Below are 60,948 nucleotides of genomic sequence, written 5' to 3'. Positions count from 1 at the left end.
TATTTAACCTTATCGGCATGGCACAGGTAAAACCAGTATTAATCTATAGAAGTGTATATACTTGAGTTTGTTAGTAATTTTAATGGTATGAGGGACAGTTTTCATTTGGTGGTTTATACGAGTACCAGTGACGACAGTAGTTGTTGTCTCTTTTACGCTGCAGTATTACTTATCTATCTATCGCATATCCCCCCCTCTCACAACGTGGTAGTTACTGCGATGCTTGTAGGTACTTTATACTCTAACAGTCGACGGCGAACCGCCGCTTACGTTGTTTATTGGCAGCGTTCGAAGATACAATATTAGCTAGAAATTAATCGATGACATAAAATTAATCAAATGGGAAAAACTTAAATTAAAATGTTATCAAAAATATAAATACTTAAATTTTAAGAAAATACAGCATGTGTACATGCTCGTTGTTGTAAATAATTGATTCATCTAGAAGACCGCAAAAGTTTTCGTGTTTGTTTCGTGAAGTGTTTTGTGAAGATTCGACAACTCAAGTGTTAGATGACAGTAGTCACTAAGTTAAATGAAGCGAGATTGTATCTGAACCCGAAGAGGATTTGATGCCGTCAACGAATAAGGTATGGAAAACCGGATATTATACTAGTATCTAGATAGCCGTCTGACTAGTTTCAGCGCTTGTAATTGTAGACACATCGAAACCTTTTATAAAGAATCTTTAGATTTTTTTGAAGCGCTTTCTAAAAATGTACCAAAATTCCTTTGAAAAATTCTCCGATTCTTCAAAGGTTTGGTCACGCAAGGCTTATATATATGTAGTTAGGTAGATAAACATTGCTTCCAATGTGGTAATATCACCCTCAAATGACGCCATGCCAGGTGCGCTGTCAACAGGTGGAAGATATTTTTACGTTCTTATAAGTTGTTTACAATTTTCATTAGAGCTTAAAACTATACAAAATAAGAACAAGAAAGTCACGAGAAGAAACTTAAAAATAAGTCCAATGATTCTGGATGCATTACACTTGTAATCAGTGGGTACAGAAAGTAATATATTTTCATCTGATTATAACTAAATTATTTAAAAAGCGTCGTTCAGTAATCGTCTGTAAGACCTAAGAATTTGAATATTATCCTAGATTTATAAATCATCGTTATTAAATTTTTAAATATGGTTCAGAAATTTAAAATAATAAGTAAATTTATAAAATTAATACCTACCTAGCTAGGAAGTAAAGATTGGTAAGTGCTTATTTGTTTCATATTATTGTTTTATTTAGTAATTTGATTATTATAGTCTTTATTTAAGAGTGCACCTTCACGGACACGTTATTTGCACAAAATATTTTTGATAAGTAGTAGTCTACCTTGAATCAATTATAGCGAGAGCAATGTGTCATCGACATCGTCAAAGTAAACCTCGATGGGGCCTTTTCTTGCGACCTGTCTTTGAAGCAGGTAGTTGAGCGGAGACCTTTCGTATAATTTTTTGTCTTTGGACCTTTGTTTTGTGGTGGGGCTTGAATGGCGGCGACCGCTTAACATCGTGCGAAGATTTGTTTGCAAGCCACTTGTTGTTTTCACAGGTAGTTTTAAAGTTCCTTTGTTGTTATTAATCGACATGACTCTATGACCTCTATTTTCCTTTGTAGTATTAGAGACAAATATAATTTTGATTATTAGTCTTTTTGTGTGTCCTCTATAGCTCACTAACTTTTTGAAAAATAGTGTGTTTGATTTAAATCGCCCTTTATACCCACACCTACTGTCCAAAAGATTTCTCTAAAAGAATTTTGTTTTACAATTCTATGCCAGAAATTTGAATATAAATATAAATCATTTTTTCTTCTATTCATCTTACTATATAACTTATTCCAGAGTAGGCAACTATTCGACCTTAAGTACAAGAAACATTCCAAAAAGTCTACTTTCTTTTTCAAGTTTTTTTGTTGTCTCAATACTTTTATCCAACGTCTGATGTTTGCCGTCAGATAATCTGGTATATAAAAGAAATAAATTAATTACAGAGATGCGAGGATTCTTTTCAACGAAGGGTGCAATTATATTTAAATGATGATGGCCTATTATTATTACATCTGTCTTTTATAGTTGATAAAGGTCCAAAAATATGTTATGAAATATAGCTACACATTTTTCTTTGTAATTTAAGTAGGTAGATGTATTGAAATTAGTAATAAATATAGTTTCATAATACATGTAATGGTATATGCATATGAGGGACATCCCTCTGGTCACGCAGGCAGACCTTATTATTGATTACCCCGTAATTTGTGAGATCACTGAGACTATGATCTAAAGATATGAAGAACTTTATTTGAAAATTACAGATGTTCCTATTAACTTCTTTAGCAGCGTGCTTCTCTTTGACATTTAACTCTTGGCAAATTGCAAATATTGCGGAGCGTGAAAGGAATATTGGAATGCAACACAACGAACGTATTGAATCGCCTGTAATGGCACAACAAGCTTTATCTGGATATTGATCTATAAAACTTAATTTCATCTTACTTCCAGTACCAATTTTCAATGACGTTACGGTCTAAATCCTCATTCTATATTGATGTCTTTCTCTGTTCATCTATATTATTTTATTTTATCTTACTGTGCCGTCTTGCTGTTGGAAAAAAATGTCTAACCATTCCTTTATCTCATGGGCTGATATAGTGCATGGGGACAATAGTGAAATATGTGCCCATATGCATTTGGTGAAGATCTTATGGCTCATCAGATTAATCTAACCCGTTTAAGTCTACAGCGTACCTATATAGTACATATATATTGTACTAGTATAAACAAGTAATTATTGAGGCAAGTCTTTCAACAGGCAAAATAAAAATGTTAGGAAATATATGACGACTTTTATATTTATACCTATAGTATGTGTATATTCATGTGTTCTGGTATTATTTTCTTTAATAATTAAAGTGTGTGACTTCTAACAATTATTGAACATATTTAGTTTTATATATGATGACAAAATTTTGTTTTTGAAGGACATGATATAGACTTTTATTCTAAGTAAAAGATGATTATTACAATAACGATATTTTAGAAATATAGTATAATTCCCGCGAGTAGTATGCATGGAGTATAGTAATTATAAATAAAAGAGTACCGACAAGTTGTACTATTACTAATATTAGAAGGAAGAGTTATGCTAGGTACTCAGTTGACCGGTCGATAGGTGCTGCAGGCTGCGGCAATTGCATAACACCTGCATCCACTGCTCAGTTTATCTCAAAAGTACTGATAGTTAGTATACCCTTAAGGTACAAGGCGAGGTTGTTTACGTACAAACATTAAAAGTAGGCCTCATGCTTACATTATATTTGAATACTCGAGATAAGCCTCAATGGCTTTGAAACTATAATTTATGAACGCCGAATGTCAGTTGGTATACTTACCGTTACAGTTGAAATTCTAAGACAAAATGACAATATGAAAGTATTCATAGTAAAGCATTGAAAATTCCAAATCTTTCAAATCTCAAAAGCAGAGTACCAATAAAACAATTTAAAATTAAACCAATTGGTTTATTAGTACCAATAAAAAACAGTTTGGTCTCTGTACACAGATCCTCACTATTTCACTATTATTGACTGCCAAAACTGATGTAAGATCATATGTGGTAGAAAAATAAAATATAATAATATAAACAATATAATAGGTTAAATAGTAATAGATATAGTATGACATGATATCTATGAATACACTTATCTGTTACATAGTTATATATATTATAGTAGTAGTGGTACAGTATAAAATATGTAAGTAGTATTGGAAAAAATATACATTTAGCGTAGCCGAAATGATTTAAGAGTTTCAAAGGAAATGACCAGGCGATGAATCAAAGGTGTTTGATTTCAGGTAATCTTTAATATATGCAATTAACATTTATTTAGGAAAGGCAATAAATTATTAGGTTCAGGTACTGTAGGTATAAATTAATACAATATAATGCAATCGTCGGACTGATTTCAAAGATTGTTATACTAAAATTTATACTAGTTACAGTTACTGTTAGATATTCTATGCTACTGTGCTGCAAGTTAGTGTCGGTATAACCCATGACCTGTAAATGCGGTTTAAACTGAATCTGCTTACCAATTCTCAGTATTATATTAAGTGTAAAGGTGGGGTCGTGGCTACAATAAAGTACCTGTTTGAAGTGAAATAATCTATATGTGGGGTATAGTATTACGGCTAAACGATGTTCAAGATTTACCAACATTTATTAATAAGTAGATTTCACCTGCGGCTTTGTCTGCATAGACTTTTATCCGCTATTTCACGCCTGTAATTATATTTTTCAAAATAAAAGAGCTTGTATGTATCAGGACCAGTTTCATTAAAATCCGTTTAGGTTTTTACTATGGTGAAAAGGAAACAAACGACACTTATATTGCTTGGATGGAAATTACTATTATATTCAGAGATGTTCGATTACCACTTATCAATGTGGGTTTATAGAGAAATGCTTATGTAAGATTTCTGATGAAGATGTAACTATGTAGATACATATGATATATAATACTGTCAATCACACAAGGTATTCTAAATTAAACTTAAATAAATAATGTAAATGTCTTTGTAGGCTACTGTTTTAAAGAACACTAGGTGAATAAGTATTGGTGTCGACTGAATTCGAACTAATACTGACCGTATTCTTATGATTTGAGATAAAAAATCACCAGAGTACGGTGCTCTCTGTATCTCGCTGATCCACTCTTGTATTGATGTATGTAGGTATTTGAATATATCAATACCAAAATGGCTTCTTTGTAGAGGTCGTTGATCCAGTTACGAACTCGCTACGATTACATATCTCTTTTTTAGGCAATTACAAAATGAATTAAAAGCTATTCAAGTAATGAATTTTAATTTATAATAATAAAGATTAATAAGTTTATGCTTTTATTTATAATATTAACTAAATGTTAGGTAATTATTAGAATATTGAATTTTTATGTTAATAATTAAAAAGGCATAATACTGTAAGTAAAGGTTCCACTAAGTTTCACTTATGAAACTTAGTGGAACCCTAATTTGAGTTTCATGTAATTTTATTTGTCAGTTTTATTGTCACATAGGTGTATTACTAGAAAATTTCCCCATCCATCGCCTACAAATTGTGTTTTATGGCGTAACTTAAGAGAATCTATTATCAGTTAACTCAATATAATTTAGATAATATTTAAAATAGAATCCCTTTTCATAACTTATTTCGAATGAATTCTCGCACAAATAAATCATTGTGTAATGTCTTAATTTTGTTTTTTAATTTTAAAATATGTATTGTTAAATACAAAGTTGACCCATGAATATCATCCATCAGATAATTTCTAAAATAGCAAAGGACCTTCTTATCTATCGTATTCGTGATATTTATTTCAGTTTATATTACAGGTAGATCTAAATAACAATAATCTATTCTGTAATAAAAATCAACAGAGAATTAGTGTCGGTAAATTTTTACATACTTAAGTTTAAAAAGTTTGTACCTATATGAGTCGTGAAATGAAACGACACGGAATACAAAATTAATTTTTATATTACCTTTATGTTGACAGTATGTTGTCTCTAATTATATATTCTTATTCAATTATCGCTAAATCATAAAACCGATATAAAATGTGATGTTGTTTAGTATTGTGGAAAACCTAAGAAACTCACGTCTTAAAACTACATTATAACTAGAATAGGTGAACATAATAGATGATACAGCACAATGTTATCAAAGTATAAATTATAACAAAAAGGTAATAATATCACGTCGTAAAAAGTGTAAATATGTTTTACTTCTTATAATGACACAAGACGGTTATTTTGTTTAATGCTTTGAAAGTTTCTGTTGGTCGGTCATGCACGTGTAACAATTTATAATTTATTGCGAACATTCAACAAGACTGGACACGTCGCAATATTAGTTAAATTACTATCATCATCATCGCAGCCCGGAAGACGTCCACGGCTGGACATAGGCCTCCCCCAAAGGTCTCCACGACGATCGGTCCTGCGCTGCTCGTATCCAATGCCTTCCAGCGATCTTGACCAGATCGTCGGTCCACCTTGCTGGTGGCCTTCCCACGCTGCGTCTTCCGGTCCGTGGTCGCCACTCGAGGACTTTACTGCCCCAACGGCCATCTGTCCTACGAGCTATGTGCCCTGCCCATTGCCACTTCTAAGTCGCAATTCTTCGGGCTATGTCGGTCACTCTGGTTCTTCTGCGGATCTCCTCATTTCTGATTCGATCACGCAGAGTAACTCCGAGCATAGCCCTCTCCATTGCCCTCTGAGTGACTCTGAGCTTGTTGATGGGGCCCATAGTTAGCGACCACGTCTCTGTTCCGTAAGTCATCACTGGCAAAACACATTGGTCGTAAACCTTCGTCTTGAGACACTGCGGAAATTTGGACGAAAAGATATATCGGAGCTTCCCGAACACTGCCCATCCGAGTTGGATTCGACGATTGACCTCTTTCTCGAAATTGAATCTACCTAGCTGGATAGTTGGCCTAAGTATACGTAGTGATCGACAATTTCGAGTGTAGAATCACCGATTTTTACGGGAGCAGGTACGACATGGCTCTGGAGATATCTTCATACATAGCCTCAACCTCATCGTCGGAGTGCGTCGAAGTTGGAGCGTACACTAGGATGACCTTCAATGAATACCGTTTGGTAATTCTGAGTATCAGGTACGCTACCCTAGTCGACACGCTCTCGACCTTGATAACATTATTCACAAGGGACTTGTGGACGAGGAACCCGACACCGCCTTGGGACAGTTGATCGCCCTCCCGGAAGTAAAGCAGATTGCCGGATTTCAGGACTATCGAGTCGTATCCCCCTTTCTTCGGACTTCAGATAATCCCACGACATGCCAGTGCAATCTGCTCAACTCTTCCTCCAGTTCAGTTAACTTTTCGTCGGTCCGCAGTGTTTGAACGTTGTATGTTGCCAGGGCCAGTGGTCGTCGCTTGTGGTAGCCTGGTCTTACCCGGAGATTCCTCGCACCCCCTGCCCCGCCGTTTCCATGACCGCTACCATGCTCAAGACTAGCGGGGTCGCCGGGGACTGGGGGCCGGGGCCTTGGGTGTAAATCTATTTGGGGGGATATTGCCATAATCGCCACGCTTGGCATGCGGGTTGGCGATCGCAGTATGATGGTAGTTACTCAGTAGAACGCTGCTCGGGCAGCAGCGAGACCACTGGTCGATGAATCCGTTAGTCGCCTTTTACAACACCCACAGGAAGAGAGGGGGTGGTGCTATTCTTACAGCGACACCACACGCCAAACTAAACAACTAAAAAACAAATTACTATTAAAACTGTTTGTGAAATCGTGGTAGTCTAGTAGTACTCAACTACACCGACACCTAAGGTCGCGAGTTCTAATCTGAGCGACACCAAATATGCTTTATGTGTTTATTTATATTTTTGATTTATTTTCCAATGATGGAAATTTCAATAGGTAGGTAGATTCGTTAGGGCTACTTTTTCAATTATACTAAGCAACAAGTGAACATGTCAACTGTTGAGTTCATCACGTCATTGATAGCACTATGTCTGGTAGGTATTCTTATCTACCAGACATAGTGCGTGATAGGTAGAAACCTATCCAGACACCTAAGTATTCCAGCTGTATTAACGATTATGTAAAAAAATAATTTAATTTTTCTAACTATCCTAATGGCCTTCACAGCTTCAGCTTTACAGCTTCACCAAACGATAGAGGATGAGTGCAGATGGCGCCTCGAACCACGAACCCTCGGCTCAGGCCGTCATAATTTCGAACCCCATTTAAAAGGACAAGGTATCGATATCCCCTCCGATCAATCCCCCGTCCTATTCAAAGAACGAGAAGCGAGGCCTTTAGTGCTTTTCACTAAAGTTTTATTCTTCAGGCGAGAGTTAGCCTTTAGTCCCCATTTTTCGTTTGGTGAGATTGTAAAGTCCAGCTTCGGCTAGCAGCAATAGAAAACTTTTAAAAAAGTAACAAAAAGCTACATAGACATCTTCCATAAACTGTAACTGTGCGCTTCGACGCGCTCAGACAAATAATTGCCAAGGCTTTATTAAACATAGAGAAATGGTGTCGTCTGTGTTCGGTGCTGGAAAATAGGGGTTATCTTTAACGGAGATCGCAATTTCACAGGCTGGCACGCGTGTTACTACTTATCATAAGCAAGTGCCCACTTAATTGTGGTGTGACAATGACTTTCTTCTCCCACGGCCCTGGGATTTTGATACTCATGTTATGTATCATATATAAATACACTTCCATATTAAAATTAATTGAAAGCCTCTTAAGCTTTTTGATATATATGTATATAGAGATATAATTTCTATAAAGTATATTTTATTATAGGTAACACAAGAGATGCTCTGGAAAATTGAGATTTACTTAAGAAATAAAATAGAGCGTTTGATCATAGTCTAGTCTTCAGAATGATACAGTATTAGAAATATAACCTAATTTAGGCCTAAAATAAAAAAAATATTTTACTAGTTCATTTTTACATTAGAAGCTTTTCTGGTTATTTAATTGCCTTGCTTTTTAATATTTAACTATGTACTTAATGTAGCTAGCAACTTCGTACTTCGTATTACTACTAGTACTAGTAGTAATTTTATAAGCAACGATAGGTGACATTTTTATTATAAATATGTACCTATGTTGTATGTAAATTCAAAATATAGTCCTTAAGACGACTAAATGCGCAGTGACCCTAAGTAGTTTTTATAAGTACTTTGTTAAATTGTTAGTGGTTAACGTGAAGCGGTTCTACTCATACGATTCAACTCATTTAAATACGCACGTGTTCATTTTTTTACATCATTGACTTTAGTGACGCGAGATGCTAAGTAAGATACTTCTTGTAAGTACAGACAGATTATAACCAATTGTGACCGCCTACAATAGAAATAGTTTAAAGATAATCTGGGCACGTGTTGTTACGAATATAATATTCTAGAATGGTTTTGTAATGACGTACTGAGATATTTTTGTCAGATATCTAAGTAAGTACAGTGGCGGTTAATAACATATAAACATTAACTTATCTCTAATTATTTTGTATAGCTAAGTTTTTTGTAGTATAAATATTTTAATATAACTAGATACCATATCTAATTTACACTATTAAACATTATAATTAAGTAAATCAGTCCACTCTCATTTTTGATGGTGCAGTATGTTGTCTCTAAATTAGTTCAATTATTTCTCTAATATGAACATAATTTATAGTATAATTATTATCGGTACCTCTTTGTTTCTCTTAATTTCATTTTAAGGCGGTTTAATTGTGTTATTCAAGGTTTCCAAAAATGTTACTAATTTTGTTGAAAATTAATGTTTATATATTTGGCTTACGAAATAATATGAGTAGTAATAATGTCAATAGACACGTGCTTTATCATTTTTATATAAATAGGCAATGGTTACGTTAATCTAGGTAGGTTAAAGCAACCATTGCCTATTTATGTACATTAGATTACAATAGAAATAGATAGGTTTCTATTGTAATCTAATATACATAATTAATTAAGTATGTTATTTCATAAATATTAATATCTACATATTACAAAACAAAGTTCTTCTCGCCTGTATATTGGCGATAATCACAAATACTACTAAATGGCTTTCGTCCACCAACAGAGTTTTTTTCTAAGGAAGATTTAGGAGCATAATTCTTCAAAGTTGTATAAATAATTGAAGTATCCGTGCGAAGCCGATGCGGGCCGCAAGTAACTTTAATATTTTAAGACACTCTTAGAAGTTTTATAGGAGTGGTAGAAAATATTTTTTATTCTATTCAATTACTCTTTGAAATTTACATTTTCTGCCTAATATATTACAAAGTTATATTTCAGTTCCATTTTCAAATGCATTTTTCTTTATCTCAGTGTTTGTGTTACATCCATATAACACTATACTTCAACTACGTTTTATCATTTTCTTACGAAATTTATGTGAAGCTTTTGATAAAAGAGGCAATTCAAATTTATATTAAACAAATGTTATGTAAAAAAGCCTATTATAAGATAGATGAATTTATAGATGATAGCAATATATAGCAAGAATAAGTTTACTTGCGGACAACGTTATAATTTTAATTTTCATACTGCTTTCTTGATATATGATAGCGTAGCGGCTTTTGTATGCATCCTTATTGCGAATACTGTAACTACCATATAGTAATTTTTATAGCTGTGACGTGGTCGTGTGGAATGAGTAGTCATGCTCACTAAAATGTCCAGACATGTGGCGGCGTGGTGGGCCGGGTCAATGGGCTCCCTAAAATATGGTCGAGCGCAGTGATGGCTGGCTCATTCATACAACGAGTGCTGCTTGTATTTTATTGCATATTTATCTCAAAAATTAGTGTTGTTGGTATCACATTGTAAATAAACTTACAAGGATTATTTAAAAGAGCTTCAACACACAAGTTTCTTGCTTTTCTTCTTGTGATTTTCTTTCGAGATAAAAAACAAATTGTTATGACTATTCAAAAGTGCTTAAATTAAGTTTATTTGAATAAATGATTTTCTATTCTATTCTATTCTATTCTAAAAATATGTTCTTATTGTTGATCGCCTGCATTGCGATTGCTTATCTTCATTTAATATCTAATGTACATCTACCATTTTCTGTTCCCAACCTGTTAGTTTTTAACATTTTGAACGGACATGCTATTTATCTTTATTTGTGTTTTCATTTTGCAGTTTAGCTAGAATTACATATGTTCTGTTACTTTTGAGTGTGTTAATTATTTTATCTCTAAAATATCTTTACTACTGGAATATTTATTTACTATTTCTGTCACCTAACATTATTGTCACAAGTTATAATTGATATAGTTTGCCAGACAACACAGACAGCGTAAATACATTAGTAACGGAATAGAGGCCCGGCTGAATATCGTAGTAAGCATAATCCAATATCAGGGTCTCCTCCCACGTTGTTGTTCGAAGCCCGTATGTTCAATTTGTAGAATTCGAATACATATTACATTAATACCTTACATTAATACCTTTCTTCTTTTCTACTTGTTTCCTTTGATTTAGAAAATTCGTATCCCCTAATTATATTCAATTTTAATACGTTTATTAAATTTAAATGGCATTAGGAATGAAATTACATAAAAGTATTTTATATACAATAGTATCTAAAATCAATTTAACCAAAGGCCAAATATATATATATATATACATATAAAATAATATTTATTTATCAAAATTCATATAACTGATTTTGATATACATTTTTTACTTTTATGTAGACACATATTTAAAATATATGAATTTATTAACATTTGGGAAACTAGATTGCCCCATACAGAAAACAATGTTTTTTAAGGCACAGTCATATTGTCAGCCATAATGTAAGTAGCATGCATAAGCACTGATGAGTGCCAGTAGTAGCACACTGGTAAGGTTTTTAAACAAGTACTTATTACTAATTGCAAAAAGGGTTACACCACATTTTACTATATGTGGCGTCTCTCTCTAGTAGGAATGTGATAAAATATAACTGTTATTGAGGTAGCAAGTGAGCGTATAACTCAAGCCCACCTGATGGTAACCGGTCACGTAGCATATTATATAAACGCCAGCGAGGTATGCGCTGATCGACGCTTGGGTCACGCCGCCGCGGCGCCGATGATTTTAGATACTACTACCGTCGCTAGTAAGTATTCGAATAGATTCGTGCCAAAATTTTGCAGATAAATAGAAACTATAATTTTAGTTTGTTTGGAATAATTATTATTAAAGTCTACGATGCAGGAATTGCAGGGCCAATTCCAATATCTGTAGTATAGTATTCCGTACAATTTATAGTAGGTAGAAGGCATTCTGACATGATGTTGATGAAATTGCATTAAATAGTAGCATGTATATATATTTACTCACTTATATATTAGTTTATACCTACGAATTATTCGCGTTTGATTTATCGGAATAAAAATTAATTCTGTGCTTCTTCATCCCAGACACTACATACCCACGTATTACGAGTTGCCAAAGCAGAAAGAGATAAATTAACTTGCTATTCTAATATATATAAATTATCATTAGACGATACTGTAGTTGATAATTTCGTGTTAATGGATAAACCAAAACAATTATATAGGCGTTCTGCGTTCTTACTTACTTACTGGTCCAAAAATTCTTGACTTTACCGTTTTCCTCAATGATAGATACAAATATTATATGACGAATTTGAAATTACAAATACATTTTTATCATATATACAAAAAATACGGTGGTACGGTTTCCTCAAGATAATGTATCGTAGTTGGCTAACCCAGGCAAATAAAACTGACCCAATAGAATTGCACAAATAGTTTGGGCGATAATCAAGGTAGATCATTATGCACTGACTTCACGACTCCATTCCCTTATCCTGGTCAAATAACCAAACAAAGTTACCGTTCTGTTTCTGTTTTGTTCCATTGTTTTTGGTTTAGTGAACTCGGTTTTACTTTTTGTGTGAAATTCCGAACTGTAACGCACAGAGCAACATTATACCGCCGGCTTGGAACAGTAGTCTAGTCGTCGTCTCCAACAAAACCATTGCTTGTTATACACTTGTACACTTTGTGAACTTTTCATGGTCTGTCGCCTGCAGCTTTTTAAAATAAATCTTGATTTACAAGTCTCCTAGAAATTTGAATTGCTTTTAGTGAAAGTATCACATTACCATGACTAAAGTTATCTGAAATAGAATTGAATTTTGTAATATAAATAATTTAATATTATTAAACACATATTATTTGATTTTTATTAATTTATGTAGAGAGTAAAGTTTATCAATACATTAAATAGAAAATTTACGATTTGTTTTATATTGTTAAAACAGCAAAATATCACGCATCATTGAGAATAGTATATATTATAGATAGGTACTTCACAATTTAATGTAGTATTATGTATATTGGGTATCATATCTGACATAAACCTGCGTAAATTGCACATGCAATTGTTTTCACAATAACTCATTACGTTGAGTAGATACCTATTATCAAGAACATGTTATAAAATTTCTAAAATACTTCTATCGTTTTAGGTAGACACGATTTGGTAAATATTTAGAGGTGATAATTAATTTATTGCTTATGAAAGTGGTAAAATAAGTGTTGGGTACACTTTTATGTTTACAGTAGTACGTACGCGTGATATTAGATCATATACTCATTTATGCATAAAAATTATATTTACTCAACTTATATTATGGTTTACTGATGAGTATGTAATCCCCGCGTAATGATCAATGTGTATTGATATTAATTTAATCATGACACAGAATCAATATATTAGATTTTGATTGATTTATTTATTACCTGTTGTTATAAAAATATTATCTATGGATATTTGGGATACAAGTTCACAATTGCAATGGGAAATTCAATAAAATAAAGTGATACCAACTTTTATGAATATTAGGCATTTATAACAACTAATATCAGAACAAGGTATTTTTTATGTGTTCGATTGCTGCATATAGTTACGGTGTGGTAGAAAGGAGCAGGCTGCTCCAAGGACGACGACGTGCACGGCGGTTGTTCACCTCGCGTCAAGAATGCGCGGGAACCGATCGGATCGCTTGTGGTGCGGGACCGGTCTAAGGTTGCCATATCAAATTCTTCAACTGGTACATGGCTAATACTTGGACATATCTAGGCGAATATCCGATGACTGGTCTATTGAGATGATATCATTTCGCAATCAGGTTTTCTAATAAGCTTTGTTTCGTATAATCAGTATTATGTATATCGTTTGTTTTATGAAAATATTATTATATTATATATTCTTATATTCTTATTCTTTTATCTTATATCTTTCTAATTATGTATTGTGTCCTTTAATTAAATAGATTGCATTTTTATTGTATAACTATAAATTATATAGAGATATTTTTACTATGTTGAAATACTCGGTTAGATAAGGGCATGGTTGCAATAGTAATCGGGATTGCAGCCGCTGGTCATCGTAAAACTTACTACTTACGGTATAAGTTCTATAGGACGGGCAAATGTCCTCCTGTGTTGCTGATAGCAATACCCATTCCATTTCATTATTAAAAAAGCCACTATATTTTTATAAATTTGTTGTTTTTATGCTCGTTCGGATTTTTTTTTAATTATTTGTTTTACGGTAACTTTAACATATATTTACACGTCAGATAGACAAATCAGAGAGAGAATTAAATAGTAGAATGTACCTTTTACTATACTTATACTTCATATAGTTTGTCTATTAACCGTCAATCAAAATGTGTTCTTTACTTCATTTTATCTTAAGGTTATAAACGTGAAAGTTTATAACGATGTTCGGATTTTGATGTTTGTTATTCAATCAAGTCTTTAAAACTGTACAGATTGAACATAAGACGCCTAGCAGAACCAATATGTAGATTTATAGATATTAATATTAAATTATGACAGCACAATATAGTATATACCTATTTATTAATATATAAACAAAGTTCCAATATGACATAAACATATTCCAAAAATAAATAATTACTTAAAACGTTTTGTACAATTTCTCCGTTACAATAAAATTTGACAGGAAATTGAAGTTGGTATTTCATAACTTTATCGACAATTAACAAGTTACATTTTTTTTAAAAAGGATTGTAAATATATATTTGGTTATGTAAATATTCGAGAAAGTACTGTTAGGGAAGTGTTCATAAGATAGATTAGTGTTGAATCGATCAACAGAGATTGGACCGAGAGATCGATTTCAAGTGTAGTATCGATTAATCTGTTTACATTGAAATTTTATATACAGTGCAACTGTTTACATATTGAATAACATCTTTCATATCTGATGTTCAGTTATTTTTATTAGTTCAACGTTTATTAGCACAAAGATGCCTGCGGCTACTAACACTATAATTAAAGTAGCTAGTAACGCTTTAGCAAGGATGTGGTCAATTTTACTGAACTATTACTGATTCAAACCGCAACTAGGAGTACCATGTCAGTACGTATATTAATGACGCAAATTATTGTTCAATGTTAACAAAAATATAATAAAAAGATTTCTTCAATACCATGGTTATCATGGCAATATAAGACAAAAATATTTATTTAAGTAATATCATTAAAGGAGTACAAGTGAAAATATTGTATTTCTTATGTAAGTTTTATTTGTTTCTACTAATAAACTTTATTTTGTAATTAATGTATACAATTTTTATTCACGTAAATGGTATTCACTTAAAAAGGTACCAAATGAAGGAAACTGATTGATAAAATTTATTGTATATGTAATTATAAATAAATGGATATAAATCGAGGCAGCTCACTCAACTCAACTCATTGCAGAGATAACACGATGTATTCTCAAAAATGACCCAATTTTAATGATTGCTTTACCAGTGTTTCAGTATATTTGCAATCAGTTGATTGTTTTCACTTTAGGTACTTCTGATTTGGATACACCTATACAAATAAATTATATAGAAAAAAAGTAACTATATTGCGGTATCATTTGTACAAATACTGCTCTTGTACTTTTGTGGTAATCAATTTTATTTGTGATTTTAAAAATATTTATTAACTTCAATAATATATCTACCTTTAGAGCCTCTATGTGAAGTGAAGTATTACTAATTTAATTTCATACAAACATTTACCAGCGGATCATTTTACATAATAGTTTTGAGACATTAAATATTTATATAGGCTTTGGGCACAGATGCCTACTAACTATGTACTAACGTAACTTTGAATTAACAAATTAATTACGTATTTCAAAGCGTAGATATTTTCTTTTAATTGTGATAGGGTGTGCCAAAGCCAGATTGACTGTAGAAATTAACTATTGGACACCTCAAAACTTTGTTATCTACAAGTTATTCGTAACCTTTACATTTATATGGCCGTTATTTCTACTGGGTACTGAACATATAAATGTGAATGACTATTAAGATGTTGTTGATTTGTATTTTTATTATTTAATCTAATTAATTTCAATATTCATAGTACACAGATGGATTATGTCTAAGATACAAAATACTATTTATCCTAATATTCGGAAAAAGTCCCAGAACACAGCTAGTATGTAGTAAGCTGAGACTCTATTCTTTATATTTGAAAGATGACGAATGTAAAATGTTTATGTTTGCCTCAATAGCAAATTGACATTAGAAAATACCGTGAATTTCCCACTTGGAATTAGTGTCGCAATATTTCTTTTCCTTTTTTTTATCGAGTCCATATTTCTTGGGTAAATCTGTAGTCATTATTTTCACATTTAACGTAATGTTTACAGATTTTTGTATTTACAGAAATAATATGCCGTTGATAATGGAGTTTTCATTATCCACATTATTGTATTGAGTGAAAAGTATACCTACATTTACGACATAATGTAAAATTAATTGGAAAAACGTGATTTGAATTTGTTCTACGTTAGACGGTAATGTTTTGTCAGTCTTGTACGTTGGCCGTACTGCTTGTCTATAGACTGAAATTATTGTACCCAACTTACTGGCTTTTGTCCTGGGTCCTCTTGTGGTTTTATATTTTCGTATTATTCTTTTTACTGGGTTTTCAACAGGTTTTTGATGTCATCATCGAGTTAAAGAGGAGCACATTGGCTAAGTGGACCTGAATCAGTTCACATAAATATTATTAGTTAGCTACGTGACGCGGTTTCACACGAGTGTAAACTTCGAACAAATAAAATGAAATCAAATTTTTCCATTTGAATACTTTTTAACTATCAGAATAACATTTAATATTTTTAACCTATATTTTAGAATCTACTAAATAAATAATTATGTATAGATGACAATGACTTTATTATTGTAACAACTTTGTGAAGACAAATTCGTTAAATGACCAGTTCATTCTGTGTTAAAAATAAGCAATACTATTCAATTCTGAATCCGGGCGCAAGTGACGTCATTGAAAACGTCATTCTATAAATATTTGACTGTAGGTGGTTAAAATGAATATCTTAATGGCTTATTAGATATTTGTCACTTTTGTCTCGGGAGAATTGATATTCAGTAATATCAAATCAATAGAATTGAATATAATACACCTTGTCTATACTTACTATACAATATTAAGTACATTTGACTTTGCTGTAGATGAATCATTCGAGAGTAACGCGACCCCGCTGAAGGCAGGCACTATTCCGGTTTGAGTTCCGTTGAATGCAATGTTGTGGTCATTTTATAAGAATAGGTAAAATTAGGTAGAGCATATACGTGTTAAGTTTATATAATAATTACAAATGAACAGTGCTATTAATAATAATAATTGTTAATTAGTTAAATATCTATATCTACCTAATGATAGGTATTTCGTAAGTAGGTAATAAATATAATGGCTATAAATATGTGGCTCTAAAAATCGAATGTCAAGGATTCTCATTTGCATAATTTTTTCTATAAATGCTTAATATCCTGTACGTACCCGATTGATATTCTAAAAATAATCATTATACCTATGCAGTTTATCCGATCGGAGCTTAAAGTTTATATATGAAGATTACACAATGCAAGTTGGTTGCCAACCGGTGGTAGTAAATCCGGAACCCGCATCTGTATAGTGTTTTGTTCCTGGAATCAAATTTCTATAAGCAGTAAACCATGTTGAATACTCTTTAAGTGCGTGTTATTATCCAAATAGTACGCAGAATTAGTTATAATCAGATTGTGATCGTACAGAGGCAATCCTGTTGACTTTACGGACTTAGAAGCTACCACTAGTATAAGTACAAAAAAATAAAGAATAGGAAATTGAGGGATAATTATTAAGATAATTCTTTTCCTCTATAACGTCATTAATGAAATGAAATTTATATGCCGAAAATATTATAGTGTTACATCATATTGTATTTAGTTCATAATATCTACTGTAGTTTATGTAATAGATTGGTAATCCAATGAGTCGTCAGCTGTCACCAGCAGCCAAATATGATGGAGAAGCTTGAATGACAATAGGTATAACAAAATATAATTTATTCTATTCATCTCAGATGTTGTCGTAGGAATTGTTTCGTTAAAACCTAGTTCATTTCGTTATTGTGTATTGTAGGAATTGACGTTTTTAATCTCGTTTGCAAAATATGGCATAGCCGCATATTAAGTAGGCATTATACATATAGGTATTATTTTATCTAATACTTTATAAACATTAACAATTTCAGGGATTTTTTTTAATATAGATAAGTATTAGATATTTTTATATAAATTAAATAATGCATGGAATAATAACAGTTATTGAAGCCGTCATTGTGTATATTATTATATTACATGTACATTGCGATAAGTTGAGCATAATGTTAAATTTTACATATTGGCACTCGAGCACCTTGACGAGCCATCATTGTTATTGTGGGTCAGCCTGACTTCATACTTGAGATTGATTGATCTAAAAAGACGTTTCTAAACATTTTAACCAATAAATTAAACGATAACAAATTAAAATTTAATTCGTTGCTCATACATAGTAGTTAATGAGGAATGAATGCAACACAAAGAAATTCATTACGTCATGAGTTTTAAATAGATTTATTTTGAACCAGATGATAGTAGGTAGTCGTTTGACAAAAAACATTCGACTTATTTTTAGATGCTGTAAGTGAAACTTTCGTTTCCTGTTTGTTCTCAATCTGTTGTACAAAATTTGAAATGATTGTTCCTATGTCGTAAGAAGAGAAACTACTGAAGGAGAGATAAAAAGATATTTACGGTTATATTACTGAAGCAACTAATCCGCATAATACACAGATAATCCAATAATTGTAAATAATGTAGGTACGAGGTACGTCAAGCAGATATGACTTAAATCATGTTATTTTTATGGAACTTAATAAATAAATTAAAAAAATATAAAAATTAACTTTATTCTATATATAATAAAAAATGAACACAAAAAATTGCTTATAGTTTAAAAAATAAAATTTTAATTCGACTATAAGTAATATTCAGCTATAAAACGAATAATAATGGGGACATTTGAGTTTAATAGTAGATATAGGTCGTCCAATGCTACAGTTGACATTGAATGTGGAAATCAGATGCGCTATTGCGTATTCATTGCCTGACACGTACCCTGGCGGTTCGCCAAGTAGACCATCAGCTCGTTCGACTGTTTGCTCCGCAATGTATACGTTATTAGGCACATTATATTTATAACAACCCAGACTAAACAGCGCAGCCGTGCAGTGTTAATTACGAAGCGCATAAATGCTTAAACAATAAAGTATGAAAGCTTTATTTTTACTTCGTGTTTTTATCTATAAAAGACAGTTCATGTTAAGCTTATTTGAATTAAATGGAAATTAATTATGCATAAAGTAGTGTTGGTAGTTAATTACGCTGTGGAGTGGAACATTTGCGAGTTTAAATAGTTTTATTATAATAAGCGCAAAGTTTATTAGAGTTTATGCATTTAGTGATCTAGATAGTAAGTACCAGAATATATGTGTTAGTAACTTCTCCCTTTAATTAAAAAAGTCTTATGCAATATTTGGCACAATTATTCATATTTTTGCTGCAAGTCCCATGAGTAGAAATTGTATAATATAAAAATGTCCTAATACTATTATTATGTAATAGTATTGTGACATTTTTACATTTTTACATTTTTACAATAATAGTATTATGACATTTTTATATTATACAATTTCTACTCATTAGACTGGGGACATGGGTATTGACCTGGACTCTTGTATATTATCATAGGTATACCATTGCATTTACCTTTATGGTACTTTCATATAGATAGTACCTACAAGCACGATGGTAATCATTGACATGCAATTACTGTGTGGGCAAGGAAGTGGTCTGACTAACGGTAGGTATAAAATGATGGGATAACTATATCTCATTTCCATGTAGCTTCCGTTATTTAGATAGATGACAACACGTGATGAACCAGTTTGAACTAAGACATGTGTTACCTTTTCTCTTTGGCTAGTAATTTAAACTTGTTTACAAATAAGTCAAACGTGTTTATAATAATCTCGGTATTCTGACTTAGAATTAATATATAGGGCTGGGCTATACCTTTAAACGTGTATTGTTTGCTTTTTCATATGTGTGACTAACTCTCTGAACCAAGAGACGAAACATTAAAAAATATGAAGTCGGCATTAGCTTACTGAAATACAATATTAGCCATACGAATCTACATGCGGCAAATTTATATACAAATTTTAGAGAGAGTGACGAACTTCTTAGCATTCTATGGATTCACCGTGCGTGTGCCGGATCCATCGTGTGGCAGAGAGGGAAACTCAGAGCAGTTCTTGGAACTTGTGACCCGGCTGTATGTTTGTGTTTCTCTCCATGTTCAGTCAAATTTGGTAAGACTCTACGCAACTTTAGATACAAGTTTATTGCAATTCTAGATAGGCCAACATTTTTTACAAGATGGTAGAGAGAATTCGATGGTATACTTCTCGTTTCCACTCTGACCGCATATAAAATAACCTCATAGCCATTTTTATTAATCTGTTTATTAGTTCGTAATTATTATTTGTTTTTATTACATGGTCTTTAGATATGTTTGTTTTCTATAATACAGTGAGCTGTGTCTAATATATATATGTACACTTGCTAATTGAATGTAAATATCTGAACAATGTTTTTTGATGTGATTGCGTCGCAACTAGCTGTAACTATATTGTTCATCTTAACTTAATGAGCTGTTCCTTAGAACATTTCACAATAAAACCAGGCAAATATTTGAGAAATTTCATTGACTCAAGTACTTAATCCTACTCGTTGTATTTTTAAGACTAATATTTACATAACAAACTTTACATGGAATTTGCTTAGTATCCTTTATTCGTATACCTGCATGCAAGCGTGTAGATTTGCTATGTTATTTGAACACTATAATAATAATAATCTCAGGACAATTCACACAGCGTGTGAGGAATCGAATCCTCGACAATCGGAAGGCTGTGTGTTAAACCGCTCATCACCGAGCCCGTCCTATAATAATTTGATAAATTTACAATATTTACAAGGACTTGGAATGATTTAATATGATAGAATTGAATTGGCATGGTAGTAATTTTTTATGATTAAAACAGTTATGTAAAATTATATTGAACTTTTCGAACTTATCGCATGATACATTAAAAATGTCGTTTTATTTTTAAATAGATATGAAATCAAAGTTAATAGCGGTTTGATATTCAATGGCAATAAATTGCATCTAACAGAAAAGTGTGTCGAGCGCATTATTTTTATAAAAACAACTTTTCCCATGCTTGATAGTGTTAACATACATGAAATAACTCAATAAAATTAACATTTACTTTCTATTTATATTTTCTCATGGAAAGTTAATATACCTAGTATAAGGCAAGTTGCATATGTAGTTGTATCAACGCAAAAAGCTGTTACTCTATAAAATAATAACAAAAACAGTAGTTGAGTAATTTCACACGAGGTAAGCGTATGGATACACGTGGGATTTGTGGGAAGGGGTACTCAAGCGTTTAACTCGCGTGCATCGATTCCAATGAAAGTCAGTTTTATAATAATGATTACTTACAATACCATGATTAATAAATCTATTTAAAATATACTATAGTCTAACAAATTGCAGAGATGTGACGTGTGTATATTGCAAAAATGTGTTTATTGATAAGAAATTTTTACATAGTAAAGACCTCCTAACTATTCTGCTAAATTTAAAAAAAAGTTATAATAATCCTCTGTCAGTCATAGGTAATACAGATATATGTGTTATTACTCCTTTATATCCTTAAGGTATCTAATTAACTAAGAGAATTCAGCACCTCACGGAAATGTACGAAACGATATGTATATATATAAAAAAATAAAACTCTGTACCAAACGGGAAGACCTAATTGATGGCAATGGGATAACCTCACCCTCTAATGAAGAGAACTATGCCTTTTAGTAAGACGTTACTAAGTAACTTTTAAAAAAATCTAATAAATTAAAACTTAGCTAACATTCAAATATTGATTTGAATGTTATTTAGTAATTCAAGTTTTGTTTTCCAAACATTGAATTAAATTAACCAATTTCAGCATTGGTTTGCATTTACGAAACGCGTTTTGCCTCTAAATTAGAATTCACCGTCATTTTCCCTATGATTTGTAGTCTACATATACGCTGGCCACTTAACATGAAGTGACCAATTTGTTGCGTGGTTCAAAAAGGAAACACTTGTAGGAACATGACGCTGACAAATAAGGGAAGCATACAAATTAATACAGATTTAGTATTTAATTCTGTATTAGTATTCGATTCATAACTTCATGTATGCACAAATAAGGCCTAAGTGTAACAGTGAAACTTAAAATGTGACTTTATAACAAAATTGCTGGCTAACGTGGTATTAACAGGTTGATATGTTAACGTTTCTAGGAGAAATCAAAAGACCTCAAGACAAACGATAAGTTGTATGGACATATACTATCACTTATCTTAAAAAAAGTAAACGAAGTCGCGGATAACAGCTAGATTGTGATAAAATAGATTAAAATATCGGGCATTTCCAAGGATATTAATGACTATAGACAAAGTACTTTTTATAATACTAAAATATCATCTTGTTCTTGATCTATTCCTCATGAGTAGTCAAAGCTGAGAATCAGACTGTTCTTCTGTTAACGATTGATGTTCAGACTCCTTAGACCGATAATATGTAATAATGTTGTTACTTCATGATAGACATATATAGGTAAGAGAGCAGTATGCCTCGCCTAAGTATATATTTCGCTGCGAATATTTAGAACAAAACCATACACAATGAGGCTTACTTAGTAGGACTCTTTTGTTCACAAACGATCGTATTAAAATAACTCATGTTATTTTAAATCTTAATTTTAACCGCGAAAGTCACATGCGTCAAACACAAGTATATATATATATTTAAATAAATGTGATCCAGATATCTTAAATTCTGTCAACATGCATTGCCAACGTTTCTGTCCTTACAACGTAGTGACGTCTTTATATTACTCGAAACACGCACTTTACGACGACGATAACGGTTCTTCGATTAAGCAACTTAAATTGAATTGTCTTGGTCGATGAGCTGTCGTACACGTGAGCTATACTGTATTTAAATGTTCACAGTTTTATTATATTACACTCTTTTTAGTCGGTTCCGTATAATATTAAATGACTTCAGTAACTAGTGTAGTATTTCAACAAATTATGTTGCGTGATCATTTGAGGCCTTGTACTTGATATTTGGTTGGACTGTAAAATGAACAACCACTTCTAAGTAACGTCAAAATACAAATAAATGTATTGTACTCTTCTTACTAACCGCGTGAAGAAGTGTCGGAATATTATTAAAGATTCAGAGGTATATTTACTTTCACAAAAAACTGACTATTATAATCAATCATAAAAAAAAATTCAATGACAACACTATTGATGCTGTAAATGCTATCAATCGGAGAAAAAGTGCCACACTGAGTACCTGCTTATTTTGAATGTTGGTTGAAAAATTTACATTATAATTATTGTTCTACAAACTAGTTTTTCCATTACCTACATATTTTATAATTATCTGGTAGTGAAAACTTACTCGGTTTTATTAATATTATTTTATTCTTTTTTTTAATTAGCTAAGCTATACAGCAAGTAAATAACAAAATGGAACACAGTATTGCGCCCCCTTATACACTCTGCTTATAGGTAATCAGATATTTCATGGCAGTTATTTGTAGTGTATGTGTAGTATAACTACCCATTTGTGTGATAAATTTATGTTTTTGTAAACAAAAATTATAACAACTTCATTTTTGTTACAGGTTAGATCCTCCAGTTGCGCAGACACAATTCCAAATGGAGAACAAAAAGGCAGCCCCGGCAACACAGCAACCTCAAACCCAGCAACACATCATGGCTCATCACGTACATCCAGATCAGATTTACTCCCCTCAACATTCACAGTTATCTGCAAATCTAACATCGGCACAAACTGGACAAATCCAACCGAATGGCGTCATGCACCAACTACTACAAAGCCAATACCATTCAAATATGAATGCGCGGTCACCGCTCCTAGAAAACAGACGTGAATTGTATGGAACAGGACACAATCAAGACTACACAAGGCACTATGGAACGAATGATAATTATAATTACCCTCAATCTCCTCCAAGGCAAGAAAGAACGGATATGCACATTGACCATAATGTCAATCACGAATTACTACAAAATATTCCTAAAGGATATAACGCGGAGGTCTATCAGGATTATTTGAAACGTAACCCACCGAAAGATGCTAATCAAATATACCAAAATCATCAACCTATGTATAGGCCTAATGTAAACCAATACGGTTCAAAACCATATCTACCATATTCAAATAGGATAGGACCACAAAGTAATACTGAGTTATTACGTAGACAATACAACGAAATCCAACAAATGAAATTGCAGCAACAGCTACATTACCAAAACCAGGCGCAAATGCACCAACAACAAAAATTTGCTGAGCGACAGCTATTGCTCCAACAAATTCACGGAGTACATCCACCAGCTAATTTGCAAAATAGTATATATTCATCTGACAGCTTTTTTACAGATTTAGATCGATACAGTAAAAACGATTTTAAGGACTATAGTAGTCCCGATATACAAAAAGATATAGAAATGTATACGAAAGCCAATGAAATGGAGAAACCGTTAAATAGGCAGTACCAGGAGTCGCAATGGCAAGCAAATCAGCCTAGTGACTTTAGAGAAACTGAAAAATATAGAAGACAGTCAGAAGGAGATAAAGGTATAATTCAATCTCCACCCTCTGATTATAATAATCAATACGAAAGAGGTAACGTGGGCGTGGTATCACCAATGAAATCTAGTGAATCAAGCAGCCCGAGCGTTAAGTCTCCATCATCTGAAAGCCGCAGAAGTAGTGGTGGAAATCAAGCATTAAAATCTCCTATAGCGCAAAGGATTCCGTCTGCTCCTGTAACAATTTCTGGCATTTTGTACAAACAGGGTTCCGATGGACTAAAAGTATGGAGGAAGAGATGGTTCGTGTTGTCGGAGTATTGTTTGTTTTACTATAAAAGTAAGATTTTTTTAATTTGTTAGTTCAAAATATATTGACAAGGTAAACTTAATGTTAGTTTACCTTGTCAATATTTCTTTAGATTATTAGACTAAGAGGGAACAACAAATAGTGAATGGACAAAATGGGAAGTTTAACCTTAAAAAGTAAAGTTCTTCCATAAGGAACTATAAGTCTATGAAATCGTTACATAGTTGGTGGTTTTAATCAATATATAATTTCCAAATCAGGCGACTTACAATTAATCAGCTTGCAATTAATATGAAAGATTTGCAAAGATAATTTTTGATATCCCTAATAATTTGAATACAAATTACATTATAGGGTTGAATGATAGAATTCTATTAAAGTTTCATTTCCTTTTTGTAACTATATTCATATTTATTTGGATATTTAATCAAAAAGTCACAATGGAGCTGAGGAAGTATGGCTTAATATCTATCTTTACTATAGGTAAATGTGTAATTTGTAGTGCATTTCCCTAGGAGAGCTATTAAGCTTTATTTTCTCAGTCGCCTTATAACCCTGGTACTGCACTCATCACTATATTGATTATTTATTTATGCCATTAAACTTATATTTTAATACCTATTATAGGTCAAGATGAAGAAAAACTATTAGGGTCGGTGCTTTTACCTTCCTATAAAGTCTCTGCATGTTCTCTCGATGACAAAGTTATGAGAAAATTCTCATTCAAGTTAGAACATGCCAATATGAGAACATATGTTCTGGCTGCACCAGATCAAGAGGCAATGTTAAAGTGGGTGAAGGCGTTAACTATGGCTGCATTGATGCAGAATCCAAAGTGAGTTGTTTTTCACATGAGACTAATATATTGTGTAGCATATAAATTGCTTTGAAATTAAATAAAATAATTCTTGTTTAAAATATTTTGCATCGAACTGTTTATTAGTGTTTATAGACTGAGCTAATTTTAACAATAATATACAAATTTGATACAGTTACACTGATTAACTCTTTAGAAGGTATAATACTTTTTTATACTGAGATAATTAATACTTCTATATAAAAATAGTGGTTTGTTTAATTTAGTCAGTCTCATCGTATATTAATCTGTAATATAAATAGAAAATTATTTAGTCTACAGGAAATACGTAAATATGAGAAACTATCGATATCAAAATCTACTTTTAACCATATAGTCGTACAAACCTCGCAGCCTTTGACGAGGACTCTAACATATATTATTATATTACTACTTATTTATCAACATGTTATTTAATGATTGAAAGTTTTTTTATATTTCTTTATTTAGTCCTAGCAATAACGGGTTATACAAGTTGATAGTAATTTAAGGCAATCTACTATTTTCAGTGAACAACCACAAAAGCATAGTGAGAGGGCAGCTGCGAAAATAGAGGTTAGTATTATTGTGCGCACGGATGTGTACGATGCAGGTGATCGGCAATTAGTGAGCCAGAGCGGAACCAAGGACAGCGATTACACTGTCGTTATAACTGCGCATAATGATCGGGATGTCATTGCAAATTGATACTATCATTAAATATTGAAATGTATGCATATTAGCATTTTTAATCGATAGTTTTGTTTATCCAGGTTTTTCTAAGTATTCTACAAGAAATTGGAATGTTTTGTTCATAGTTCAATAGCCAGTACTTATTCTTATATTTTCTTTTTACACATATATTTATTTTTCTTAGGACAGCGACGAAGTACCCGGACCAACGTATGCTAACGCTCCACCAAAACCGAGACGTTCCAACGAAGGATATAACTCGCCCAGTCCTGATATGTAAGATTATTATTACGCATTTTCACTATCTTCACAATGTAATACTAGTAAACAAATTGAAACATTTAATAACATTACAGGTATGACCCAAATTACGATATACTCAAAAAGCCAGCATCACACTACAGTCAGAGCACTTGTCACATTCGTTCTCAAGATAACACAAATTATACAACTAGTCCAAATCAGGAGAGCACATACACCCGTAGTCCGCAGTCTCCACCTTCAGCACAGCAGCAACCTCAATACCAGATGAAACGTCCTTACGACACGCAACACCTTTCCTTACCTTTGACTAATACTGTTACCGATAGACTTGAAAACAACCTACCTAGCACATCATCTGCGTATAGGTCTAATCCTCAATCGCCTTATTTTAATAATAGGGATAGGAGTCAACCGCAACCGCCCATGATTCAAGAAAATGTACAAGGACAAATATATGACACACAGCGTAAAAGCCAACGCAATCCTTTCCTTCAAGATAACTCACCGCAAATAGAAAATGAGTCAAAACAAAGTGATGTTCAAAATAAAAATAACCGACTAGTGCCGGATGCTAATAGATCCCAGTTAAATTATAATGAAGCATATACCGAAACTCGTCCTAATTTAAAACAAAGTGATGATACTAGTACTTACAGTAGAGAAGTTTATGGTGAGCTGAATGCGAGACAAAACAGAACGCCTGGGATAAATGAGCGATTACTAAATGAAAGACGAACACCAGATGCTTACGGTCGATCGACATCTATGGGTTCCTACAATAGAGGAAAGGTTGGAGATTATGAAGATGTATATGGAATGTATGCTACCGAAAATGAATATGGCAAAACATATACTAAATCACCACCCAGCGTTATTCAGCAAAATGTAAGCGGTGCATATAATATCAAGCAATCTCAAGAAATAACTGGAAATGTAAGTATATTAATATACAGAAATGTTTCTATGTCACTAATAGTCTACCAAATTGTTATTGTAAATTATTAAAGTTTTCGGCTACCTATTGAACAGCTATCGTTCTGGCCTATGGGATGATGACTAAATAAATAAGTAGTTATTTTTATACAACATTAACATTTTACGGTATTTAAAAAAAAAAATTCCTTAATTCTATAATATTATATTATATTTCTATTATTTTAGGTTCAGGAGAAGATATTTAGTGGACCATCAGTTTTGAGAAGGAAAAAGATGCAATCTTCTGGAATTCAACCACCAATGCCCAGACCCCATAGCGCAGATTTTCTTGAATATGAATCTAAAAATGAAATGCTTAACAAAACAATGCCAACACGTTCAATTTATGAGCAGGCCAAACAACCTCAAAGACCTAAATCCAGTCTCGATATAAATTCGTATTATGATCCTAGTTCAGATAGATACTATTCTGAAGAAAGCTATGCTGAAAAAATGCGACAATCCGCTCAGTACTTGCAAGCAAGTAAACAGCAAGGTTTGGGGTCGCGTAATATACAAATACCTTTGGCAAAATATGCCAGTGGTTTGGCTGAAAAACAATTAAATTCACCATATTCTCAAATTACTAATAATAACTACGAAACTGAGTTTGGAGCAAATAAAATAGTTCGAGATAATGTAAGTTATAATTCTAAACATAGCGATCTAGAAGGATTGAATTCTAACTGGACTTTAAAAGAAAAGGGTATTGAGAATCAAAAAGAATACGTAAACAGAAGTGGAAGTGTTATGAGTGATGGCTCTAACGTTAGTGCGTATACTAAAGACATGAATAAATTTGATGCATCTTCTGAAGGGTTTATTCGATCAGCGAGTGCAAGATTGCCATCAACCACCACAGAAAAGGAAGGCGATAAGAAAATCCAACAGGTACTTAAATAACCTTAACTATTTGTGAACTGGCAATGTTATTATTGTGTGAAGAATAACCTCATACTCCGTATGGCCTAGTGCTAGCAATGTGCCTTATATGTAACATATATTAAATTTTGTATGTTTATTTTTATAAGATTATTCGTATTCACAGTTATTACTTTCCAATAAGTAGTATTTGCTACTCAGAGGCTTGTAATTTTTTTATAGACTATGTAAATATTGCTATCCATATAAACTTAAAATGTAAAATTATTATAAACTACATGGCCTAGTGAAAATAATATTATTCTCTCTAATATTTCCAGCGCGAAGAATCTATGAAGCGTTTGTTAGAGTGGAAACAGAGGATGCTCCAATCTCCTTTAACAAGAAAAAGTACACCAGCCACTATATCTCTTGCCAGGTCTTTGAATCAAAGTCGTCAGTCTTTGAGATCAGACCAATTTAAATCCAAGAATTACACAAATGCTTCGTATAACAGCTACTCTTCTGATGATGAAGGTATGTGCATGTCTATGACATCAATACAGGTTGACGAAATTTCTCTTAAACGTTTCATTGTTAGTAAATTTTAAATTTCATAGCATGTACGAAATTTAACTTAATTTTAATACATTTATTATTATTTTAGAAACTATTTGTATTTACTAGTATTACTTGAAACAAAATAAAGCATGCTTTATAAAATAAAAGTACAGAAATGCATGGACGATATATTATTTTATATGAATACACTTAACATCCAAGGCAACGATTAAAATTTTGTATGTTTACCCTTATATTGGATTTCCCTATACGTATATCTCCAATAATATATTCCTGAATGAATTATTATTATTATAGAAACGAGCTCGTATAATTTTTTTTCAGATACTATATAAAAACAATATTCCTTTATTTTTAATATTCACCATGAATTGAGTTTTATTATGAATAAATATTTAACAACAATAAAAAATATAATACATACCTGTAATAGTATGATATATTATTTTTATTTATATCCTAGTGTAGTATATTATAGCATATCTATACATAGATTCGTCTTGCAGTAGCAATATAATGACTTCGCTTTGCGGAAAGGTACCTTCCTGCCTGCGGGAACATTGTGTCACTAACAAGTTATAGTATGGTATATATCGGTGGTGGGTTTTGCTAGTATCGTAATTAATTTGCATCATTCTCTAACATTTGGAGTCACCTTTATTTACTAACTGATATGGCAGAAACATAACAAAATGAAATGTTTCAAACAACTGATTAATTGGTAGTAGAAGAAAATAAATATCGGTTTCACTTTTGCACTCAGAGGAATCATCGGGCACTGATCTGCAAAACTCGAGAGGTACGCAGGCAGGAAGGTCTCACAGAGTGAATCTAACAAGTATTAATAGTATGAAACCTATAACCCCGCCCACGCCCTGTACTGGTAAAGTAACCGACTGTGATAACAATAATAAAAATTTACTAGACAATAATAAAAACACGTTAGAAAGTACATACGAAAATATTGTTTCTACAATACCTGCCACAAAAATAAATAATGATAATAACAATATCCATAGTGATACTATGATTAAAAGCGATGAAACAATGGATGGTAAGAAAAATGAAAAATCAGAAATGGATCAAAGTGGTTATGAAACTCATGAAAGTGAAGCAGAATCTGAAACGCAACTTGAATATACAGATTATGATTTAGACGAGGTTTTGTTAGAATCTGATGTTGAAGTTCAATCGTCAAATGTTGAATTCTGTGGAAGTGCAATGGAAGTTGAAAAAGGTAATGATGAGAAAATCCAAATTACTAATGTGGAAATATCTGTAACCCCACCTATAACAAATTCAGGAGAAGATCACTATTTACCAATGAGCCCCCGTAAAACATCAGTAATAGAACCGGCACATGAAATGATACTTAAAAATTTGAGCGTATTTGACAAATCTATGCCTGCAAATTATGAAGATAGTCCTTATGTAGAAATGAACTTGGGAAATGAAGAAGAAGATATGCAGACATATGAAATTGTTTGTGTCAATAACGGAAAGATTGAACCAGTATATATGGAGTTGAGTAATTTAACTTTTCCTGAAGGCGAAACAGATGATCCAAAACAAGGTACAAAATCATCATTTGATACTGCCTCAAATTTTGCTGATACTAAGGATCATACTCTGAAAAGAGTTACTAAGAGTGAAAAATTATCGAAAAGATCAGATTGCTCCGATACAACTGATGACGAAGGATCTAAGGACGTATCATTGCATACTCCTTTTAATAGATTCAGTATTTCTGATACATTTAGACCAGCCTCATATTATTTACGTGGCAGTCGAAATATGCTAGTTCGAAAAGACGGTTCAGATAACGAGATAATACCAACTCTGCCTATTACGGCAACACCCTGTGAGGAGTTGTCAGATGAAGCGCTTTCAAACTATATTTTAGACAAATTAGATAAGTCTGATATATTTCAGGATAATTCTATTTTAAAAATGCTAACGAGAGAAAATCAAAAAATTAACCAGAAGAAAAATATTTCTTTGATGATTTATGGAAGTCCAACGTCTATCCATGATACTCTTCTAAGAGGTGAAAAGGTTCGTACTAGTAGAGCTAGTCTAAATAGCGATATATCTAAAGTAAACGAAACCACTTCTAAATTATTAAGTCACTCTATTCTTGAGCATTATAATTCTAGTAGCATTGAAACAGATTCTTTACAAAGTTATAACGCAGATAGAGGATCCTCGAGACTATCATCAGAATCGGACATAAGTAGTAAATTTGAAGTAGTTCCATCGAATCTTTCATCCGAAGTTACTAGTTTGAATGGAAGTGAATCAGCTATTGATTTAAGACATGCGAGTGGATATCAAGACGTAGAAATGATGTTAAAAAGAAGGCCACTTTCTGATGATTCTATATTTGAATTTGTTAGTCCAGATAAAACCGTATCGGTTAATGATCATCCCGTTAGTGATGATTTAGATAGATATTTGGATAATCTACAACCAAAAACCTCTCAGATGAATATAAATATTGATGAAAATTTTAGAACAAATATGTCTTTTCCACAAGATAGTTCTACATTTAAAGATAATGTTTTGAGAGCTTCCAATGTTTTAACAACTAGTCATATCCGCTGTTCAAGTACCCCTGTGGGGCATTGTAGCAAAACAAACATTCTTGAAAATAAGATCAGTCAGCAAAGTCGAAATGTTGCTGAATATTTGTTATCAAGTTATACCGGTTCACAAAGTTCTTGTAGTTCAGCTGGAATGCCAAAATCGCCTTTATCTTACTACAGTAAAAATTATGATGAAGAGGAGTTATTGATTAAAAATTTAAATAATGATGATTCAGCAGATAAGATTAAAGAGTTTGAAAGTCAAAAATTAGCTCTCAAATCGGAAAATGATACAAATGTTTCATTAATATCGACTGGTTTCCATAGTAGAGATAGTTCCACAGAGCACAGTGCGCCATATTACTATTCTGATTTGTCATCACAGGAGCATATTAATATTTTGCCTACATCACATTATTTAAAGAATACTAACCTTCATCGGCGATTAAATAATCAACGACGAAGGGGTCCATTGCATAAGAAAAATGAAATTTCACATATACATAATCCTATTCGTAATAATCACATATTAACCTCTGAACGGTCGTATGAGTTAGCCGCTTCTGCTCGAAGTGTATCTGTAGAATTTTTAAGTGCTGCTGATAAAGATCCTGAAATAGATATGAAAAATATTTACGAATCAACAGATGGCAGGAATTCCAAGATTCCAGAATCTATGAGTTTAATGTCTGTTCTTGGATGCAAACGAAATTCTGGTAATCACAGTAATACTGAAACTTCATCACCGGATTTGAATATCGATAATCGAAATGAATTAAATACATCCATTAAACTATCAACTGCAAGTATGTCCTCACATTGCAGTGGTACTTCTTCAAACACGGTGTATTATGATGCGGAAGCAGAAACTAGTGCTTATGAAAATATTATCTGTCAGGGCGAAAAGCACTGGGATGAAGATGCATTATGGCGAGATAATTTGAGAAGAGTATCTCATAGGCATGCTAGATCAATGGATGATTTAGATACTGTACCTATGGAAACTTCTTTAATATGTCGAAGAAGTGATATTAATGGGATGAATAGCATTAAACGTGTAAGGAAAAATAGTTTAAATAAAATAAGTCGTAATGTAACGTATGTGAATTGTGATATTCAAAGTCAAGTTTTACGGCGTAGAGAGAAAACCCCTAATTTTCATAGTATTTGTTTCGAAGAGGATGAAAAATTAGATGACAATGATGTTTATGTTAGTCTAGCTGAAAATACTGAGATCCCTATGAAACAGTCAGACGAAGGTGTATATGAACAACTTTCTATTGAAACAGGATTACAAAATCTGAATCTAGTAGACGTATCTGACATTAGAAGGAAAAATAGAAAAAAGTTTGAAATTGATAGGGAAAAGCTGCGGCAATGGGATTTAATGTCAAGTGGTCTAATGAAAGGGGCAATAGGTGGAGTACGGGGCGTGGGCGCAGGTATGGGAATGGGTGATGCTATCTGTAATATGGACACCGCAAATGACTGTGCAAGCAATGAAGGTATCCTCTAACATTCATATGGCCCTGTAAGGTACAATATGTAAGTTTAATTTATCTTATGATCTTTAGCAAAGCAAAGTCATTATTATTGTCAGATAGTTCTTGTAAATAAATTTTAGTGAAACTGTTTTGGCGTTTTGGAAGGGTTTAAAAACAAGATAAAGTGATCGTATAGAATATTATGGCATGCAAAATTAACGTTGTACATAGTACAAAACATTACTAATTAAGGCAATGCACACTTATCATGTTTTTGTTCTTTCATCGGTATTTTTATAGTTAGGTGACACTACGTAATTTATAATTTAAATAATAATTTATTTATTTACCCTACATTTATTTCTTACAGCTTCTATGACAATGTCAGGCACAAATATAAATTTAAATTTAGAAAATAATACTACGAATCAACAAGCATTGTCAAAGAAAGGTTTTCTCGGAAGTAATACGTCAATTGGAAGAAATAATCGAGATGCTAATATACCAGTACGTGCAGTTAGTCCTAGAGTGAGATGGGTAGAAGATAAATTACCCAATGACCATTTCGGCTCGCAACAGATATCAGCTTCCCACCAGAATGTACGTATCTTTTATGATCTATTAATGTGTAATTATACCGATTCGTAAATATACTTGTTTGTTATTTAAGTCTTCTTATATTCTTCTTATATCTGTTAGTATATTAATTGTTGAGACTCTACTTCTAATGTTACATATACACTACAATATAAATCCATAAAGTTATATATATTGATTCTATTTTACAGTTACATACACTGACATCTACAGAAGATTCGTGGGCGAACGCTCGATCGCCTTCACGAGTATCTCAGCAACCTATTCGAGCTGTTAGCCCGAGGGTTCGAAGGAATACTGAACCAGATGCTTTGGTAAAATAAGATTTGATTATTATTATACATTATTATACCGTAGTTAGTGTTATTATTTGTTATTTAATTTCTGCTTTTTGACTTCTGTTGCATTTTTTGTTATTACCATTAGCAAAGGGAAACTCAACGACCAGGTCATGGCGAACGATTGAGTGATGTTCCTACTGCTGGGGAGCTTCTAGGTAGAACTCACGAAGAACTTGTATTGCTCCTTATACAGTTGAGACGACGGCATGCTGCAACTCATCGAGCCATAGAGAATTGCTGCTCACAAATTAATAGTATAGAGGTGCTTAATTATTATTTTATTTTCCTCTCCTTATTACAATAATAAATCTTAGGTAGAATAAAAAAATTATTTCAGGATGCTTGTAACATATGATTTGAGCTTGAAATAAATTTAATACTGTATTATAGTTCTGTACCGTTATTACAAAATATTTTAATAGCTTAAAATATCTTTAGGACTGTCTCGGTTCCTTAAAAGCTTTGGAACGTGAAGAAAGTCTACAACGTTTGGAGCAGTTAAAGGTGCAGTTGATGGAATTAGAACATCAGTATGAAAAAAGCAAGCCATTAGTGCAATTGGTTGACAATATGGTAAAGTTGGGTTCATTATACAACAGGCCAGGATCCACTGTAGAGCGTCTAGAAAGAAATCAGAGATTGAGACAAAAAGTACTCGCTGAACATGCCTTCGAACAACAGAGGTAAGAGATATTGCTTTAATCCTAAATTGATTATTATCTAAAGTAATATTACAATTTATTATTCGTTATTATTATAGTATTAGTATAAACTCAAAAAATATTATTTTTATACACTTTTTAATTATTTTATTAAAACCTAGATTATCGATAAGTGACATATAAAGTGAATATCTAATAATAGATTATATTTTTTAAATATTTGATTACAATTATATACAAGATGAGTTATTTCCCTCTTAACCCAATTTCTTTTATTATACTGAAGATGTTCAATTACATGACTATATTTATTTATTCATTTTTATGACATACCATTGAAAGTTTTTAAAATTCAATATCATAGGTGGCTTGAAAGTGCAGCGGCCGGAAAGCCTTTAGAAACTGAAGCAGCTCGAGCTAGAGTAGCAGAATTGTGGGCGTTGGAGCAGGAATTAGCAGACGAGGCCGCAATACTACAGGGGCTCAAGACCGATAAGGATGCTATTGAGTCCCTACTTACTGGTAAGCAAACATTTATGTTAGGTATATGTATAGGTAATTTCAAGTAATATGTTTCTATGACTTTATTTATATATTGAGAATAAAAAAGTATTCCCTTTTATTCCCTTCTATATTATAAATATGTCGTATTAAGGCGCCATCTAGTCTCAAAGCAGAAACTATATTAAAAAAAAAGGAAAAGTCACTTGTATTATGAGAACTATATAACTGTTAAATATACTTTCTTCTTTGGGAATGCTGATACTGCGTTTTGGATCATACCCGAGGAAATTGATTTGTGGATTTGACAGGGTGTTAATCGGTCATGTTATAGTCGTTTTGTTATGATTTTTATATCGCAAATTAAAATAACAATAAAATAAAATAGAATTTACTTACCTCCTTCCTTAAAAGTTTTTAAGAATTAGGTTAAGATTTTGATAATGAAAATATTTCAGGTGTACGTGGCAAGTTAGACAGTGTTCCCAGGAGTGAATTGTCTCGCAATGGAATGGGTGTCAGTGGTCTAGGAGGCGCGATCGGTGTTGGTGGTGACGGGCCAACAGTCCCACAGAGCTTTCCAACTGGCTCGGCGCTCGAGGCGGAACTAACACGAGTGCACGCCATGTTGGCGCACAATTCTAAGGTTTATAAGGTTTTCGTCTATACATGCACTTATATTTTTTGTTACATATTTTTTTTCTTAGCACAATCTCAATTTTTTATATCGTTCTATCTATCACCGCACACATTGTTTTCTTAACAGAGTTTTTTTGCTATTGATATTGTTTTCAAAGTGTTAGTATCTGACTTATAAACAAAAAAATCAGAACTTGTAGGTAGTAACTTGTAGACTTTAAATAATCAATCAATCAATTTTAATAAAGGTGATATGTTTGACAGTCATTGTATATACTAAATTTATGTTTTAATTTTATCTCTAGAACATTAAAAACCAACAACATATTTTCCTGGAGATGCATACTAATTATTATTAGATTCCATTCGATATTTACTCAGAATATGTATCATACTCAGAGTAGATTTTCTTCATGTACAGTAGTTTAATCATTATTTAATGAAAAGTAGACTTTGCACAAAGTCGTCTGCATGGGCATTGTCCGGTCGACACCAAATTTGTTTTGTTTGATGAATAAAATAAGCAGTGAAATTACTGGGCACGGAATCATGATGTCTTAGTCCACCTAAATACCGACTCATTAGTGGTAGTCAGTGCCTTTGTGCTGTACATGTATATAGGCAAGAGATACCATTTCAGGTGGGCCATTAGCTAAAATAAATTAATTCCGAGACTATGTATAAAAATATGAACTTTCTGCCTTGTTTTAAAACTGATGGGATTAAATATTACTATGAAACAGAAACTAGAGCAAACGGTAGCTGATAACGCTCGTCTGGAGCGTGAGCTTCAACAGCTGCGGCGGGCGTTGCAGGCTCGGCGCGCTGCTGCACCAGCCCATCCCACTGCTGTACTCGAAGATGGTAACTAGTTATTTTTAAATACAAATTATATTAATAATAACTAATGTCATTTATTTTGTATGAACCTGCAGAAATCATGCGTTATCGCCGAATTGGTGATAATGTAGCAAATACCAATGCTTGCAAATACTTTTTTGCTAGATTAGTTTCATATACATCTATATCTGTTTCCAGAAGTGTCACGTGTGCAACAACTAGTGTCAGCCTTACAAAGACAACGACAGGAACTGAGCCGAGCTGTACGGCATCTAACACAGCAGTCGCAGGCTCTGCAGACCACGCACCACTTTATACCCGGTGAGTGTAGAGACATAAATAGAAACTGGCTCATTTTCACATCTCAACAAGATGTTATGATATATACATTAGGCTACTGTCTCAGACTAATGCATTTATATTTTGAGTTTTTTCTATTACTGTTGATAGATTCAAAATTATTGTATTATTGAGAATCAACCTACGTTTACATCAAACATTATTAGATAACAGTAATGCAGTTCTAAACGTATTTTAATACCAATTTCATATCAAAATTCAAATGTAAGATGGCGGAGTACATATAAGTAAGCTTATGGTATAAACATATGAATACACAAAATCCAATCGTGGTATGCCCCGTTGTAGATCTTGTACAGTTATTTGCACATACGGATTTATAAACAAAAATTTAAGTGAATTTCTAATCAACTTTTTAAATTTATTCCTTTTAGGTAAACGTCGACCAATTTCGTCTTGGCAAGAGACCAATTTAGATACGGGACATACCATTGATCATGGTCAGGCGGATTATGACTATGATATGTCGAGAGAACTGTTACCTCCGGGGCATTATGAACAGGCCAATATGGATACACCATTGTACGTTGATACTCGAACATCTGCAGCTGATATCACATCACCGTTAACTAGTGAGGAAATGCAACAAAGTGGATTTGGTATGTAGAAATTTATAATTAACAAAAAGCTATAAAACTAATTTTATATCAAATACGCAATATCATACCAAAAAATATTTCTATTTTAGGTAATCTCTCTAATGTTGAGAAACAGGAAATTAAAACTGTCCGAATAGTAAAAAGGGAAAGCGAAAGACGTCAGAGAGATAGAGAACGATCACTCCAACCAATGACCGATTGGCCATCTAACAACATTTCAACAAACCTCGATCAGTTCATAGAGGAAGAATTAGTCCAATCATTGAATTATACAAGGGCATCATCTGTACCTCGAACGGATTTTAGCAAATTCGAAGAGTATTACTCAAAACCACAGCCAACACAGACCAATTATCTACAAGTAAATGATAAAAATATGGACTTAAGTCCAAAATATCCATCAAGTTCTTCATTATCAAATTATGACTATTCTAGAGACATATCATCTTTAAGTAGCAGTTACCATAAAAATTATGATAAGTCTGGATACGACCGCACTACGTCACTTTCAACACAGTATTTAAATAGTCCGACAGATAGTTCTCGAACGTTGACAAATGATCCATTATCGAAAACTAGCAGCATTGTCAGTTTGACCAGATCCCATATGGAGCTGTCTCCAATTTTCAAGAGTGAAGCAGCGAAACAGATTATTACTGAGATGTCAGGGGAACCCAAAAACGGATCATTACATAGGAGGCAAGTTCCAAAGGAGAAAAGAAGGCATAATACGGCGCCACATCATTTGAGTGCAAAAACTTTAAACGAGATGCCCAAGGATGGATATAATCAAGACGTGAGTATATGATACTATGTCTATACAAGAACATAAATATATTCTTTGTTAAAAAATAAATATAATATTTTTCAAAAACGGACCTATTTGGACTTTGATAGGATTGAACAATGTACGAATATCTGTGTGTAAATAGGTAAAATTAAATCAAAATCTGATACATGGTTTAGAAGATAACTTAGACACCGAATTTGACGAACTTAAATTTTTCATATGTTAGTAATATTATTAGTCGTTTCGTGCGAAACGTCGCCTTTCATATCAAATGGAATAAAAATAGATTTATTCATGAAGGTCTATTACAGACTCTTATGATGTATCAAATCTACCGTTAGTTTATTACGAGCATAGAAGAACTAACAAGAAACTGAGCACTTGTTCAATTACTGTAGTGACCACCACCTTATGCTACTACATTTTTTCAAAGAAAATAATCAAATCTGTGGACGTAACCCGAACAGACCTGGTCCCAAAATCAGTATCCGTTCACGAGTATGACAGATGAGATAAGAGTTTGTGCTAGAACTGTGAATTTAGATTATGTTTCTCGTAATGGTTAGAAGCTGGGTAGATCCTTGGATGACGCGGACATGGAGAGAGCTCTGCGCGGCGTGCGTGCGGCTCCCGCGCCGGACGTGGTACGCTCGGCGCTGCCGGCGCAGACGCACCGGCTGGCAGACAACACTATCGACCAGTTACTCGCCGCGCCGCAGAAAATACTAATACCAGAACGATACATACCGGAAAAGGTAAATATACGTATAGAAATATGTATTTTTTTGCCTTGTTACAAGTGACAGGCAGGTTGGTTTTCTTTAGATGAGGGACACTGAAATCAAGTACTAAAATATTATTAGTTTCAATTTTAATTATGATTCTATTATCTATTTTTATTTTATTTATTTATTTATTTCAGGGTACTAAGTCCATATTATTGTGATCTCAATTGTAAATATGAGGCATTTTACTGCACATGTATTTTAATAATGCCCGCTAGGTCATCTAGTATTATTTCGCTTTACTTTAATTTATTACTTATAAATATTTAAAATAAAAATACGTATTATTCTAATTAGTAATTCTGATTTCATCTTCCATAGCCACCAGAGCTTTCACCTGAAGAGCAACAGAAACGTCTAGAAAAAGTGGAATCAATAAAAAAAATGCTTACTAGTTCATCTGCAGACAATAATAAGGTAAAGTCTTCATAAATTAAATTAAATTTTGCTGTTTTTTGAGAGAATTTGATAATTAAATTAACTGTGGAAGTTGCTTCCAATTTTCAATCCAATATTTTTAGTGTGATTAAGAAATGTTTATGGTATTAATCGTATGTAATTTATTCATTTATTAGTCTTCTATTAGAAAATATTATTCATTATTTCATAGTGAGTCAAATATATGTTATGAAGATTGTACTCATTGTGAGATTGCTGTCTATTCACTTTACACTCCGCATACGCTCGCTCTGCTTTCATTGTTATTCTGAATGACTTTACTGTTTCTTTTGCATGACTTTTTCTATTATCTACTATAAAGAAAATAGAAATAAAAATATGAGTTGAACTTATATTTAGTGTTTGTACACCTATTTTATATCTACGATAACAACTAAAATTGAATATCCCTCATTTAAAAATATATATTTTACGGAAATGTACAGCTATATATATTTAAATATGAAAAAAAAATCAAACTAATTAATGCAATTTATAATGACGTTTAAATAATGCATTAGCGGCCTGGTAGGTACATACCACATTGTTCTTTTACTATAATTTAAACTTATTAAATTTACTTGACAAGGGGTAACAAAACAATAGTCACAGACTGTGGACTATAGAAATAACAGAATTAATTGTATGTGTACAAACACGACTCGGCTTAAATATGCAGCTTAGAATGTTGGCTGTAAATATGTAAACAGCACTGTCCTATATGTGTGCTTATTATGATGACGTTAGAGCCCGGACACTGAAGAGAAGCGGCAGCGAGAACACTTACTGCAGATGAACCAGATTCTTGCCAAGCAGGTCACCGAGATGAGCAAAATCATAGCTGGTGAGACCTTACGTTCGTTGATTGGTCACAGTGTTTCACGTTTTGTTCACATTTTATACTTACCCTTTGATGTGATTGTCAGTGTTGCCACTATAACCAGTGTTCAAAACTATTAAGATGATACAATAGATTGTTAAAAATTAAACTGATTAAAGTTGCGTGAGCGTGAGCTAGGAATTGTTGATAGACTAAATTTTGACTTAATAATAAATACATATGTATCTTGTAAGCATATAATTTACTCTTAATTCAATGGGTATAGTAAAATAGCTAATAATGTAACTTCGTCACCAAAGTTATATTGACAATCAAGTGTATGTATATATCTTTATCATTTAAACGATACATAACCATTATGGGTGAATACAGAAGATCACTCTTTATTATAATATTTAAATTTGTTATTTATTTTAAATATTAGTATTAATTTCTCTGTTATTTAAAATCAATTTATTGTATCATCCAAATTGCTATTATAATTAACTAAATATATTTAGTGTTTGATTATTTTCAGTTAACGTAATTAGCTATAATATCAATGTCGTGATGCACTTTGTCTTGTTGTTTGATTTTCTTTGTTGGTAGATTTGCTTTATTTTCCATAACAATAATTACTTTCTCCACTTAAAGTATTCTGTTTCAAAAATTTTGATATATTTCATAAATACTATACTGGGAATATACATCCGTAAATATATAAATTGATCGTTATGACAATCATAATGATAATAAATGTCAACGTAAATATAATAAACTGCTTAAAGAAGTAATCATTAATTAAATGTAAATATTTGTAGATTAAGTTATAAAAAGAAATAAGTCGGTTCTACCGTTGATTGATCGACCTTTAATATTGAATGTTTTTCAAATAGCAGTTCTAATGACAGATATGTGACTAAATGCTAAGTGTGACCACGCATGTAACATTATTGCTTGATGTTGTTTGTACAATTCAACAGGAACCAACACTGACCAAGGGCCGTCCAGCGTAAACAATTGATTTCATATACCACAGTTATATTTCATATACTACGTCTAAAGCACAAATTCACAACCTCAACCACTAATACTTCACCTATTGACATCCTTAGCAACATTTTAACTTACAATCAGACTGTTCCACATCTTAAAGTCAGTAATCGCTAAAATGGGTGGCCCTTAGAAGATTAGCTGTCCAGTATGTTGCAGCATGGTTTCGTTTTATTGCATTTTGTTGTGAGTAGTTTTTATGTTATTATTTTTTTTATTTAATATTTGGAGATTCATTGTATTAATAAAACAAGATTCAAATCTATTAAAGTGTTTGCTCCGAAACTTTTCGATGTTGTTGTTCCACAATAAATATTAGTGATATTAAATAATTTTCTGAGGAAAGTCGAAGACGTAAGGAAATTAAAAATTCATTTGTACAGATGACATCGATTTTATTAGAAAAGTAACTCAAAGTGGATTTTCATATCTTTAATAATTTCCCTCGATTAAAGTTATTTAAAATCTGCTATCGATATATATTGTTTATTATAGCCTCTTTTTGTTAAAAAGATACCGAGATTTTTTATTATATTACAATTATCATAATATTGTGAATCTCCTGCTTCCAAACCTAGTTATTATTATTTTCTTAATGTTTAAGTATTAACAAGATTTTGATTGTGTATGACTGTGTTTTATTATATATTTGATGTGTCTAGTATACATCTATAGTATAATTTTCTAATTTAGTTTACTGTTTCAACAGTGAAAGCGTTGGAAGAGCTGCCACTACATGACAAAAACGACGAAATGGACGATCGATCGCCTGATGTCGAGCTGCCTATATATCAACAAAGAGATAATTTCTTTACCTAAAATATGAAGAGATCCAAATTTAATCGATATTACAATTAACCTGTTTTTGACCTAGACCTTCTTTGGAGATATTATGAGGATATTAAGGGCATGACAACTATTATATATAACAGTAGATAAATATATACCTACAATTTATATCAATTATTATTATATTGTTATTTGTCTACTCATCTGGTGGCTTACTGATCTAGTTATATGACAATTAAAATATCAAACATCTTACTGCGAACTCTTTAATGGTAAATCGTTAACCTAATTTAAGAAGACAATGTAATCAAATTATGTGGGCTTTAATAAATTTTAAGCTATTAAAGTAGAATGTTCAATTATTAGTAGATATAACGAGTCTTCGAGTGTACTAAACTATTTTGAATTTTATAGTTATCTTATTGTAGATAAAGGTGTAGGAGATCTGTACTCGAATTATTATAAGTGCCATCGCTGTAAAATCTGAACAAACCAAAACTGATTGAAATATTGCTGCCAGAACTACTTCCGATTAGACGAACCCGAATAAACTAATGAAAATTTGAATTGCATTGGGCATAGGATATTCACATCAAGCTCCTAATTATGGAACCTGTAAGAACTTTCTATCGAATAATATTATATACTCGAAACAAACTTAATATATTGTCAAGCTAACGGATCACACTTACTTTACATTTGCATTAAAATGTAAATATAATCGTTTAAAAATGATTAAAATATATTTGAGAATTTGCGATTGTATTTAATATTTCTAAAAGTTTGGTTTGCTCGGATTTTCTGTAGTTATATAGATGCCGGCAAATAACTTCAAAACTTTTCAGTATCACGAGTTACTTTATAATTTTTTTAAACACAATTCCATTACCGTATAGGTCAAGGGGTACTGAAATAATTTTTAAGGTATTTGGCGACAATTACATATACTGCAATTATTACATGTAAAGTAATTAGGCATAGTTCCTGTTTCTGATTAGTTACATTTGAAAAAAGAACGAAATTAAGTGATGGAAAGAATTTTCTAGAACAGATGACTACTAATGAAATGAGATGAGACTAAATGCTTAGGATAAATTATTATTATCAGTAAATATTATATCAGGCTTTACAATTTTCATGTAAGAGATAAGAAGATCAACTGAATCCATTTTTTTTATTGTGTTTATAGTACAAACTACCCACGAATATAATTAATTATATTTATTCATTAAATATGAACTTATTATTTTATAGTAAAACAAATATGAATTAATTTATAGTTTCTTTAACAAATCTTAGTTCCACTTTTTTTCCTAATCTATAAATATGTTCAATTTTTTGTGACTGATATCTTAATCACTGTTAAAGTGTTAATTTTCATATTTTTTTTTATTTTGTCGTAATTACACTGACATTATAAAGAGCGTTTATTACATTGTAATATTTCAGAGGTTACATAAACTTTCAATAATTACACGAGTGTCTTTGTTTGGAATGTGATTTGCTTGGCACATATCCAGATTAATGTCATATCTGCTAACACGAGTGATGTAAGTACTGCTTAGAGTGTATCTCGTAGTAATTGGATATATTTTTTTTTAATATTTGCTCAATTTTGACAACATTCCTTCTGTAGTTGCTTTACATTTCATAGAAGTATATTGTAAAGTGTATTACTTGATATTATACAATATATAAAGTTGTTTTAGGCCTGTTTTATACGTAAAAATATACTTTCTTTCGCGTAAATAACTTAAAGTCTTCTGTGTAAAGGGCCTTGAATTGTTATTGTAGAATTAAGATACCTTATAGTGAATTGTATTTAGAGAATATTTAAGACGATGCCATGTTATTCAATTATGTCTTAAAAACTAATCCATCACTAGCAAAAGCACATTATTATAGGAAAATATTACAAAGTTAGTTATAGATAACGAAAACAAATGCGTTTTAGTATTATTTCGTTTTTTGTTTCATGTATTTTAGTGTATATATAATTATTATAATATTTTATCATTTCAATAAATTTTCTTTTATTAAATCCCGCTTAGTTTTTTTTATTTATATTTTGTTTTTATGTCATTATTTGTAAACATTTGTGTTAATTATAAAATTACTCTAAATATAAGAAACTTATGTAAACTTAAATTACCCTGCTCTATTTCATCGATTCCAATAAGATTATTAAAAAAAATATTAGAATTCTATTTAATTTCGTTATTCAAAATCCAAATAAAGGTCTAAAAGAAACTTATAATATCCATTGTTTATAAGGAGAAAGAAGATCTGTCCTACAAAAAATAATATCTTTTATATGACAGATTAAAATTATTAACTTTAGAAATTATGAAGCAATAATAAATAATCCAAAGGGCTTAAATGTATATTTTTAATTACCTTATTGAGACAAACAACTCTACAATGACAAATAATGGATGAAGACACAATTATATTAGTGTTTAAAGTGAGTCTTAATTTTTGAACTTTTGTCATTTTTTCAGTTTTTCTCTATATTCCCATTTTAATGCAACAACTATTCGAACTATGTGATATAAAATTATATCTATTATAATCCCTTCAAATATTATATTCGTTGATAATATATTTATAGAATATGCTAGAATTCATTATATCCTATTAAAGAGCTTTAAGTATTTATGTAATTTCTTGGTTATACCTAGAAATTAGATTACGATTGTAAGTTATTATCTAACTGCATAATACATATAATAAATTTATCGTTCCCAAGAAGTAGTTATACTAAAAATATAAATTCACACAATTTAGTAAACTGTACACACACTTTTCAGAAGAATAGGTATACGAATATATAAAAATGACAATAGAATCTAATTCATTGTAATCTCTATTATAAGAACCAATAACTAACTGTTTAATAATATAATGCAACATAGTACATTCTAGTTATATCTCGCGGCTCTGCGCGTTTGTAATACAGCCTATGTTACTTGCTGATTATATATTACAACTATCTATGTGAGAAAGAGTTTAAAAGTTAACATCATTAGTATTATATTACAAATTAACTAACATACAAAAATAAAACTTTCCTATTTATGTTAGTAGGTATAGGAAAGACCCTACGGTATGACTGCTAAATGAGTTTTCACTTAATTCTCCAATTATTCTATTTTAATTATAAAAATAATAATGAAAAATATACAAATAATACTATACATACACGTATCTAAAGAACTATTATATACCTACTATATATTATATATATCTAACTTAAACATATATAAGTAGATTTGTTACTACAATTCTTACAGTATCAATCATAACTTGCACATCCATGAAGAATATATAAAAAATATTTATTTCAAAACTTATTATTACTAGTTGAGTTTCTTGTTAGTTCTTCCGAATTATAGCACACTTAACTGAACAATAGGATTAGTAACATAGTGTTTTTACGAATTTTCCAATAAAATCTTTATACTTTCTAACTTGTCAATTAAAATATTCTTTAATAATAAATTGTACAGGTAATGTAGGTACTTATCATAATAAATACCTATATAGATATCAGCCCTGAATCTTCCGAATACCCATCAATAATCATAAATAAAATTTCAGGGCGATAACTTACTGTCTTATGAATTCGACTGTATCTGCCTACTTACTATTTAATTAGACTGACCAATTAATTATTTATTTGTTTAGTCGTACTAAGAGTAAATCGAAATTAAGAAGTGAGTAAGTCACATTTACAGAAAAAAATACACATCTACTTAATTTTTATCATTCTGTATTTGAAAATGTTACATCCATTACAATTTATGAATGGTTAAAAGAAAATTAAACTATTATAATGGACATTTTTATTTGATCTGTATTTGATGTATCATCTTTTTTTTACCGTTTTAGTATGATTGCTTACCTACCTAGTTTCAAGTGATTTTTTGATATTGAAAATACATGATCCAAATTTAACTAATATTTATAAGCTTTCTGTTTCTCTATTAGACTTTTATTTGTTTGAAGTCTATATAGATACTTGCAAGCTATAAATGTATGTAGTAGGCTGTGTGTATACTCACAAATAGCTCTATGGCTTAGCTTAGACCTTCGCTCAGAATACAATTGGGAGACTTAGCCTTAATGTGACTCGTGTAAATATATCTACCTACCTACAGGGAATTGTGCAATTTTGGTTAATATTATTCTACCCTTATACATTAAACCTTGTAATATTACCCACGGATATATTGTTCACTTAATAAAATAAATGAAATATGCTAATTTTAATTGTTATTATTTCATACTAGTCATAACTTGCGGCCTTTACCCTTATAGAAAAGCATCCTATAAGATTTAGTATTATATAGTCTACCTATGAATCAATCTTCGTTTAACCATAAGGAACAAACATCTAAATATTTTCACAAACTTTCACATTATAATATTAGAATGTTACCGTATTACGGACAGCTATTCTAGTATCTTCTAAATAAATTATTCAGTACTGGTTTAGACTGTGACGTCTGCATGCTCAGATAAAAAAAGTAGTCGTTGCTCATTCATCCAAATAATTCTACATGTACAAATTACAGAAACTAAGAAGTAGTATAAAATAAAAATAAATAAAAGTACTAACTTTTACAATAAAAATATTAGTAACGAATCAGAATAATTATAAAATAGAAGTGTCCAAAAATTTAATAGAGTATGTACTGATTACTGATCTTATTATTATTAATATTATAAACACGAAAGTTTGTGAGTATGGGTGGATGTTTGTTACTCTTTCACGCAAAAACTATTAAACGGATTTTGAAACTTTACAGTAATATAGTTTATACATAAGAATAACATATAGGGTTAAGCGGGTGAAACTATGGGCACATCTAGTATTGTATACATGAAAGTTTGTGAGTATTGTGTGATTGATTGTTTGTTACCTACTGTTTCACGCAAAAACGACTGAATCATCATTAATGAATCATTGAATCATTTTTAATGAAACTTTACAAAATATACCATCAGAATAAACACGGATTATATAAATTTCACTAGCACTAGCTAGTATTTTATGTCAGTTTATATCAATAAGTAGTTAAGACGACAACTTGCATTTGTTTTTAGGGTAAAATTAGACCATTGATAGAATTCATTTGAATTTTTTAATAGATACTGAGCCGAGTTGGCTCTTTTAATAGAAAGAATGTAAATCTCATGTCAAAATTTGCAAATACAGATTAAAAATTAACTACGTGCATAAAATAAAAGTGCACCAATGTCTCTATTACTTTTACCATTTCAAACTTTTATATAATATCTGTTAATTAAAAATTCTCTGTCTACATACCAGTGATTGGTTGCAAGGCAACTTATATCAAACCCCAATCTTTTAAATTTGACAAAACTTTTCCATTATTATAGTCGCATATATTTTATCTACGATTGTTGGAAATATTATTTTAAGTTTTTGGGCAATGATAAATAATGGATGAAGGCACAATTGGAAGTAAGAATTAAACTCGGAACTTTCTTGTTATCTCGCAGCGCGCGTCCATTAACCCAATTAATGATGGAAATGACATAATTTCTTCATGTACCTACCTTGAATATCGGTTTTCCGATTTCTGTTATAGCGACGGTTTGTCTCCATTGTTGTGAATAAGGACTATAATATTCAATTAACAATGTAAAAAGTACTATTTCTATTGTGTTTTTTTTTATTTAATTACCAAAATGGTACCTACATGCTGTATCAGCAACGCAAATTTTCATTTAGTGATGTACACAAAAATAAAGACGGGCACACTTTTGTCATAATTAAGAGATTATATTTTTTATACTACTTATATATCAAATAGTATACAAATATAATGTCAAAAGAACAAGCTATTCCAGATTTTTTTGAGATACTGCCTTTAATCGTGAAAAGACAATAAATATTATCTTTTTACAGATTCATAAATATAATATGAAATAAATAAAGAACGCAGATAAATATTAAAATGATGAGTTTTTGGAAATTTTTGGGTGATAATAATTTTCCTACTATATTTGCAAATTGCCACTACGGCCCAGGTTAAATGAGGCTAAATGAGGAGAATAGAGTCCATAGTACATTATATTACAAGTTCCCACTTGGAAGTCGTCTTATATCGTATCGTATCGAGATTGTGAATGCAACCGCGCAATATTCTGTACATCGTTAGGTTATCAGGCGGATCAGGCGCGCCTCCGGCACCAAGCTATCCATTAATGGCAGCTGAATCGACTCGCACCCCTGCTTTGTTCGTGCTAGGCCTTTTGATTGATTGCAGTCTTTCTTCAAACTATAGTTATAATCTATTTGTACCATGATAGCGATAAGTAAGTAAGTTTTGCTTGAAACAAGTTAGGGATAATTTTAGGCAATAAATAGTTACACTGATAATCTAATTTAATAACAGGTACAATCTTGTTTGTTTGGTGTCACCAAACAGTAAAAAACAAAGTCTTTTGTAGAGTATTATTGCGTAGGTGTGTTTTTTAGTATATGAAAATGGTATTGTGCATCATTATGTATACCTATATTTTTTTCTGCTGCATTTCTAATAAAGCGTCCTGCCCAGAAAAGCAGCTTTACCTATTTTCAATACATCCTGGAGTTCACTAAAATATATAATCAAAATAGCTCCAACAAAGAGTTTCGGAGGATTTAGGTAGCAAACACACGCACAGAAGAATTATATACGAGTATATACTAGCTGACTAGGCAAACGTTGTTTTGCCATATAAATTATTTTTGTATAGGTGGCCCTTGTCACTTAGGGGTATAAAATACGAGCTCTTAGGCTTACCAAATGTATACCAAAAATTTCATAACAATCAATCAAGCCGTTTCGTATGGGTTGATAACAAACACTGTGGCTTGATTTTTTTATATATTAGGGGATGTTATATTAAGCATAAGGATAATACCAAATCCTATCTGTGGTCACAAATTGCTACTTCGTATTGTAACAGAATTTTATTATCGAAATACCTAACGTGATTCACATATTTACAATAAGGGTTTCTTTGTCCATTGTGATCATTTGTATCGGGTACCGCAACGATTGTCATTCAGTGCGCGCGCGCATACGTGGATGCAGTTCAATGCCGCTGGCTCTTCCTTCCGTTATGTTGAGATAGCTGCGCTCTTCGACCGGTCTTAAATGTCAATGTATCTAGAATAATAGACTTTGAGATCAAATTACTTTGGTGTTTATCTATTGTCAACAGCTATCATAGTATAATATATAATATTAATGATAACTGATCTCTGGCATATCGAATGGTTTTTCTATTTTAGTTACTGGTTGCTAAGGCTAATTATAGAATTCTTTGTTTTTTTTTATAGAAGTATTTGATGGGCATTCAGTTACAATGATCTAATAAGTAAGTGTATTCAGATCATATATAGTTGATAAATCAGCAGGATAAACTCAGAAATGGTAATGGGACAGCAGATGGCAGATGTTAGAAAAAAGGCCTATTAATGTTCAGTACGGCTAAAATAGTAAGTGATCATATCAGGATGATAGTCTATGATCATCATGAAGTATTAGAGATATTTCTATAATTAACATAGTTTTAAATGGCGATTAGTGATACATAGTGTAGGGAGAGTAACATTACTGTAAATCAAAAGAAATCGTAAAGTTGGATGTCCTACGTATATAACTTTTGGCACACGGCTATAACTATTATAGTTATACTATTAGTGTTATCCAATTTTGGGTTGAAAATGATAATAAGTATGTATAATATTTGCAATAGTAAAAAATATATAATTATAGGGTTTAGTACGTTAGGTGAAGTTTGAGCCCAGAAATGTACCATTATTCGAGATTAATACTATTAATAAAACATAAAAATTCTGTCACATTATATTAATTTTATATGATATAGCATAAGTTCAATATGTATGGTATGTTCCAAACATATTAATAAAGTACTTGGACGAATCTTATGTAGAACACTGAATGCAGCGTCGATTCATAATCAACTATTTGGCATTTACAATGCTGTATATTATTATCTGTCTTATTATATTGTTATAATGCCATTTAAAATAGTTTGTAATATTATCGAAAGGATGGGAATTATATTGTTAGTTGAAGTGATGATTGGGCTAAATCCTATAGCAACAGGGGTTGTTAGAGAATAGGCACACTCATAGAAGGTAAACTATGAAAGCCATTTTAAAATTTGTAGATAATAAAACTTTATTCTATTCGTGATATTTTATATTCATTGTATGGTTACTTTTCGAAATATTACTCCAATAGTTGAGCCCGCGACTTCGTATTAGAGCGCCGGAGTATTCGGTCACAACAGTAATAACTTTTTTTTTGTGTAAATGAATGAATTAACACAATTACAAAAATTGTTTCGCGTGCACAAACGGATATACAAATAGATTTGTGTATTGGGACAGTTAAATATTTTTAACTCTGGATGGTAAAAGATGAGTATTATAAGTTTAACGTCTCTGTACGTCTTTCTGTGGTATACTAGCTCTAACAAGTAGATAGAGTTCAATGAGGTATGTTCCTTGATCGAGATAATTTTTAGTTAAAATTTCTTAGTTTTTTTATTAAGGTGTTATAAGTTAGTTTTTTTTATTATAATCCTCGTTGCAAATAAAAGGTTTGAAAAAATAAAAGGTTAATTTGGTAAATTCAAAATCTGGAACAACTATAAACATAGTAATTACATTTTTCGGCCGCGTTCGCTGACTACTGTATCAGATTTGTTTGTCGAACATTCGTAAACGAAGAATAATATCCTGTTACAATGTTGTCAAACAAGCTAAAAATAAAAGCAAAATGGCAGGTATGCAGTTATTTTATTGATTAATTAATCGCCCGAAGTGGCTGAACTGATTTAAGTATATATAATAATCATTATATATATATTAATATTGCAATATGTATAAGAAAGCATCTCTCGTTTGTTTATTAGCTTATTAACTACTAAACAAGTGAACGAAATTTAATGAAAATTTGAATCATCAGATGTTTTATCAAAATTGTACCACGAAGACATCATAGGTTATCCTTTATCTAAAAAAGTCGCAGGTATTTGGTAGTATAGTATAGCCAATTATTTTCACATTTCACTAGCCATTCGCCCCGGTGTCGCCCGGGTGTACATGTATTATATATGTACCTTCCTCTAGAATACCTCCATCTATAAAAAAAAACTGCTTAAAAATCCGTTGCGTAGTTTTAAAGATTTAAGCTTAGGGCTGGGCATATAGCAACAGCGACTTTGTTTTATACTATGTTATGACGATGATTATCGATCTGACGCGAGTGTTTAGTATATATATAAAAATCTATATGCATTTATTATATATCTAAGCAAACTTTCTGGAAGAAATAATAAAGACTATAGTAAAAACTGTATTAAAATCCGTTGCGTGATTTATAAGGAAGACAACCAACAAACTATATAACCAAACACAAGAGAACAATAACGACTTCACTTTATACTTTTTAGAGATAATATTCTCCTAGTGTCATAGTCTATTAGAGTACACAGTAGATTACACAGCATAGAGGCATGACACCCTTGCTGCCTGGAATGGCAATGCATCAGGGATAGGTACTATTGGGTGCCGGTTACCACTTCATATTAGGTGGTCCATCAGCTTGCTAATCATCCTATTACATAATAAAAAATTGTTTGCAGTTGTAACCAATAATTTTTTTAAAAAGATACCAACACTTTTTGTTACTTCCTCAAACCGATATCAGCTAATTGCGATTGTGAGATACAATACAGGAATTGATACATATCTATTTTGTTTTGTTTATTAATGTTAGTAGAATTGTGAATCTGGCTTCACAAATAGTGTACAGTAGATAGACGCTTGTAAATGATGATAAGGTCCCTAAGCTGGTCGTGGTGGATTAACTACGACAGTTTCTAGGTGTGGATCCCGTAGAAGTACACCTAATGGTATTTTACCAGTAATGGGTTAATAGCATACTATTATGTGATATGCTTTACCATAATATGGTATTGACAATATTACTTATAGTTTCCTCACATCTCTATTTGGTACTTGGACGTAATTGTTAGTATGTTATTAATTAGTCACATATTTATGTCTTAATTATTTAAAAAAAAGGCAATTTCAATTAATACCAAAGTATATAATTTAATTTAATGCAACCAATTTTAATGAAGTGCCCAAAAAATGTAACCAAATATGAAGCCCACTGTTTTTTTTAAATGTAATTGGAGTTGTAAATAACTGACGGCTATTGATAATTGGCAACCCTTACCTATAGATGACGAGTAGATACGGATTGTAAGTCATCGTGTGAGGCTATTTTTTTTTTCAGACTTCTCTAATGCTGTTGGCCGTAGCTGGCCTTTACAGCTTCACCGGACATTAGGGGCGAGTGCAGATGGCACTCCAAACCCGCGGAAGGACTTATGGAGCGGCTGAAGGCCAACTCCTGCCTGACGGATACGACTTTAGTCTGAGGGCACTACTAGGGGTTCGAACCTCGGCTCAGGCCGTCGTAATTTCGATCCCCGTTTGAATTGGACGGGGGATCGATCGGAGAGGCGCCCGGGCGCGCCGGTGTGGAGCGCCCAGGCGCGCGCAGGCGCCCGGTTGAATGCGCGATATTGTGTGTCTGTGTGTGCTTGTGTGTGGTACTAGGTAACATTTATGTATTGTTTTCTGGAATAGCTCCAAAAGACTATGATGTTTTTCTAATCTATGCTTCCTTAGCCTGTAATTTCAAAGTTCACCTTTTAACTTAATTACAGATTACAAAGAAGTTGTATTGTGGCTGTCTGAAACGGGTGAGACAGAGGCACCTAGGCAGGCTACTTTGTACAAAGTCTACCTGTGGTAATCAGTTGGAAAGACAGTTTATGTAGGGTACGCCTGTAAATATAAAAATATAAGGAATAAAATAAGGGTGAACTGGAAACGGAGGTTTTAAGGTGCACATAAATTTTATTACGCGTAATAAGGCATTTGGGCCGTTTTCCAGGCATACTGGTTTTCAGACCGTTGCTTGACCTTACCAACATTGATCTCATTGTTTGACACATTGCGCTTTTGGGGATTGTCGATGGAGCGCCGCTCATCTATATACAGGCTGATGCTATGTTTTATCAATTAAGATGACGTATAATATATTTGAATATTTTTTATTAAAATTTACAGAGCTGTAAATTATATTCGGTTATTAAACATCGGCTACAATCTTCTTTCTTAACATTTTTTCAAATAAGCCAATAAAAATATTTCATTAAAATTAAGTACTTATATTTACGAAGGTATAACTTATTAAAATATAAATGAACTCATATTTTAAACCATGCAACTCATATTAGTGTTTGCTAAAATATATTACAGTATAAAAGAGCGGACACACAGTCTGACGACGTAAGTTTTTTATCTGTTTGAGATCCTAAAAAGGAAACAATGAGTACATTTAAATTTCAATATAAACAAAATTTTTCCTTAACAAAAACAACAGGAAAAAATTAACATGTACGATGTGATCCCGACACACCCTGTGCAACGTGTGGCCGGGTGCGCGTGCGCATATAACTGCGGTGCAGCGACCGACGCCGCACAATCGCACGCACGCCGCTACACCGCAACCGTGAGTACCGCATACTACAACACGCAACACAATAACACGCACATGTGAATATAACGGCCAATGTGATAATATTAGTGTTCGAAATTTGAAAAATAATAAGAAAGTGCTAAACGTATAATAGTAAACAATAAAAAAAAGCGGAGAGAGGTAAATACCTTTATTTACAATAAAATTATTCGTGTTAAGACCAAGTTAACAATATAAACAATAAAATATAAAGTTTTGTTACAATAATAATTATTGTGTGTATTGTTAGAAGTGGAATTGAAAAGTAAGTTAAACTATTATGGTAGATACTACATAAAATACGAGTACCTACATATTCATTTAGTGCAATAGGTTTACTTAACAATATTCATTGCTTAAATAAATCGTTTGATTCTATTTATTTGTTGTTTACAAATGTTGAAAGTTTCAATTAATTAGGACACACAATGGTTTCTATAGTTAGAATAAAATAAATAAAATGGGCCGTACATGTATGTTATTTACAACATTTTATTGTATGATTTTGGCAATAATCACCAAATTTATTTCTACAATCGGGAATATTTAATACAAACACACATAAATGTTACATCAACAAATTTCTGCAGTTGTTGAAGAATATTAATTAAGAAATACATGAAGGCCTCGGTGGTCCAGGGGTTTAGCACACCGCTTTAATTCCGATGGTAGCGAGTTTGATTCCTAGCACGGTACAAACATTTGTATATACATATAAGTATGATCATTTATATCGGTCTGGGTGTTTTTTATGCATATTATGTATGTATTTGTAAAAATTTAAGTATTCATATCAGTTGTCTAGTATCCATAACATTATTATTACTAATACTCTTCGACAACTGGAGAAGCTTGTTAATGCAACTTTTTCTAAACAACAACTTAGATAAATATATAAATTAAACGAATATATATGGTGTATTAATAAGGATTGACTTCGAAGTAGGTACATTAAGTGCCGATAAACATTGAAGGTTCATTGAGTCATGGAGAGGGCAAATAACATTTGGTCGTAGTCGATTTTCATGGTGTATTCTGACAGTAGGTACCAACGTGATAGGGTAATGCATTAACTTACTATTGTAACAGAATTCCATTTCGTTATCTTCCGATCTGACATGGTCATGTTTAATGTTATAACTTAATATAGAATTAGGGGTACACATGTGTACTCTTTATTTATATTATACAGAATAAGTGATAGTTACCATTTATACATGGATCAGGAAGGCTTTCTATAAGCCATTGATTATAATAATATTATAAATAGGAAAGTATGTCTTTCTGACTATCCACCTCGAACTACTTTACGACTAAACTACAGTATAAAAAAAATACGTGTTTGTTTTGTTAAATTATAAATTAAACAAAATAATATGAAACCATTAATTAAATGTGACGTGAACAAATTGGATTGCGGGACAGACTTGAGCTATCTTTTATCTAAAGAAAGTGCACAAACTAGTGTGTAGTAAGTAGTGCACTAGTATTTATTAAATATTAAAAATTAATATTACATTTTTATTTACCTACTGGCCTGATTCAACGAAAGATTACTATCGATTAATTGTTGGTGATAAATCAAATTCATTAGGTAATTATTTATATCGTCCCCAATATTTATTACCATTGGCAGATTTATAAGACTAATCCGTATTTTATTGAATGAATCATTATTTTGTTTAATTTTATTGACTACTGTATTAGTATTATTCCCTTATAATTAGTATGCATGACACACCACAAAGGTTTGTTGCGAGTAGAACTGACTACAATTAAAACAGGCTTATCAGTTATTATAGGGCGTTTGATCGCTGATAAGGAAAATAATAGGAATTAATGAAAATAATACTTATCTATGTAGTCTACTCTACCTTTTTATCTCAACTAGCATGAGCGGCATCGCTTATTTTGTCAGTTGGTAAATCCTGGCTTAGAGAAGTCAAAGAGAAGATATAACGAGATTGTTTGATATTTTTTGTATTTATTTCTCACAAAGTCTATAGAGCTACTAGCGGCTAAAGAAAATTGTAATATTTTTTTTAAACTGTCCTTGTTTTTAACTTGTATGTTAATCCCTAATAAAGTAGCCATCTATAGGTGAATATTTTGAGATCACTCTACACAAAAATTTTTTTATACCGTTAATTCAGGTATAATATATACCTACCTTTTTATAAGTAATGTTTTTATAACATAAAATTAATAGGATTTAACAATTTTATACTGATATACTTATATATTGCTGAGTGCAGGATTCTAATTATGAACATTTAGGTGCTTAATGTTCTAAAGTTTGTGTTAAATTTTACTTGTTTGCTTTAAACTTGAACTCGTATTCATGTGAAAGTGTTTATATATTCAAATTGTTTGTAATCTTATTAACTTTCAAGATCTAATGCGATTTCCATAACCAGCTGAACTTGAATGTAGTGTTTGTTTACGTTTGAACCGACGTTAAAAGGAGGATGCTTTATTGAGAACATGGTTATGTTGGTCGTTTTTTGTGCATATTATACTCTCTCTATCACTGCAATTCTAAAACGTATTGGATGATATTTTTAATGAACCATTATTTCTCACGCGTATTTAAAAAAAAGTAATAAATCTTGTGCTTACTACATATTTTAATATTTTTTATATTAGACTGGATAATTTCAGAGATATTATTCCTGTATTATTAGTGTCTTTAAGTTGAAGTTTTTAATAATACTTTCTTAACCGACGGTTACGTAATAAAATACGTTGCTTTCTAAATATAATAGTTCTGACTATGCGCAAATAGTCAGGACAAACGATTTTATAAGTATAGATTTGTTATTGGGGCATATGCAATCGGTAGACATAGGGTTTCACTTTCGGGCGCTGACCTTAGCACAGACCGCAGTTGGTGATGGTGAAGTCACTTCACCATCGTGTTAGTATTCAACAAACGTCTCTATGGTGAACGCTGCCAGTACCGTGTCTTGTAGAGCGAGACGTGTAAAAGTTCAGGATAGTATTAAGAATATAAGAATATGTATTTTTATGTTTAAATATATGACACATAGTCACATGATAATATACAAATATCTATATATTAAATATAATAAAAACATACTTATGAATAGTAATAATGTAAAGTATAGTTTTTAACATTTCTGCCTAGTTCTTTGTATATATAGTAGGCTTGACACGCCTATCTCAGAAACGGCGAAGTGATATGAATGTAGTTTTCACTAATGTAGCAAACTTTCCGTAATATGTAGTGTTTGTACAATGCTATTCACTTTTACAAAAAAAAAATATTACGAATATATCAAGTATGAAGTCGCAAGTAACGCCGGTCGTATATATCTTAGATAGATGGGGTAGTCAAAATTTTAATAGGAATGTAAAGTTGCTTAAACATTTTATCCTACTTAGTACCTGCAATATTTCTAAAGATTAGTGATAGGCCTAATGTTCACAGCAATATTAATATTATCTATTTATTATTAGACGGGACCAATGTTTTATATATGTACCCGTATCTTACATCCAAAAATAAAAAAAATAGGTATGTATATGTAGGTAATAGTATTTAAAAAGAATTAAATACTATTTCCTACATATATATACTTACATAGTCAAGATATTGCATTTCTTTTAACAGTTCTAGTCTCAAAGCCAACACTGGCTTGTTTGCTATGTAACAGTGATTTGTAAGCGATGCGTGTATCGTCACATGTCGATTAGGTTCAGATGGTATTGACATTTGTCGTTACCGAGTTTGTAGTTATTATTTTGTTACAGTAGTAGTACCTTGTAAATCATACATAATAATACGTTATCATTATCTGAATAATATCTCTTAGATTTGGTTATGTACTATGCATAGAATGGCAAACAATCGGACGGCTTGCTTGATAGTTAGCGTTAAGTACATATATGAATAGCATTATATTGGGTACTCATGTATTCCTATTCCTTCGATTGCACAGATTCTGTGTTTCGATTATAATGAAACACAGCTTATAAAGTAAGCTGCTTGGTGTCTGAAATACAAGAGATGGAGGTATCCAAAGAAGACGACGGCCGACGAAGAGCTCTTGTTTAAATTTAAAATTCTTGTGTCTAACAATACCAATTTTCATATATATTTATTTTGTTTTAGTAAATCTAATAATACTTCACCGTTTTGCCTAGATATTATATTGGGAGAATTGTTTTATCTAGTTATGCGCTTCATACTAAACAATGTGACTCTTCAACAAAGTTTCGATACAATATATTCGTTCGTTTATTACATCTTTATCTGATCGCTGGAGGCATGATTATAGTACATCTTAGAGTATATCTAAGTTGGATAACGTTTTCATGTTTATTAGAAATACGCTCAGTAGGTTTCATTAAGTTAGCGAGATTTTCTTTTGTTTACTAGGATTACGTAGATTGAGTCACAGACATTTAGCCGCTAGTCTTACCTTATTATAAACTTATAAGCTAATGATTTTAATCGGCATAAAGGCACATATTGTAGACGATTGTATGGTCTTAGTTACTATATTACCCTCGATGGTCTAGCGGTTTAGCACACCGCTTTACTTCCGATGGTCGCGGGATCGATTCCTCGCACGGCACAGACATTCATGAGTATATGTATAATATAACAGTTTGTATCGGTCTGGGTATTTTAGATGTGTAATATGTATATATTTACGAAAAAAAAAGTATATATGTATTTGTATCAGTTATCTGGTACCCATAACACAAGCTTTAGCTAGCCTAACTTGGGTCTAGATGGCGCTGTGTGAATTGTCATAGATTATTATTATGTGTATTAATGTATTATTCATTCACATGTTTAATAATTTAAAATTTATTTTAGCAAAGCCTTACTTTCTTTTCTTACCTAGTAGGTACTTATTGTTGTATTTTTACTGTATTTTTTGTAAATAAAAAAATGTAAAGTGAGATATGTATTGAATTTATTTCTGCGTATCAGAAATATTAAAAACGTAGATTTAGACAAATGTTACATATATTACAGATTTACATTTATTACATTTGACGACAGTAAACTAAAAATTGTACCTATTCGCAATATTTAGTATATCTTTAGTTGTATAAATCGGTATATTTGGAAATTCTCAATAAGCTGACGTTAAGAAACACCGATTAATGATTTTCATAAAATTGGATATCCCTCGGTTTTTCATAAGGCAATAGAGCTGTGTTTTATGACACTAACGAGCACTTGGGGATTCGGCGTTTACCCTCAAGCCTTTGGCACTTTATGGCTTCTAAGTAATTGAGCTGTTTGTCGCGAGACGAACACCAGTAGAAAATTCCAATGACTGAGTGTTTTGCGTTTTTTATATAAAATATTACATTGTTATTGTGCAGACGCAATAAAAAATGATAAATGAAAAACAAAATAATTAAACATAAATAAAAATGATTCAAGGAATTTTTATATAATAAATAATGCGATGCGTTAATAAACATGTTAGAGACAGGTTTGTAATTCTATCCTTCTACGAATATAGGTATATATATATGCTTTGATACTGAACTGCGTCTATCTATATCACAAAGATTTTGTATGAAGGTATATTTATTTATATAACTTCAATGCACAAAATATCAAGGTAAGTACATATGGCGGACTTAACGCCTTGCAGCATTTTGTACCAATCAACCACAGGTCAATATTACATACCGCCTACAATTATATACATAAACGATTCAATATTATTATATCTATACCAGTTTGTCTCTTAATTTTTAATTTCCCGTCACAACTTTTAGTGTAAAACAAACTCCGCTTTCAATGAGTTGGATTTTGATTTGCGATAATTTGAATTGCTGATTTACTTTCAACGCGCTTCTGCAGATGTTCAACCGGTCTCTGTCGTCCTTTTAAGAATAAAATTATTAGAATTTTACTAGTGTATCAATAAGATGCATTTAGTTTAAATTTTAAATACAAGTTTATGATTACGAGAAAACTTATTACAAAAATATATTAGTTTTTGTTACAATATTTTATTAATAGTTAATGTACAATCATACATTATTTACTATTATAGTATAAAACTTCATGTTAGTAGAAATTCCACAGATTTTGTTCTAGTGACTTCAAGAAGGTCAATTGTGTCACTGCTTTTTCTTGTCTATATTGAGGCCATATCATTTCTTTTTCTACTACATGTATTACTATGTAAACAAACTACATACTAATTCGTTATTTCTATCGGTTGCTGTGACCATACAAATGTTACTTTTCAACAAATATTAGCAAACCAGCTATTACTAACTTACGATTTCTCTCTATATATATATAGTATATAAAAATAATTAAACAGTTATATTTAACAAACAGGAACGGTGTGAAAGAGACAAGTAACTAAATTTGATGCTACAATGCCATTGTTATTGTTCTAATCTTACTGCGATTTGGAACAGATCTTATAATAGATTACTTTTAGTCTATCTATTGTTGTTGTGGACACAATGAAAGATGTGTCGGGCACCAGGTCAGGCGTGTTGTATGTATGTTGACAATGTTGACAGCTCGCAGTTCGACCCCGTTAGGGACGCCGTGTTCCGTTATAACTTGTCTCTCATGCATGTACTGTTTGGTATGAGTCTTTGTACTCTTCTGGATTTATTTGGTACGAACACTACTGTGTTGCACACCAAGAAGAAAACAAACTTGTAGGTAGCAGTTTGTTTTTTTTTTGGTGATATTTCAAGCAATAAATATGAGGAGGATTTTCACCAATTTGAATGGATGTCAATATTACTTATTTAACCGA

The 60,948-nt window shown here is 31.7% G+C and overlaps 2 protein-coding genes across 6 annotated transcripts in view; both read left to right on the top strand.

Moving 5' to 3' along the window:
* The first annotated feature begins 265 nt into the window (after positions 1–265).
* On the top strand, positions 266–44,710 carry LOC131846625 (uncharacterized). Of its 4 annotated transcripts, none has more exons than XM_059195976.1 (23): positions 266–590; positions 23,782–25,052; positions 25,650–25,857; positions 26,388–26,433; positions 26,735–26,826; positions 26,907–27,747; positions 27,976–28,680; positions 28,992–29,187; positions 33,672–33,901; positions 34,090–34,212; positions 34,325–34,501; positions 34,678–34,922; positions 35,266–35,423; positions 35,861–36,057; positions 36,785–36,905; positions 37,080–37,202; positions 37,616–37,840; positions 37,930–38,636; positions 39,200–39,385; positions 39,737–39,832; positions 40,601–40,697; positions 41,657–41,912; positions 42,436–44,710. In XM_059195976.1, the coding sequence occupies exons 2-22, from the start codon at positions 23,816–23,818 to the stop codon at positions 41,695–41,697; spliced, it is 6,051 nt and encodes a 2,016-aa protein (XP_059051959.1). In that variant the 5' UTR covers positions 266–590; positions 23,782–23,815; the 3' UTR covers positions 41,698–41,912; positions 42,436–44,710. The 4 variants fall into 4 exon arrangements, with proteins under 4 accessions (XP_059051959.1, XP_059051960.1, XP_059051958.1 ...); XM_059195977.1 differs by having other exon boundaries at positions 35,861–36,048; positions 39,197–39,385; positions 42,436–44,708; XM_059195975.1 differs by having other exon boundaries at positions 39,197–39,385; positions 42,436–44,708.
* A 9,407-nt stretch (positions 44,711–54,117) lies between these two features.
* Positions 54,118–60,948, top strand: part of LOC131846624 (endochitinase) — a 23,912-nt gene continuing 17,081 nt past the window's right edge. Inside the window, exon 1 of one of the 2 annotated variants that reach the window (XM_059195973.1) lies at positions 54,118–54,160. The gene's annotated coding sequence lies outside the window, so the exon portion shown is untranslated. Of the gene's footprint in view, positions 54,161–54,180; positions 54,308–60,948 lie in introns of those variants that run through there. The other variant, XM_059195974.1, reaches the window with a different exon arrangement.

This window comes from Achroia grisella, unplaced genomic scaffold, assembly GCF_030625045.1.
Source record: "Achroia grisella isolate CSIRO2021 unplaced genomic scaffold, CSIRO_AGI_Agris_v1 utg511, whole genome shotgun sequence".
NCBI lineage: Eukaryota > Metazoa > Arthropoda > Insecta > Lepidoptera > Pyralidae > Achroia > Achroia grisella.
This window is presented reverse-complemented; position numbering and strand designations above follow the sequence as displayed.

Bases quoted from the DNA above. Each gene is read 5' to 3' on its own strand.
- LOC131846625 (XM_059195975.1), top strand. From the start codon at position 23,816: ATGGAGAACAAAAAGGCAGCCCCGGCAACACAGCAACCTCAAACCCAG. The intron at 26,434-26,734 runs GTTAGTATTATT...TATTTTTCTTAG, and splicing joins GGGCAGCTGCGAAAATAGAG to GACAGCGACGAAGTACCCGG. The intron at 36,058-36,784 runs GTTTTCGTCTAT...ACTATGAAACAG, and splicing joins ACAATTCTAAGGTTTATAAG to AAACTAGAGCAAACGGTAGC.